Source organism: Sceloporus occidentalis, unplaced genomic scaffold (genome assembly GCF_023333645.1).
Source record: "Sceloporus occidentalis isolate IW3139 unplaced genomic scaffold, rSceOcc1.0.p SCAF_3, whole genome shotgun sequence".
Classification (NCBI taxonomy): domain Eukaryota; kingdom Metazoa; phylum Chordata; class Lepidosauria; order Squamata; family Phrynosomatidae; genus Sceloporus; species Sceloporus occidentalis.
In genome coordinates, this window is record NW_028316983.1 from 196,089,982 (window position 1) to 196,150,929 (window position 60,948).

A 60,948-nucleotide genomic window follows, 5' to 3' on the forward strand; every position below is an offset into this window, starting at 1 on the left:
TGGTTTGAAAATGTTCAAAAAAGTATAAATTTCAAATATCAAACCTTGATTTTCCATTTTTTATAAGGGACACCATTTTGCTATGTCATTATATTTAATGGGACTTGCGCATACACGGATTTTGTTATACACGGGGGACCTTGGAACCAAACCCCAGTGTATAACAAGGGTCCACTGTATTTACTATTTGGTCATTAAGTATATAACAGCAAAGCTTAATAGTCAACAATACTATAACACACTTCATATTTTTGATATCGAGAATTGATTTGTGTAAAGATCGTGCTGACAGCATAAAGCAAAGGAGAAGGGAATATGATGGTGTTGGTGAACTGTTGTGAACTGAACTGAAACTAGTCCTGAAGGGAAAGGAATTAGATGAAATCCAGTAGCCACAGGAATAGAACAAGAGAATTCCCCAGATGCGTCCCCCACCCCAAGATAAATTTCTGTAACATTTCTAATTAATGGTGTCCAGTCACTGTAATGAAATTTGTTGTTGTGTGCCTCCAAGTAATTTTTACTTAAATTACATAACATATATATCACATATTGAAGAAGCACTGTGATCACATTGTACCTTCTGACCTACCCCAATTCTCTTGGATGAACCTAGACACTAAAAACTTGATTTGTGTTCTCAAATGCTTAGAGATTTCTTCAGCGTTTTATTGATCCAATGGCAAAAGAAGAAGAAAATATTGGGTTGGATCTTAATGAGCCCCTGTATATGCAGCGATTAGAAGAGGTATGTTGTAGCACTATTGATTAAACTAACTTGCCTTTTAAGATTTAAATTATAGTTGTCAGCTTTTTGGAATGACAATCCAATCCAATTTCTTCCAGATAAATTTAATTGGAGAGCCATTTCTAAATGTAAACTGTGACCATCTGAAATCATTTGATGAAAATCTTTACAGACAACTGATGTGCTATCCACAGGTAAGACAAAGGTTTTCCAGTAAGTTCTTCAATACACTATTAACAAGACTTAAAATTAAAGTGTTGCCATATTATTTTATTTCAGAACAAAAAATTAAAATATTAAGATTTTGATAGGGGGCACTAACAAATAAAAAGAGAAAAGAAAGGGGGAAAGAATTAGAAGTAACCACTCAATAATTCGCAGTTCCAACTTGTAGTAAAATACATTTGTGATGCAGCACTAGGAGCTGCTATTTGGAAAACAAATCTGAAGTACCTTGGACACGTACAATTACCTTGGTTCCATTTTCAGTTATTTATGATAATGAAATGAAATTAACAATGGTAACTAAGTGCCAGAGAAAAAAACAATTTTGCAAGGAAAATCATTAGCATTGCCAGTGTTGATTCCATCTAATAGTCACAGGCATATCAAATATGTTTGTTTGTCTCATGCAAATGTATTAGCATATATTTATGGTTCATATCCAATTTGTCCAGGAAGTTATTCCAACATTTGATATGGCTGCTAACGAAATCTTCTTTGACCATCACCCTGACTCTGTACTGGAACATCAAATTCAAGTTAGGCCATACAATGCATTAAAGACTAGAAACATGAGGAGCTTGAACCCAGAAGGTAAGCTATTTCAGCTATAATTATCTTGATGTTATCACAGATCTTGTTGCATATTAAATTGATTTGTTCAAGTAAAGACATGCCAGGAATCATACCTGTAACAAGATGAACTTGAGTACAATTTGTCAATATCATGTTAGAAAACTTGACTGTTGGAAGAAGATGAGAACACTAGTGATCCCACCTATAATTTCCTCATGGAGGATAATTGCACATTTACCAGCAAATCTTTCCAGTGGAGCACCAATAGTTAGGATAATAACTGTCACTGCTCTTGCGCTCTCTCTCTCTCTCTCTCTCTCTCTCTCTCTCTCTCTCTCTCTCTCTCTCTGGGAGCCCAGCTGGTGCAAGCCACAAGGTTGTGAGTTCAGTCCCAGGGGCTTCAAGATTGACTCAGCCTTCTATCCTTTTGTAGGTTGGTAAAATGAATACCTAGCTTGTTCAGGACAATTAGCTTACAGACTATAGACCACTTACAGAGTGCTGAGTTCACTGATAAGCAGTATAGAAATGTACATGCTATCGCTATATTACTATTGGTGTCAGCTGGCTTTGACCTATGGTGAACATATGAGTGAGAGACCTCCAAGAGGTCTTGTTACTGATCACTCAAGTCTTGCAAATTCAGGGCTGTAACTTCCTTGTTTAACCATACCACTGGTATTGTAATCTATCTTTTCCTATTGCCTTCAGTTTTTTCACTTTTTGAGTGAGTTATGTCTTATGATATGCCCAAAGTACAATAACACTCATTTTAGCTTCTTGTGACAATTCAGGCTTGATTTGCTCTAGAACCCATTTATTTGTCTTTTTGGTGGTCCATGGTAATCATAAAAGTATCTTCCAGCATATTTTGAATGATTTACAGTTTCTTCTATCAGTTCTTTTCATTGTCAAGCTTCCACATGGAAAGAAGATCTACATTACAATTAGTAATACTGAAATTGGATTTCATAACTGGTTTTTGTTTAACATCATAGATATTGACCAACTTATCACTATAAATGGCATGGTGATCAGAAGCTCACAGTTGATTCCAGAAATGCAAGAAGCCTTTTTCAAATGCCAAGTCTGTGGTTTTACAGCAAGAGTAGAAATTGATCGGGGCAGGATTGCTGAACCATCAGCATGCAAGAATTGTAACACCACACACAGTATGGCTCTGATTCATAATCGTTCTCTATTCTCAGATAAACAGATGGTACGTTAATCTCTTCTTCAGTTGATATTTTATGACATGTTCAATTTTCAATAGTAAACTGTCACACATGTGTCCTATAAACATATTGAAATACATTTCTGCATAACTAATTTAGTATTGTTAGTCCATGCTACACAATTGGAAATTTGCAGATCCTTTCCTGCCTGGGCCATATGGTGATCTAAAGATACATGTATAGCTAAACCATTAATTTTAAACTGTAGGTTATACCTTTCAAAATGTCCTTCTTTGGTATCCTGACTTTTATCTAAGGCAGGCTTATAGTATAACCTGAGTTATTTTATTTATATGGGTGTGTGTGTGTGTATTACAAGTAGCAATATTCTTTCTCCTACAGCTAAAACAAATCTACATTGTAGTAGGTAATTTCAATTGGTATTCCATCAAGCCTTGGGATATGTTCTGCTTGCTTTTCTACATTCAAAATCTACCACATGCATTTCAAAAATATATGATCAAGTGCCCTGTTTTTTGCCCTCACCTCAACTACTTCCTAGCTCAGAGACGTTTCTCCTAGGCTTGGGTGAAATTGCCGGCCCATGCACTTTATGCCTTTTTACTAAAAATGCCCACACGGAGGGCATTTTCAGTATTAAAAACAGGATTAAATAGGCCATGAGCTTCCCACACACTATAGCAGAAATTCAAGCAAATAATCTATATCTACTGTTCAGCTGATTACTGCAGGACAATCCCTTACTCAAATCAAGATAATAATAATTATAATTTGTTTTATTTATATACCGCTATTCCAAAGATCATAGCGGTGAACAGCAAGTAAGCTAATTAGCAAGTAAGCTAATTTGCCCTTAACAGTCTGGGTACTCATTTTAGCGACCTCGGAAGGATGCAAGCCTGAGTCGAGCTTGGGCCCTTTGCTGGTCTTGAACTCGCAACCTTGTGGTTTCGAGTGAATGGCTGCAGTATAGGCATTTAACCACTGTGCCACCAGGGCTTCTTGCTACAGGAACTCTGAATGGATTTATTCTGCCTTGGAAACTTTTCATTTTGAAGAATGATATTGTTTGTATTGTATTCTCAAAAGCTGCATCTTAATAATATATAGTCTGAAATGCTTTCATATAGTATGTCTCAGAATTAGTTGGTCTGATAAAAAAAACTTTATTGCATTTGAACTAAGCATTGATTTTGCATCAGATCAAACTGCAGGAGTCTCCAGAAGATATGCCGGCTGGCCAGACACCATACACCATAGTCCTCTTTGCTCACAATGATCTAGTGGATAAGGTTCAGCCTGGTGACAGAATCAATGTTACAGGTAGGATTTCAGCATCATTTGTTGTTGATGAAGTTGGGTGTCTTCAAATCATTACTGACTTGCGGCAACGCTAGGGCAAACCTATCACAGGGTTATTCTGTGAATTTTTTAAAAAGCTATTGTAAACTACTTTGAGTCACAAACTGGGAAAAAGGTAGGATGATAATGCTAATAATAATAAATGTAATTTCTAAGATTCATTAAACAAGCAATTGAATATAGTATTTCAATATACATACATGTTTATTGATTTTGTACAAAAGGATGACATTCTGCATAGTTTTACACCTTAAAAAAAGATGCATACTGCATCATGAGTACTCTGCCACCCCAGGACACAGACATGGTGGTGGTGGGGGGGGGAAAGATAGCCTGAACCAGGAATTATCTCTAATTCCCCTGAGTTCATTTCTCCTTCATAACCAACAGCTACATGTAACCATAATCAGAGCTGAAACCAGAGTGAAATGAACCTACATATTGCTTCTCAACCAGAAGCCCCTGGAACTAGGAGGCCACCTCACACCCCAGAACCATGTCCAAGAATGGGATGTTAGAAACTGGCTGATTATTATCCAGAATGGTGGGATCAAGGAGGACTTCTTTTTAGTAATGGTTTTAGAACAGATGTTTATAATTGTCTTCTTTTGGCAAGATAGAACTCTGCCTAGTTTTAGCAAAGCATTGACCTCTTCCACTACCTTTTTAAATAAGCCAGGAAGGACAAGGATCTAACACGCACGTGGCTGTCGTCTCCCCAAGAATCCTGTCCACATCCTTGGGTTACATACCAGTGTTAGAAGATATTTTAGGTGTGAATGTTTCTACTGATCAAACAAACAAAGATGATGAATGTTAATTTATTGAGCCATGTATTCTGATATAAATGAGATGTGGATACTACATAGCATAACAGTATCTGGTATGTGCACACTTACGTATAAAAACTAAACGAATAAGTGTATATACATGTTGATTTTGCCTGTTATATACAATAACATGTTTTTTGTCTCTTTGTGACAATTAAACAGGTATATACAGAGCAGTCCCAGTCCGTGTCATTCCAAGAATGAGCAGTGTAAGATCTGTCTATAAGACCCACATTGATGTTATTCATTACTGCAAAACTGACTCAAAACGTTTGCATGGCATTGAAGAAGGAACAGAGCAGAAGATGTTTACAGAAGAGCGTGAAAAAATGCTTCAAGAGCTTTCTACAAAACCAGATATTTATGACAGGCTTTCTTCAGCACTTGCTCCAAGTATTTATGAGCAGGAAGATATTAAAAAGGTGAGCAGAATTCAAAATTACAGATGAAAATCAAAGCCACATAGCCCATTGATCAAACTTTTTGGTCTTCGCACTCAGATGCTAATATCTTTCCACATATATGTTGGCATATGCATAGTAAGATAGATCGAAAAACAATTTTATGAGTTGAAGTTCTGAAAGACGGTATAGTCATCATTTAGAATAAGTGGTTTAAAAACTTAAATAATATGGAAGATTAAGATGAAGGTATATAATTTAATTATAACAGCAGTTCTCAAATTGTGGGGTGAGACACCCAGGGGGCATGAGTTGCTCAGGGGGATGTCACAAGACTTGGAGGCCTTGATCCTTCTCTGCTGCTTCCCAGACTTTTTCTGTCTTGGAGGGGAAGAGAAAGGCAAGGAGGGCACTTGGAGCTGTGGCTGTGTGTAAGACAGTAAAAATTAGACATGTTAAATACTGGCTTTTAATAAGCTGTTCTAATTTAAATGTTATTTCCTTATAAAATGTTAAAATACGAATATGCATGAATGTGTGAACAAAAACACGCACACTAAGCAAAATGTCTATATTAATACACTGTCCAGGTGAGGATGGCATCTGCATGTAGATGTAAAGGGACTGAATTATAAGAAATAATCTTTCCATATAAATAACTTTTTGAAGAAGCTTTGACAGTAACAGTTTTTCACATTTGAAGACCCATGTTCATATTCAGCACACTACCAATTAAGAATTATAGTTTTAAAAAGACCATCTGTAGCGATAAATGAAGGAGTTCTTTGGACAACAGAAGCTCAGTGTTTTTTCCCCTTCTGTTTCTTAGTGCATAATATACGGGACAAGAAATAAGTTCTAAGAAATCTTTCAGTCATATTTTTTTATTTCCTCCCTAGATTTCATGTTAGAAATGAGAAACTTAATCAGAAGGATTTGTACTGCCTTTTGCATTGTGAATCTAAACAAAAACCTACAGGTTGTTTTTAGTATCAGTTAGAAGTCAGGAAATGGTCTGACAGTTTAAAAAGTACACAATATTTTAAGTGAGGTGTCTCTTAACGTGTCTACAGATGTGTATAGTTTTCATGACAATTCTGGAGGCAATGTGATTAAGTAAATTCATGTGGCTGCAACACTTAGACACAATCCCAGACTCGTGGCTGTTACCATAGAAAAGCTGCTTTCACACAGCAATGGGTACATCTAATGGGGATTCATTAATCTCTCAATTAAAAATTAAATCATGTTTGTACATATTAATAATTGGATTTCCCATTAAAAATTAAGTTGGTTGTCAAAACCTTTTCTTGCAGGGTATTCTTCTACAGCTATTTGGAGGCTCAAGGAAGGATTTCAGCCACACTGGCAGAGGTAACTTCCGTGCTGAGATCAACATTTTGCTTTGTGGAGATCCTGGTACCAGTAAATCACAGTTGCTTCAGTATGTCTACAACCTGGTTCCAAGAGGCCAATATACATCTGGAAAAGGTTCTAGTGCAGTTGGTCTTACAGCATATGTGATGAAGGATCCTGAAACCAGACAGTTAGTTCTGCAGACTGGAGCATTGGTCCTCAGTGACAATGGGATTTGCTGTATTGATGAGTTTGATAAAATGAATGAAAGCACAAGATCAGTTCTTCATGAAGTTATGGAGCAACAAACACTGTCTATTGCTAAAGTAAGAAACTCACCGGAAATATCTGCAATAATTTACTCTCTTCCTATTTAAGAGATAATGAAGCATGATAATGCTTTTGTAACCAAAACAGCAGACCCATAAACAAGGGAAGTAACAAGTTCAATCTAGCTTCAGAGTTGACAAGTGTGGATGGGATCTGTTCCAGAGGCAAAAAGAGAAGAGATGCAGAGGAGCCTTCCCAAGACTGTGTTTAGTAGCCACTTAATTCTAGGCTGCTTCTGTGCTGCAGAAATAATCCAGTTTGACACTACTTTAACTGCCAGGGCTCAATGCTGTGGGATTCTGGGAACTAATTTGTGGTGGCACTAGAGCTCTTTGACAGAGAAGGCTAAATGTCCCCCAAAACTATAGTTCCCAGAATGCCATAGCATTGAGCTACGGAGGTTAATTTCTGCAATGTGGATGCAGCCCTAGTTAACATTTTTGGGGAGTGGGAGAGCAGGTGAGAAGGAGAATGGAGTATTGTGGAAGGGGATGTGTCTGAGGGTGTGGAATACTAAAACAAATGTACCGTTTTAAATTTCATAAGTAATAACTCAGACTTGGTTCACTGAAACAATTTCTTTAATTAAGAGGATTGAATTTCCAAACATCATTTAATAAACTGATATTTATTGCTGCAGCTTGTATATGAAGAAGTGTCCAGTTTTGACTCTGCTAGCATAATAAATGTCGAATCTTCTTCTTGACAGGCTGGAATTATTTGCCAGTTGAATGCTCGTACCTCTATCCTGGCAGCTGCTAATCCAATAGAATCTCAGTGGAATCCAAAGAAAACAACTATTGAAAATATTCAACTTCCTCATACTTTGTTGTCTAGGTATGCTTTGCAAAATATTTTATTGTAGTCTCTTATGTCTGCATATTCTCCTCCTTAGATAATTACTATATAATCATTTGGTAAAACCTTCACTGTGCTCTAAATAGTTAAAGCCCTTTTTTATAGTGGGTTTTTTTTTTTTTCAGAAAAGAGTATTGGTGGTAATTGGTACCTCTTTATATTTATACTGTACTTATGAAAAGCTACATGAGCAGCTAGAGTTAATTCTGATGTTCTAGATCACAGATGTATTCCATTGGTTCTAAACATCAATAAGTTCCAGGCTACAAATTTTCAGATTTAGTTTTGCTAAATTTATAAGGTAATGGTTCTAATGAAAGGGAAATAAATTTATTTTTTTCATGTAGATTTGATCTAATTTTCCTTATGCTGGATCCTCGAGACGAGGCATATGACAGGCGTTTGGCTCACCACTTGGTTGCATTATATTACCAAACGGAAGAACAGTTGGAAGAGGAGTACATGGATATGGCAGTGTTAAGAGATTATATTGCTTATGCTCGTACTTATGTCAATCCAAGATTGAGTGAAGAAGCAAGTCAAGCTCTCATTGAGGTAAGGAATCTAAAGCATTTTCAACCTTATATGTTATTTTAAAATACTTTTCTATATGCTATTGTAGTCTGACAGACCTCTTCAATGAACTAATGAAACCTCTCCCCAAGAGTTTTGTATATTTGCAGTATGAAAGTGTTAACATTTGCATTAAGATGCAGCCACAGTAGCCCCTTAGGATATAATGTACTTGTAAAAAAGGGGTGCAAAGAGAGGTAAGCAAAATAGGACAACTGACCTCATACATGAAATTGCTCAAGTTTGCTACAAATAGCTTTATAGATATTTCAAAATGCTAATTCCAGTGACTTAGAAGTATTTAAAAGCCAATAAAATGTTGAAACTGATTCTTTTTGGTAGTCCCATATTAAAACAGTTCCACTTGCATTCACATTTATAGTACACATTCATCATTATGATATCTGATATAGAAATCCTTAAACACAGTGATATATAAAAGTACACAATAATGCAAATGTAGTATATAAATTTTCACTCTTTTCTGCACTAGGCATATGTTGATATGAGAAAGATTGGAAGTGGCAGAGGAATGGTTTCTGCCTATCCTCGGCAGCTGGAGTCATTGATTCGTTTAGCAGAAGCTCACGCTAAAGTCCGTTTCTCTGCCAAGGTGGAAACAATAGATGTAGAGGAAGCAAAACGTCTTCATCGTGAAGCTCTAAAACAATCTGCTACTGATCCAAGAACTGGCATTGTGGATATATCTATTCTCACTACAGGTCCATATCCAAAAGCTACTTCATTTTTGATATTTCTGACAAATGTGTTGCTCAAGTTATGCTTCACCTTGTTGATTAACCAAGAACTGGTTAATAAAATGATCTATGTAAAGGGCTAGTTCGTAGCATTGGAATTTATATAAATGCTATTCAAATGTGTTCTGATAATACTTGGAAAAAAGTATCATTACTTTTATTTGTTTTTTAAGGGATGAGTGCCACTGCTCGAAAACGTAAGGAAGAGCTCGCTCAAGCTTTGAAGAAGCTTATTCAGTCTAAAGGTAAAACGCCAGCTCTAAGATACCAACAGCTCTTTGATGATCTCCGTGCACAATCTGAAACAGTAAGTTTCATTTATATATCTGAAGACTTTCATGCTATATTTTTGCTGTGTACTTGCTTCCTCCCCATTAATAATCCAGTTTTGGAGATTTAGCATGAAATGTGAAGCAGCAGAAAAAGCAATGCAATAATTTTGATCTGGGGTTTAAACAAGGTACAAAGTCTGGACTACAAAAGGCTGTCCTCCAGTTATGTGTACCTTCTAAAAAGAGTGATAATTCTGTAGACTCCTAGATGACTTTGAATTGTACGTCCCTGTAGCCCTAGCCAAGGGTGAGGAATGCTTAGAATTGCAGTCCATCAGTATTTGGAAGGCTGCATGATTCTCTTCCCTGGCAAACTTCCATTGGATCTCATTTCTTCTTCCGCAATCTGTGATCCAACTGCAGTCCCCCATTCAGTCTAAAAATCTACTTTACAGAGCCAGGAAATCATTTGGCACATGTTTTTGTTTAGCTTTCTTTTGATTTTAGCCTACAGAGGACTGCAATGGAAGAGGGAGGGAAATAAAATCTCAGTTCTGGTGTTAAATAGTGAAGTATGCTACATACTGCAACTTTATCTTCAACTATATTTCATACCTATTTGAACAACAACAACAAAAACCCTGAATATTAATTCCTGAAGAGGTTCAAGAGTAACAGGGACACACTTTAATTCATAGGTTTCTCATAATTACAAGATAAAGAACAATTAGAAAACCAGTTTTATAATGGTGGCATTGCAATGCAATTTCCTTTAGTTGTTTAGGGTCTCCAAGAGGAGAATTATAACTGAATACATCTGTACAGTTTCAATTTGTCCAGTATGATATTCATTTCTTCACTTTGTTTTTTTCTCCCCCCTTTAAGGCTGTCACTAAAGAAATGTTTGAAGAAGCACTTCATGCATTGGCTGATGATGACTTCTTGACTGTGACTGGGAAGACTGTTAGACTGCTCTAGTTATCTAATTTTATAATGATGCAATTATAAAAGTAGCTTCTTGCTATACTGTAGTACATGTTATTTGTGTAATCTGAAAATATTATGTGTTATTAGACCAGGAATCACCAGTATCAGCACTGAAACTTTTTTTTCTGATCGTAAAAAAAAAAAAAAAAAAATTATGCACACCTTTTTCTTACCTGTTAATATAGTATAGATTCTATACATTTAAATTTAACTTTGCTAGTAATTTCATATGAACATAAATTCAATAATACTATGCTTTAGTGCTATTTTTGTATGTATAAAACTGATGTTCATTTTGTTTCCAATAAAGTACAGTCAGTAATCTGGGATTTATCATGCATTTGAAGAACAACGGATGCAAAGCCCTCCATATTTTTGTGATTCTGAGCTTAGGAAATCTGTCAATTAAATTCTTGGTTCAAAGCTAGTACTTAACAGCATTTCCTTGCATGTGAGATCTGTTATTCTGATTCACACTATTGGTGGTGTGTGCCATGAAGTCATTTCTGACTTATAGCAACTTTGCCACAATTTGAGGTGTGTTTGCCATTGCCTTCCTTACTCTAAGGCTGAGAGAGTGTGACTTGCCCAGGGATTCAAACCTTGGTTTCTAACACTCATGCCTGGTCCTATTCACACCAGCCATGTTCATAAATTGGAAAGTGAGCATTTTGTTGATATAAGCATACTACCAATATTGCATATGTTTTTTGAGTGTATTAGTTTTATCAGAATACAAAATTGTTGCTTATTAAGCACATTGTTTAGGAATACCTACTATACAATCATTGTATTGTATTGGACTAAAAGTCATTACTACGTGTATTAAGTGCATTGTTTCATATGGGGTGATTCAAAAATAGGGCAAAAGTAAACCTGCTTTTATTTGCTTCTGTACCATTCTTTTTTAATCACTCTAATACCTACTATACAGGACAGTAATACCAAATGTCCCTGACTACCATCTGGGACACCGATCTCTCCAGGGCTATACACAGTATCGCTCCAAAGCGTCCTCTCAGGCCTGCTTCCAAAAAACAGCCCTGGTACACAGAAGATCTCCGGGCAAGGAAGCGGGTCCTGTGATGACTAGAGCGTGTCCCTGTTAGTGCTCTTGGACATCTCAGCGGCCTTCGATACCATTGACCATGGTATCCTTCTGGGACGTTTGAGGGAGTTGGGAATTGGGGGCACTGCTCTGCAGTGGTTCCGTTCCTACCTCTCGGGCAGATCCCAGATGGTGGAGCTGGGGGACTGTCGCTCCGACAGGAGGGCCCTGACATCTGGTGTCCCTCAGGGAGCGATTTTGTCCCCTATGCTATTCAACATTTACATGAAGCTGCTGGGAGAGATCATCCGGAGACATGGGGCGCGGTGTTATCAGTATGCTGATGACACCCAGATAATTTTCTCTATGTCTCCGACTGATGCAGTAACTAAGGATGGCATCTCTCCTCTAGATGCCTGCTTGGCGTCAGTAATGGGCTGGATGAGGGAGAACAAACTCAGTGTGAATCCAGGGAAAACGGAAGTACTGGTGATAGGCTCCCCGGTTCCTGGTGGTGAGATCTGTCACCCAGCCCTGAACGGGGTCACGCTCCCCCTGAAGGACTCGGTGCGCAGCTTGGGAGTACTCCTTGATTCGTCGCTCCAGCTGACTTCTCAGGTGGATGCGACGGTCAGGAGTGCCTGTTATCAGCTTCGGCTGATACGCCAGCTGCGTCCCTACCTGGACCGAAAGGACCTAGAATCTGTTGTACATGCTTTGGTAACCTCTCGACTGGATTTCTGCAATGCGCTCTACATGGGGCAACCCTTGTACCAAACTCGGAAGCTGCAATTAGTGCAGAATATGGCAGCCAGATTGGTCGCTGGTAGCTCCAGGTCGGACCATATAACACCTATTTTAAAAGATCTTCACTGGCTGCCTATTCGCTTCCGGGCTCAATACAAGGTGTTGGTTTTGACCTATAAAGCCCTAAATGGCTTGGGCCCAGGGTACTTGGAGGACCGCCTCTCCCCACACAATCCACCCCACACACTCAGAACATCTGGGACCAAATTGCTGGAGGTCCCTAGGTCTAATTTGACTCGGACCTCACAGAGGGCTTTTACCACTGCTGCCCCTGTACTTTGGAATAAGCTCCCTGCAGAGCTCCGCTCCGCCGCCTCATTAGATGTTTTCAAAAAACAACTGAAAACATATCTATTCCGGCTGGCCTTCCCACCTTAATTTGTTTGTCTGTTTCTCCTGCCCCTTTTTTTCTCTTTGACCCTGGATTGATGATTGTCTTTGCATTTTTCTACTGCCCCTGGTATATGTATTTTTTATTTTATTGTTCCTGTTCCTGTTTTTGTAATAATGGTTTTAACTGTTGACTGAATTTTATCTGTATTGTAATGTTTTTTATAACTTTGTAAGCCGCCCTGATCATTTTCTTGGAAGGGCGGGGTAGAAATAAAATTTATTATTATTATTATTAGCCAACAAGGCACTCCTGGCCTCTCTTTTGAAGGACTATGGAGTGGCGATGGACGCAGCAAAGAACTCGTTCTATGCTGTGCGTATCGCGTCCGCGGAGTCACGTCCAGCAGAGCTGTTCAGAGTAGTGAGGGAGCTCACACAGCTTCCCTCCTCTCTGAACCCTATTTTGGAACCATCCAAGGCCTGCTGTGACCGATTTAACAACTTCTTCGCGGATAAAACCTCTCGGATAAGAGCTGATCTCGACGCCATTATTGGGACAGAAACCAGAGTAGAGGCCTCCAGAGCTTCCGTGGACTCAATTATACTGGATCATTTTGAGTCTGTAAGTACTGAGGATGTGGACAAGATCCTTAGAAGTGTTAGGAAGACAACTTGCTCTCTCGATCCCTGTCCCTCGTGGCTAGCGGCTCAGGGGTGTGTGTGTGTAACCACCTTGTTACACCGAATTATCAATACATCACTCAGGGATGGGCAATTTCCAACCAGCTTAAAATTGGCCATTGTGAAACCGCTGATCAAAAAGCCCTCCCTTGACCCCCTGATACATAAAAATTACCGGCCTGTCTCGCTATTGCCATTTTTGGGGAAGGTGATCGAGAGGGTGGTTGCACTCCAGCTTCAATCGATCTTGGACGATACTGATTATCTAGACCCATTTCAAACTGGGTTCCGGGCGGGCTATGGGGTTGAGACTGCCATGGTCGCCTTGGTCGATGATCTTCGTCTAGGCGTGGACAGGGGTAGCGTGTCCCTGTTAGTGCTCTTGCACATCTCGGCGGCTTTTGATACCATCGACCATGGTATCCTTCTGGACTGCCTGTGGTTCCGTTCCTACCTCTCGGGCAGGTTCCAGATGGTGAAGCTGGGAGATGTGTGCTCCGATAAGAGGGCACTTGCATCTGGTGTCCCTCAAGGAGCCATTCTGTCTCCCATGCTATTCAACATTTACATGAAACCGCTGGGAGAGATCATCCGGAGACACGGGGTGCGGTGTTATCAGTAGTCTTCTCTGTGTCTCCGACTGATGCAGTGACCAGGGATGGCATCTCTCCTCTAGATGCCTGTCTGGAGTCAGTAATGGGCTGGATGAGGGAAAACAAACTCAGACTGAATCCAGAGAAAACGGAAGTACTTGTGATAGGTTCCCCAGGTCCGGGTTTGGAGATTTGTCCACCTGTCCTAGACGGGGTCACGCTTCCCCTGAAGGACTCTGTTCGCAGTCTGGAGGTGCTCCTGGACTCGTCGCTCCACCTTACATCTCAGGTGGATGCGAAGGTCAGGAGCGCCTGTTATCAGCTTCGGTTGATACGCCAGCTGCGACCCTTCCTGGGCCGGGGGGACCTTGAAAGAGTGGTACATGCTCTGGTAATCTCTCGTTTGGATTTCTGTAATGCGCTTTACATGGGGCAACCCTTGTACCAAACCTGGAAGCTGCAATTGGTTCAGAATATGGCAGCAAGACTGGTCACTGGATCTTCCAGGGCCAGCCATATAATACCGGTACTTAAAGATCTACACTGGCTGCCTATTCACTTCCGGGCGCAATACAAGGTGTTGGTTGTTACCTAAAAACCCCTAAATGGCTTGGGCCCAGGGTACTTAGAGGACCGCCTCTCTCCATATAATCCGCCCCGCACTCTCAGATCGGGCGAAAGACATCTTCTAAGAGTTCCAGATGCGAGACGAGCCATCACTACACAAAGGGACTTCTCCACCTCGGCCCCTAAGCTCTGGAACTCGCTCCCTGATGAGCTCTGTTCGACCCCCTCCCTAGACCAATTTAAAAGAAGGTTGAAAACACATCTTTTCCAACAGGCATACTCCCAATAGTCCTGTTGTGATTCCTCTCCCCCTCACCGTTGTTATAACTGTTGTTATATTGATATTACATCCGGCTAGCTTGGAATTGTTACTGTTATAGTCATTTTTATACTGTGTATTTGTGATTTTGTGATTAATGTTTTTATTGTAATTGTGTGTTGTTGGATTGTAAAATTCACCACTGTAACCCGCCTTGATCTCTGGAAAGGCGGGCTAGAAATAAAGCTTTTATTATTTATTATTATTAAATGAAATAACTAAAGAGTTGAAGACACACTGCAGAAATAATCCAGTCTGAGACTGCTTTAACTGCCCTGGCTCAGTGCTAGGGAATCCTGGGAGTTATACTTTATTGTGGCACCAGAGCTCTCTGATAGAGAAGGCTAAATGTCTCACAAAACTTCAATTCCCAGAATTCCCTAGAACTGAGCCAGGGCAGTGAAAGCAGTCTCAAACTGGATTATTTCTGCAGTGTGTTTTGGACCAGGGTCACTGAGCAGACTATGAGGGAGGGGCTGCAGAGGAATTAGAAGCTATAAAATCAAGAGTGCATAAGTAAGAGAGGTATTCTGACAAGCCAGTAGAGAAGCTGGAGGGAGAGACAAAGGATCTCAGTACTACATTCTGAATAGGAGACGAACTGCTTATTTGTTATAACAGATTTCTCTGAATTCTTGGCACTCTAAGCAAAGGCAAACATACTATCTAAAATATTGAATTAATTTGAGGAAGACACTTGGGTCCCTAACCCTTAGTCATCCAGGGACAGTTTTTAAAAGGTTAAAAAGAGGGCAGGTGTCAGTAACAAGGGATCTTCTGTAAGGAAGAGATAACCTCAAGGTGTATAAGGTCCCATTACAAGGATAAATTGTGAATTTTTATAATGTTCTAAGTCTTTTTTGGTTCTGAAATGCAAAGTCACTACTGAAGAGTCTGTAGTAGTAAGCTGACAAGTGATGATTCAAATGGAGACACAAGCTGGTGATCAAAAGAGGGCAAAATTTATTGCAAGATAGTGATCACTTACTGTATCTGGATTGGATCACATTACACAATTATAGCAGAATAATTCCACTTTAACTGCCACAGCTACATCATATGGAAACTTTGGGTTTGTAGTCTGGTGAGGCACTAGAGCTTTCTCAACTCAAATCCCAATTCCATAAGGTGTTGCCCTGACAAAATGGAATCATAGTTTTATCATGGTGTAGTGTGAAGGGACATTGAATTAGCAGTGTGATGTGGCAGTTAAAAAGGCCAGTGTGATTCTAGACTGCATCAATAGAAGTATAATGCCTAGATTGGGGGAAGTAATGGTACCACTCTATTCCACTTTGGCCAAGCCTCACCTGGAATACTGTGTCCAGTCCTGAGCAACACAATTCAAGAATGTTGAGAAGCTGGAGCATGTCCAGAGGAAGGCGATCAAAATGGTGAAGCATCTGGAAACCATGCCTTACAAGGAAAGACTTAGGGAGCTGGGTGTGTTTAGCCTGGAGAAGAATTATAAAGTTGCAAGAGACCACAAGGGCCATCCAATCCAACCCCCTGCCATGCAGGAAATCACAATCAAAACATCCCCGACAGATGGCTATCCAGCCTGTTTAAAGACCTCTAAGGAAGGAGACTCCACTACACTCCGAGGGAGTTTGTTCCACTGTTGAACTGCCCTTACTGTCAGGAAGTTCCTCCTAATGTTGAGGTGGAATCTTTTCCTGGAGCTTGCATCCGTTGCTCCAGGTCCTAGTCTGGAGCAGCAGAAAACAAGCATTCTCCCTCCTCAATATGACATCCCTTCAAGTATTTAAACAAGGCTATTATATCACCTCTTAACCTCCAGACAACATCCCCAGCTCCCTTAGTCGTTCCTCATAGGGCATGGTTTCCAGACTTTTCACCATTTTAGTCTCCCTCCCTTGGACACGCTCCACTTTTTCAACATCCTTTTTGAATTGTGGTGCCCAGAACTGGACACAGTATTCCAGGTGGGGCCTAACCAAAGCAGAATAGAGAGGCACTATTAGTTCCCCTGATCTGGACACTATATTTCTATTGATGCAGCCTAAAATCGCATTGGCCTTGTTAGCTGCCGCATTGCACTGTTGACTCATGTTCAATTTGTGGTCTAACTTGGACTCCTAGATCCCTTTCACACGTAGTTTCATTCAGCCAGGTGTCTTCCATCCTATATCTGTGCATTTCATTTTTCCACCCTAAGTGCAGTACCTTACATTTCTACGTGTTGAATTTCATTTTGTTAGCTTTGGCCCAGCTTTCTAATCTATTCATTTTGAATTTTGATCCTGTCCTCTGGGGTATTAGCCACTCCTCCTAATTTGGTGTCATCTGCATATTTGATAAGTATGACCCCAAGATTAAGAGGTGATATGATAGCCCTTTATAAGTATTTGAAGGCATGTCATATCAAGGATGGAGCAAGCTTATTTTCTGCTGCTCCAGAGAATAGGACTCAGAACAATGGATGCAAGCTACAGGAAAAGAGGTTCCACCTAAGCATTAGGACATTCCTGAAAGTAAGAACTGTTTGACAGTGGAACACATTTCCTGGGAGAGTGATGCAGTCTCCTACTTTGGAGGTTTTTAAACAGAGGCTGGATGGCCATCTGTCGGATGTGCTTTAACTGTGAGTTCCTGCATGGCAGGGGGTTAGACTGGATGGCCCTTGGGATCTCTTCCCACTCTGATTCTATGAGTCCTCTATCCTATTTGTTGGTCTTCTACTGAAGTTCCTGTGTGATTTCAAGTCATTTCTGGCTTATGACAACCCTAAAGTGATCCAGTCATGGTAAGTTTCCTCAGAGGGAGTCTGTCATTGCCTTCTCTTGAGGCTGAGAGCATGAGACTTGTCCAAGGTCACCCAGTGGGTTTCGTGGTCAAACTGGGAATTGAACCCTGGTCTCCAGTGCCATAATCCAACGCTCAAACTACTACCTCCTGCTGGCTCTTCTTATACTGACATACACAGAATGATTGAAATCTGCTAACTATTTCAGTTTACAGAGGAGAGGGAGGGAGGGAAGTGGTATTTTAAGACTAAACAATTTTGGCATCAGCTTTTGTTGTTTACATTTTACTTCTTTGGATGCACTGAATAATTTTAAAATTGATTCCAAATTTTTCAAACGTTTATATTGTTTTTAGGGGGTTTTTTTAAGTGAAAGTTCATTGTTTTCCTACTGTATCAGGCTGGACATTAAATGTAAAAGAAATTTAAAATTCCTATATTGTAGAAACATCTGGAGAATAAGCATCTTGGCAAGAATTATATTTTCTAAAATGGCATACACCACAAACAAATGTAGAGCAGCTCCAAAGGTGCAACAAGATCCCTTTGCATGCTGATATTCTATGGTCTGAATTCTAGAAATACTCAGATTCCCTTTTGTCTATTAAAACATAATAAAAGCAAACTGGAGAATGCGGGCATCGATCCCGCTACCTCTCGCATGCTAAGCGAGCGCTCTACCATTTGAGCTAATTCCCCTTGCTTACAGCTGGGTGAGAAGGCTGTGAATAGAGAGTCTTATCGGAAAGCAGCATGCAACTATGCCAGGAATTTTGATGACTCTCCAGCAAGAGGAAAGGATGTGTATCCTGCAGCAGGAACAAAAGAATCAGGAGCAGACATAAACCCTGTTGCTTCTGGCTAGCAACACAAGCCCACTGCAATCTTCCCATATACTGTCCTTTGGCCAAAAAGGCTTACAAATTGTTAATGTGACAGTTCTGTGCCTTCAGGCTTACAGTGCATTGCTTTGACCACACAATGTTTACCTGGATGCCAGAAAATTACTGTAACTACATTGATTGACTATTTTAGATATTAAAACTTTCTTATGTGCTACGTTTTGATTACTTTCCCTAGACCCTTCTGTTTGCCATACTGTTGTGTTTTTGGTTTAGGCCAAGGGAAGGAACTGAGTCCTTTAGATCCCTCTTCTCCTCCAGATGCCTGAAGCACTGGCAGTTCTTGAGAGCAGAGCATTTTCCTTTGACAAAAGGCAGGCTTGGAGAATGCGGGCATCGATCCCGCTACCTCTCGCATGCTAAGCGAGCGCTCTACCATTTGAGCTAATTCCCCTCCCATAGGATATGCCCAGGAGGTGGTAATCCCAAAGCCCTTTTGCTCATCGAGCCACAACATTAAAATAACTCAACATACTGAATATTTCATATATTGAAATATATAAAAACAAAATGAACTGGAGAATGCAGGCATCAATCACACTGTTAAGCCAGCACTCTACCATTTAAATCAGGGGTGGAGAAAATGTGGCCTGCGGGCCACATGCACCCCCAATGGCTCTTTTTTTGACACATTTTTTAAAAGCATTTTTTCTCCCCCCCCAAAAAAAAAACCCCTTTGCTTTTGCTCTAAAAAATAAAAAAGTAAAAAAATCTGCTCCAAAATGCTCTCTGTGGATATAAAGGCAATCCTCTGAATCCCTCCACATTGGTAAAAAAATTAATTAATTAAAAATTGAGGTGTACAATGGGAATTGCAGCCCTCCAAGCTCTTATAGGGCACCAAGACACCCCTCTAGCCTTCTACAGTTGCCCACCCCTGAATTAAGCTAAATTCTTCTTCTCTAGAATTAGCAGAGTAGGCTGCTGTCACAAGGCTCTTACAAATTTGTATCACAAAATTATAAGAAAGTCACCCTGTTGAATAGTTTATACAGTGAGATATATTTCATTGATACATATTCAAAAGAAGCACACGCTACTGGAGAATGCGGGCATCGATCCCGCTACCTCTCGCATGCTAAGCGAGCGCTCTACCATTTGAGCTAATTCCCCTTCCATAGAACCTGCCTAGGAGGCTGCAATCACAAGTACTTTTACAAGCTGCATCATAAAAGAGTTAGAACCCAGCTTGCTGAATGTTCTGTATGCTGAATTAACATACAAAAAAACCTGTGAACTGGAGAATGCAGGCACTGATCTCGCAACTCCTCCTCTGCTAAGCAAGTACTCTAACATTTGAGCTAATTCCCCTCTGTGTTTGGCACAGTAGGCTGCGATGACAAAAAACCCTTCTACAAACTGGGTCACAAAAATTTAAGAATTTGAAAGAGAGGAAAATGTAAGTTGGAGAATGCGGGCATTGATCCCGCTACCTCTCGCATGCTAAGCGAGCGCTCTACCATTTGAGCTAATTCCCCTTCCTAGTAATGCCATTTCATCACCTACTCTCTGGTGACTCATCACAGGAACTGGACTTTCTGGGTATTACTGTGAAGTGCTCTTTACTTCTCTAAGCAATAAGAAATTCTAGGTTGGGCTGAATCCTGTACCTGGAACTTAAAGAAACACAACCAGATCAAACAGACAACTCTACAAACCAGTTTCAAATGACAGCCTAGAGACTTCCAGGGCTCTTTCTTTTGCAAAGTGCTAGCTTCTGTTCTGCTCTCCCATCTCCTGACCCCTCTCTCTACTTGGAGGGTTTTCATTTCTTCCCAGATGGGTGCATCAGTCAGAAATGTGTGGCTCACAGCTATCTGCAAAAGATCTTTGAATCATTAGCTCCCCCTGGTGAATCAAGAGCCCACTGTAGTTTCTTAACAGCAATCTGCATGACAAGAAAATGGTAGACCAGCAGCTAGACAGAAAAAAAGTGATATAAAGAAGGAAAAGCCTGGAGAATGCGGGCATCGATCCCGCTACCTCTCACATGCTAAGCGAGCGCTCTACCATTTGAGCTAATTCCCCTTCTACTGGATGTACAGTTCTTCTCATTCACTGAGTGATGATGCAGACCTAGGGATACAGCTATGTTAGCACACATCTTAAACTGGCAGATTAATTTAAAGGAAGAAAAGTATACTATCAAATGCTTTGTGCCAGGGTAGGAATCATGTAGCCTTCCAGATCTTGTTAGAAGCTCCCAAGAGTCCTAGCCAGTATAGCCAAAGATGGGGAATGCTGGGAAGGGCAGTCCAACAACATCTGGAGGAAGGTGATTTCCATTTGCCATTCTGTTCCACCTATTCTGAATCTTAACTCAAATAGAAATGTGGATACTTGAAATTACACATTTACTACAACAACATTCAGAATAGTCCATTTTGCTAATCAACAGCAAGCATATTTTACTACCATTACATGCATGTGTAAGGCTGATAGAGTATCACATAAAACAAAAGTAACCAAAATAAGCCATGTAGAAACAAACTACAGATGCTGAAAAAATATGAAATATTGACAATATGTGTTTAAAATATTAAAATGGAGAAGATTATTTTAAAAAGCATGATGGCTGCAGATAAGGTCCAACAATTATCTGAAAAAGCATACATAGGCAAAGGGATGGGTCTGTGGCGCCCCTCACCAGCAGCCCTGCAGCCCCAATCCAGAGTTTTTCTGGACCACAGAGAAGCGACAAAATGGGGTGTCCTTGGGGCTTCATGCCCCTGGATACCCCAGCAGCCGCAGCCATGGTTGCAGTTTGGTTGCTGTGGGAATGAGGCGGCTCCCAAAAGGAGCTCTATTTCGGAGCTCCTTCCCGCGCCATGCCCAGGATGCCATAAGCGCCCTGGGACGGTGCAGAGATGTGATGCAAGTGCTGCGCCGTTTGGATGCTGCCCACACATGATGTAATCATGGCGGCCCCCGTGTAGATGGGAGGCCACCATGATGACACCCTCGTCACATGCTAGGGTTGCAGGGTGTGTGGAGGCTCTGCCCCCGTGCAACCCTAGTATGTGGCCAGGCCGGCGCAAAGTGCTGGTCTGGATCAGGCCTTACTTCTATAAAAAGATGTCCCTTTATTGATATTATATGGAAAGGTTCAAAGGAAACAACAGACATTGTTGATATAGCATCCCTGGCTACATCTGCACTGCAGAATTAAAGAAGTTTAACAATGCTTTAACTCCCTAGATTTATTGCTGTGGAGTTCAGAGATTTGTAGTTTTGTGAGATATTTACCTGTCTCTATCAGAGAGCCCTGGTGCCACTACAAATCCCAGGATTCTATAGGATGGAGCCATGAAGTTAAAGTGGTGTCAAATTGCAGTATTGCAGTATTAATTTTGCAGTATTGGAGCAGCCCTTGTTTCAGTTAATCCACTGCTAGATGCACTTGCATCAATGTACCATTTCAAACAGCACTACTGGTATATCTAATTGTGGATAAACTATTTATTTATTTATTTATTTTAAACAACAAAAGAGCAGCTCACATAGGATTTTTTTAAAATATAGTCTTTGTCCATAGACTTACAGTCCACAAAAATCTGCAACATAACGAAAGTGGTGTGGTAAGAAGAAGGGGGGAAAGTGAACTCTGACATAAATTTTTCCATAGTAGTTCTTATAATCATCAGATAGCATAGAAACAATTCAGGGACAGTAGCTTCATAAATTGGCTGCTACTGGGTTTTTACAGGACAACTAAATTTAACAGCACCACTTGAAAGGTACTATTGCACTCTCCCCTTTAAAGTCCAAGAAAAGAAATCCAACATGAGAATATTTTTTGGAAATCAGTGATAGTTTGAAATAGGACCATAGACTTGGATTTAAACATTCCTGTACCTTGGATAAAATATCGATCAGTAAGGAAACTGCAGTCAAGAAATCGGAAGAAAACTAGGAATGTGAAGGGCAGCAATGAAAGAACTAGACAAGATCCTAAAGTATAAAGATACACAACTGAGCACTAAAATTAGAATCATCCAATTCATTGTACTCCCCATCACCATGTAGAGATGTGAGAGCTGGACAGTAAATAAAGTGACTAAAAAGAACATCAACTTATTTGAGATGTAGTGCTGGAGAAGAGTGAACATACTGTGGACAGACAAAAATACAAACAAAATGGGTCCTTAAATAGATCAAGCCTGAACTCTCCCTGGAAGCCAAGATGATTAAATTGAGGCTGCAGTCCTTTGGCCACATCATTAAAAGGCATGAATCACTGGAAAAGACAATAATGCTAGGAAAGATGGAAGGCAGCAGAAAGAGAAGAAGACCACACACCAGATAGATAGATTCAATCAGGACGTCACAGACCTGAATCTACAAGAACTAAGAACAGCAGTGGAAGATAGGGGGGCTTGAGGATGTTTCATCCACGAGGTTGCCATGAATTGTGATTGACTCAGGGTAGCTAACAACAACAACAAACAACAAAACTCTCTCCCACATTTGCACCAATCAAACCTGTGGAGGTGGTGGGATGGAGAGAAGTGCCTAGTCTGAAGATCTTTGATTACAGGCAAGCGCATAAGATACCATCCTTGTGGACCTCAGCCATTTAGGGCTTTATAGATTATAACATCTTATCTGGATAAGGACATCACAGATGCTGCAGCATTTCCAATTTAATGGATCATCCGGCTAATTTGCAAGAATCCCTTTTGTTTCATCTGGATTACCTTTCTTTAGTCCTGGGACAGCTGAAGTTCAAATGTGACTAAACCCATAAAACATTAGCATGCCTGCATCATCAAGCAAGCAAACCAGTAATAGTTGAACCCACTGACACCCACCCACTGAATGAAAGCCAGAATACTGAGTATGGGAAATAAGATGACTACTGTTAACACAATTAATCTGTAATAATTTGGTTGAAATTGTATTATTTGTGACATGAGAGTTTAGTCTCATTAAACTCAGTGTGATTTGCTTCTGACTGAGCAACCTGCATGCAGAACTGCACAAATAGTCTGAGACAGTCTAAACTGGCAGGAAGGCTGAAACCATGTAAATGCTACTTTCAATGGGATTCCTACCAATGAGGCCAGCCACTGAACAGGGAAATGAGGCAGGTGATGATTCACTAAAGGCTGAGCACTATATTTTGTGAAGGGAATTGACTCAAATGGTAGCATGCTCACATAGCATGTGAGAGGTATTATCCAGTTCAAGCTTTTCTTTGTTCACTTCAACAGAGAGATTATAAATAAATAAGAATAAAAGGCTAGTTTATTAAAATGCTGAAGGGATGCTGTTTTTAAATAGACTTTCCAATGCTAAAAAAAAAAGGGGGGGGGAGGGGAGGGAATCAGCTCAGATGGTAGCGAATTCACTGAGCAGATGAAAGGAATCAATGCCAAAATTCTTCAGTGTGTGCTTTTTGTGTTTATTTGAAGACAAACTATTCAATAGCTTGAGCTTTACAGTTTTGTGGTAATTTAAAAAAAAAAAAAAGAAAGCTCTCTGAGCAGTATAGCAAGTAAAATATATAACAGGGGAATTAGCTCAAATGGTAGAGCGCTCGCTTAGCATGCGAGAGGTAGCGGGATCGATGCCCGCATTCTCCAGAAGTGCTATTTTCATGCACATGTTACCTTCAATTACCAAGCTATTGCTCATGTTCCTACTGTGCAGATGAATTGACACTCAGAACTAAAGTAGGGTCTTTTAGCTTTCTGGAAGTAGTCCTTGATTTCTTATGCAAATGCATGGGTTACTGAGTATGTAGAACAAGAGGTATTACAAAAACAATTATTTTGCTTTTGTTTTGAAGACAAACCTTCCTGCTTCCAAGCACTTTAGGGAGGGTTATATGGGAGCAGTACAGAGTGCTTGCATCAAAGAAGGCTTTCATAGCTTACAATTGCAAATTTCATAAAGAGGACTAGGGTTAATCTATACACACTTACCTTAGAGTAAATCAAAACAAATTCAGTGCAATTTCTGTGTAGTTATACAGTGGACCCTCCTTATAGGCGGGCTTGCCTTCCGCTGCTTTATTTTCTATGGGGAATGACCATATGCAATTTTCCCCATACGCAGGGGGGGGGGGAGGGTCCAAATATGGAGAAGGAGGATTGTATATACAATCATGCTGTAAAGCAGTGCTACTCAAAGTAGTGGCCTGTGGACCAGCCAGTCTGTTGTGAAATTAAAGAAAAGCAAGAAACAGTTGTTGTCAATTGGTACAAATGGCACTGAAATCCAACACATTAGGGGGAAAATGTTGCTCAGATAGCCTGAGAAGCACTGCTGTAAAGGAATTAATAATCAGTTAGTTTAAATGTGTTTTTGTGTGTACAGTGCACCCACGCCATGCACAGATGCATTTTACATGGCTTCCAGCTTATGTGGAAGCCGCACAGAGAGAATAAAAATGGTGAATGCACCTGTGGTGTGTGTGCACTGTGCCGCCACATGCACACGCCCCATTATTTCCTATGGGGCTCGAGCATAGGTGGATTTTCCCTTACATGGGAGAATCGGGAACAGATCCCCTGCGTAAGGGGAGGGCCCACTGTAATATACCTATCAGTTTTAAATATCAATACACAATAAGGTAACAATAAAAAAATTAAAACAAATTTTGTAACTATGAACATTTGGGATGTACTGTTCATTGTCTATGCAAAGGTTTTACAGATCAGTGTTCATGAAGTATGGGTGTTCATGTTTGTGTTTGTATCTGTGGAAACCTAAGTTTTTCCATGCTCAAGACACAAGAGGCGCACTGCTACAGTGTCCCCCTCACCAGAGTTGTCACTAGCCAATTCAGCACAGATAATCCCCCATGGACATCCCACTAACAATCACTTCTTTTGAACAGCTTCCTCACAGCAAGATATCAAGGACCTGGCAAGATCAGGGGAGCCCTATGCCAACCATTTCTCTAGCACAGTAGCTGCCACAGCTAAAGAACAACCAACTATGCTCACCAGACTGCCAGCAAAGACCTTTCTTTAAGAGAAAATGTGTGATGTGCTTCCCTTTGTGCTCTGCTGCCTGAAGCAAGCATCTCACTCTGCTTAGTAAGAGCCATCCCTGGTATGTATGTGTGTGTGGTGTCACAATACAAAATACTCTACTTCAGTAGAATAGAAAAAAGCCCTCCTACCCACCCAGAGGATGGAGAGGCATAGCCCTATGTGTTCAAGTTCTCTCATACAAATATTCACTATTGCTTTTCTTCATTTTAGCAGCTGATGTGAAGGGAGTTATTTTATTTTCTATTGTTAAATATTCTTACTTCTATTGAGTAAGAAATGGTTGATCATCTACCACCAATCACACTGTGATAAACTATACTGCAGAAATAATCTAGTCTGACATGACTTTAACTGGCATGGCTCAATGCTATGGAATCCTGGAATTGGTAGTTTGTTGTGAGAAAAGAGTTCTCTGACAGAGAAGACTAAATATTTCATCAAACTATAAATCCCAGAATTCCAAAGCATTGAGACATGGCACAAAGAGGTGTCAAACTGGATTGTTTCTGCAGTGAGGATGCAGCTGAAACAGTATTTTTAAAGCAAAACTCAGTTATAAATTCTGAAAGAGTTTGATAACTTCTCTCATGCAGCTCCCCTCTTCCTTTGGCTGGGTTCGCCCCCCTTCTCCACCTTACTTTCTCTCCCCACCTTCCCCTTTCTGAGTTTTGGCACGATAATAGCAATTAAATTGGACAGAAGCAGCATCAAAGAGTGCACCTGGAAGGCAAGAACAACTTGACTTAGACCAGTGGTTCCCAACCTGTGGGTTGGGACCCCTTTGGGGGTCGAATGACCCTTTCACAGGGGTCACTTAAGACCGCTGGAAAACACATATTTGCATGTAGTAATGAAAATAATGTTATGGTTGGGGGGGGGGGGTCACCACAACATGAGAAACTGTATTAAAGGGTCGCGGCATTAGGAAGGTTGGGAACCACTGACTTAGACAAAGAGGGAGACAAATCAGTTTTCGGAGCCAAATGATAAGACAGAGAGTTTTGTCCTCATTAAATGTTAAGAACACACTTTTTTTTAATTTGGGTTATTGAAAGTTCAGAAGAAGGGTTACTCTTAGGAAACGAAACTTAAGCACTGTCTCCTGTATGGGAATACTATAAAAGGCTGCTCTCCGTTTTGTCCGGTGACACAGTTTGGCTGAACGATTCCCATGTCCATTTGCATGTAAAATAAAAGCCATCTTGGATCAATGGACCTCCTTTGTTTGTTTCTCCTGATTGGTACCTTTAAAATTCTAAGATCTATTTCTTAATTTCTGACGTAACCCTGCCCCACCCCACAAAAATGTTCTGCCAATTGGCAACCTGAAAGCAAGAATGTCTTTCTGTTTGCTAGGCATGATATAAAATATAAATTTTTCTTCTCCAATACCCCCCCTCCAATTTTTAGTTAAAGAACAAATTAAAATGTAAGACAACTCTATGGCCTGGTACAGACTGGAAGGAAAGGGCAGCCCAAGGCAATGATCTACAGCAAAAAGGAGCTCTGAAATGGAGCTCCTTCTGGCGATGCTGCAAAGGCGTCGGAAGTGCCCTGGGGCGTTGCGGTAACGTCACGCGTGTGCCGCACTGTTTGGACCTTAGAATTGGCCCCAGGCCGCTGCAAACTGGTAGTCTGTCCTGGACCTATAAGAAGTCTGTTTGTGCACCTGAAGGGTGAAAATACATTAGCCCACTTGGGAAAACCCATAGGTTTGGGCTCTGTTTAAAAGTATGGTCACAGGCCAAGGAAAGAATGAGTACTTGTAAATATATATTGAATAGAGCCTATAGAACTAATTCAATTTATCTTGCATAGCAGTCTGGCACAAGTCAGTACTCTTATTCCAATTGTAAATGCACTGATTCATATTCATAGCATGGTTGCTAATTAGTTCAAAGTGGGTTTATCTTTTGGAGAGGAAATCTGAAGTACTGAGGCAAATAGAATGGTTGAATATCTAGGCAACATGTTGTGGAGGGGTTAGAAAACCTCCCCATGCAGATGTTGTTATTAAACGAGGAACACAGCACATGAGTACATTTACTTAGAAATATATCACTATCAAACAAAGCATGTCTGTCCAATCCAGAAAGAGTAAAACAAATTCACATAATTGAGCAAAAGCTACTCCTGAAGCTTGTCAGAAGCTTAAGAGTGCTACCATAGTTACAGCAAAACCAAACACCAATGCCCTGGGCTCTGCCTTCTTATTTGTTCTCCTGTGGTGCTATTCAACTTCTCTTATAGCAGCAATAACATACTCACATCAATGAAAACAAAAGTTCCTAAAAGAAACACAGATTAAATTACTTCTCATATGTATGTTTGCTTTCAATTCTGAGTGTTTAAAATACACATAGAGGCAGCTGGCTCCCTCCTCCATCATATGCTTATTTACTTAGAAGAAAAACTGCCACCCCACCCACTGTCCATGGCAGCACTGTCTCTCATTATCCCAACCTTCTGCAACTGCCCCACCCCAAACCCACTATCACTGCTGATCCTGATCCACAGTACACAAATACTCCCTGCAAAACCTGTTATGGTCTTCTTATAGGTCCTGCTTACAGGTCTACTTCAGTATGAAGTCCAAGAGAAACAAAAACCGAAGTGCATAATAGACACATGTTTACTCCCACACCTCTGCTACAACTCTGTCCAAATAACAAGCATGGCAAACCAGGGTCATGATATAATGAGCCCCAGTGCAGTGCTTCAAGATCAAAAATGGCTACTAGTTTCCTGTTCCTCTGGACTTGTCTCCAAACAAAATTGTTTGGAGACAGGTCCAGAGGAACAGGAAACTAGTTGCCATTTTTGATCTTGAAATACTGCTGGCGCTCATTATATCATGGCCCTCGTTTACCTTGCTTGTTTCTTGGGCAGAGTTTGTAACAGGATTCTTGTACTTTTGAAGAGCAATTTATTTTTGAAGTTACTCTTCAAAACAGCTATATTTTTCTCTACAGCCTGGAGCATTTAAAGTAAAACCAAACAAGCTATATAATACTTTTGGCATCCCCTTCCAGAGTGGAGCTGTAGTAGGACAGTTGCGAGCATCAATGTAAAACTGAAACAGTAGTAGCCTTGCAATCCTCACAGCCCAAACAGCACCACACTAGCTAATATGGTAGAGGCCCATGAGTAGTTATTCCATAAAAGTCAATTGACCAGGCCCACTGTTTTTCTTTCCATCCACTGAAAAATAAACTGGTCTATCACAGGTGGACTTTACCCATTTGGGAACGATCCAGTTTGTAGTCTACATCATTATTTTGTCCACACCCTCAGATTAAATTACCTGAAATTTCTCTCAGGAAGCCAACAAGATTGTTAAATTAATGCATGTAGTTCAAGCGCTATTACAGAGATCATTGTAAATCAGAGATAGGCAGCTGTGTGCTCACAAGGCTTTATAAACTGGCAAAGAATCCATTCTTCACACCTTAGGTTTGGGAATGCACTCTGTGCTGTTTTCAGGTATCTTCAGTCTGCATTTTCCAACCATTTGCAGTTTAGCCATGTCTCTGCAACTTTAATGAACATGAGTTCTTAGACAGCCAGGGAAAGGTACAGTACTGAGCCTGACAAACCAAAGAAAAATCATTATTGTCCACATCAACCTGGTAGTCTGCAAGGCAAACCAGATGTTATTAGCAAAGAAGATAAATAGATACACTGAGAACATGATGCATTCCAAAGGCATGTTGTTGTTTGTTGTTTGTTTTGTTTTGACAACATCATGGCTTTTTTCCAGGTTATTCTCTTTATGTCATTCCATGCTGAATAGAGAAAGGCAAATGCTTGATTTCTCCAATTAATACTTCTCTTAGTATTTTAATGATTTAAACTGTTTTAGTGTACTTAATGGATCCGCATCCTATCTCTTGAGTTTAAAAACTGAGATATTTCTAAAATGCTCTACATTGGATTAGGGTTCTGTTGTTGTGATGTTTGATGTAATGCAAATATGATACATGCCTTCTACTGCATTTTCAATTACTGTGATTTTTAATTTATTCCACATTGACCTGTCACAGATGATGCTTATGTTTTTAAGTCTGAGACAGGTGATCCAAAAGTGCTGGTTGTGTCAAGGGGTTCTATCTCATGCTGCTCCCATTGAGAACTCAGCCAGGAATAGAAATAATTTGCACAATGTATTTTGTGCTTTTTACAGTTGGGACCAGAAGTGATTTGGATTTTTGGATTTTTGGAATATTTGCATATACATAACAAGAGATCTAGCAGATGGGACCCAAATCTAAACATGAAATTAATTTGCTTCGTATATATCTTGTGCATGACAAAAAAATGTGTATACACCGAACCATCAGAAAACAAAGCAGCCACTACTTCAGCCATCCATGTGGGTAATTTTGGATTTTGGAATATTTTGAATTTTGGAATGCTGGACGAATGACACTCAACTTGTATTGCAGTTTTGTGGACTTTGTTGTATTTAGCTATCCCTGAATATGACACTCAGGACTGTTTTCTACAGCTGCATACTGCAGAGAAGAATCAGTTACAGTGATCAGGCAACTGTTCACAAAAACTGGTGTATAATTTTTTACCTATTCGCTGAGGATACTTCAGACTTAATTTCTAATGACATGTCCCCCAGCTAAAAGGACTTTTCTAAACAAAGGAGGCTTCATCCGCCACAGTTTGGGCTGCTCCTGACAGTAAGGGCTGTTCGACAGTGGAACACACTCCCTTGGAGTATAGTGGAGTCTCCTTCCTTTGAGGTCTTTAAGCAGAGGCTAGATGGCCATCTGTCGGGGATGCTTTGATTGTGATTTCCTGCATGACAGGGGGTTGGACTGGATGGCCCGTGCGGTCTCTTCCAACTCTATAATTCTATGATTCTATGAGTTTTATTACCATGGCTTATGAGTTTGTGAAGATATAGTTCTCCAGGGATCCAACGAAATGGCATTCTACCCAGTCCTGCTCCACCACCAGACTAGCAGTGCCTTCCTCACCCTCTTCTATGCTCCAACTCCTTGTACTCTGTCTTTCCTCCTCTGCACCTGAGGTGCAATAACCAAGGCCCAAAACAGATGGGGCAAATTACACGGTTTCCTGCCATGTTCAGGGTTTAATAATAATAATAATAATAATAATAATAATTATTATTATTTATATGCCGCCCAATCACTGGGAATCCGGGTGGCTTACAACAGAGGGGATAATAGACGGTTCCCTACCCTCAGGCTTACAATATAAAAAGACACAACACAAAAGGAGGAGGGAATGGTGAGGGGGACAGGGGATCAGGTCTGACATTCTTCTTTCCCTCTGAGGCCTGGACCAAGGCAGATTGACTGGAGGGTGGGCTCTTCTTCTTCAGGTTAGCCCTGGTGGAGCTGGGCCTGCCTGGTCAACTCCCTTGCAGGTCGGAAGATGACAGTTGTGGAGGGAGGAGTCTCTTCTTCCACGCTAGCTCTAATGGAGCTGGGCCTGCCTGGTCAACTCCCTCGCAGGCCAGAGGATGACAGTTCTGGAGGGAGGAGTCTCTTCTTCCAGGCTAGCCCTGATGGAGCTGGGCCTGCCTGGTCAACCGCCTCGCAGGCCGGAGGATGACAGTTCTGGAGGGAGGGGTCTCTTCTTCCAGGCTAGCCCTGATAGAGCTGGGCCTGCCTGGTCAACTCCCTCATAGGCCGGAGGATGACAGTTATATAGTGTAGTGTTTTGTTCCAGGAAGGGCCCAGGCCTTTATACCACTGCTAGGTAATACGGCCTGCTTGGTTTAAAGCAGTGGTTCTCAACCTGTCTTTCATATGGATAGCCTAAGACCATTGAAAAACACATACAGTGGTACCCCGGGTTACGAAAGTAATTCGTTCCGCCGCCGCTTTCGTAACCCGGAAACTTTCGCTAGCCGAAAAAGCCCATAGGCTTTAATAGCGAAAGCCGCGATTCCATGTGAAATCGCGCCGAAAAGCACCAAAATTTCTTTCGCAACCCGGAATAACCTTCGTAACCCGGAAACAATTAATTAAGTGAATTTCTTTCGTAACCCGGAAATTTCGTAAGGCGGCGCATTCGTATCCCGGGGTACCACTGTATTTCCTATGGTCTTGGTAACTGAGACACTGCAATTTTATGGTGGGGGGGGGTCACCACAACATAAGGAACTGTATTAGAGTTGCAGCATTAGGACGGTTGAGAGCCACTGGTTTAAAGGGACTTGCTCACTAAGCCTTAACTGGCTCAGGTTGTTCCCCCATTCATTCATTAACCACACTTTTTGGACAACCTAACTAAAACTCTGGTTTTCCTTATCCATTTCTCTCCCCTTTTTAGTATTTAACTCCATCCAGGGCTGTATCTATGTTTTGAGTAGATTGCACCATTAGTTGGTAGCCTCTGCAGTGCTACAAACCAAGCAGGGCGTATGGGAGGGGTCACTAAGTGAGGGCATTGCCCCCCCCCCCCCCGCAATAAGGTTACTGCCCCACTAAATGGACTTTCTTTCCCTTCAGTCTCCAAATTTCTAACATTGCACAGAGAGATGGAAACTCTTTCCTTTAAAGTGCAAAGGGATCTTGCAGCGCCTCTGAGACTCGCTGAAAGAAAGAAGTTGGTGGCATAAGCTTTGCTAAGCTTGAGACTCACTCCCCCAGGCATCTGAGGAAGCGGGCGGCCAGTTCCTTTCTTCTTTTTCTCTTTTGTTAACTCCAAAGGTGCCATAAGGTCCCTTTGCAGACTGATTTTACAAACTAAGGTCCCAAACAGACTGCAGAAATAATCCACTTTGAGACCGCTTTAGTTGCCCTGGCTCAATGCTAGGGAATTCTGGGAACTGTAGTGTTTGTGAGGCATTGAGCCTTCTCTGTCAGAGAGAGCTCTGGTGCCACAAACAGACTATAATTCCCAGGGTTCCCTAGCGTTGAGCTAGGGCGGTAAAGCGGTCTCAAAGTGGATTATTTCTGCAGTGTGTTTTGGACCTCAGTCTCAAAGGTGTTTTACAATACAGGGTCCCTCGACACACGGAGCTTCAAATTTACTCCAATGCTGGACATGATTTGGGGACTGAGGGAGAGAAGGCCCTTACAGTGGGGGAGGGAGGGAGGGAGAGTCTTATTGTGTGAGGAGGAGGGCAACGGTCACTTTATGACCCGCCCCTTTCCCTCAGAGGCTGGCCCCGCCCCCTCTCGCGCTCTTTCGCCCGGCGGGGTGGGCGGGGCTTGTTTCCAGGATATGACGCCGCACGCACAGGGCGGCCACCGTCGTCAGTCACGTGCGCTTCCTGGCTGGCGGGGGAGGGGTTTAGGACAAGATGGCCGGATCCACAGGTCTGTCTCCTTCGGAGGGTGGGCGAGCTTGGCGGATGGCTGGAGCCGCTGAGGGAGGAAGCGGCCCCGCGTTTAGGCAGAGGGGGACCTAGGCGCTAAGGCCGGCCGGGGAAGGAGGAGGAGGAGGAGGAAGAGGCGGTGGCGGTGGCGGTTGGGTGGGGAGGCCGCGGGGTTTGGCTGAGGTCGAGGCGGGGGTTTGGGGGTCCGGGGTAAGAGGGTAGCCGGGGACTGGGACCCCTTCTTGGGGGAGCGCTTCTCTTCTTTGGTCCTAAAGTCACACTGCAGAGATAGTAATCCCCCTCGAGACCCCTTTAACCGCCCTGGCTCAACGCTAGGGGATGATGGGAACTGTAGTTTTATGAGACATTGAGCCTCCTTCGTCAGAGACAGCTCCGCTGCCGCCATGGACTACAATTCCCAGGATCCCCCAGCACTAAACTAAGAGCAGGGTGTCAAACGGGGTTATCCCTCCGCTGCGGATTCACTCCCAAGTTCTATCAATTCAAATAGGTCTACTCCAGTCGGGTCTAGCCAGAGTTTATAATACTAAGCCACTCCTGTCAATATAAAGTTGGAGAGCGGGGGTTCCATGCTGCTCCCAAGAAAGCAGCCCTTTTCTCACTTCTAATAAAAATAATATAATACGATATTCATATAGTAATATTATTATAATTTAATAATGATTAAACAATAATATAATATAGTAATATAATTATAATATAAAATAATGATAAAATAATAACATATAATAATAATAAAACTTTATTTATATCCCACTTCTCTCTTAGGAAACAACCGAAGCGGCTTACGTATTAAAATTCCCCACCAAGAGCAATACGGTGCATTACCCCCCACTCTCCCCCAAGAATTAAACATGTTATCAGTAAAACAATCGGTTAAGATAAATTGTTTCAACATTTAAATCAAAATAAAAGCGAATGGGAAAGGCTGGTACGCAATACAAGACGAGAGAGAGGCTCATCTAGGGCTGGGTGTTTCCATTCGGGAAAGGCCTGCTGGAAGAGATCCAAATCCATATTAGAGCCTACAAACGATGGTCCAGAACGCACTGCAGAAATAACCCAGTTTGAGACTGCTTTAGCTGCCCTGACTCAATGCAAGGGAGTTCTGGGAACTGTAGTTTTGTGAGACATTTAGCCTTCTCTGTCGCAGAGCTTTGGTGCCACAATAAACTACAAGGGTCAGCTTGGCGCTGAGCTAGAGACCTCTGGAGCCACAATATACTGCAATTCCCAGCACTGAGGGTAGCTCAAGCCAGCTCAAACTGGATTATTTCTGCAGTACGTTTTGGATCTTTATTATTTAGAGAAGTGGTCTAGTACCAAAAGCTCTGGTTAGTTCAGACCAGAGTAGATCTGTTGAAATAATGGAATTTACATAACTATAAGTTTTGAATTAAATGTGGCACCTTCTCCTCGAATCAGTTTGTTATGAATGGCAGCCTAAAACAAATCAGTGTCAGTTCACAGTTACAACTGTTTGATTATTAGTATTTACCTTCTGAGACTGTAAATGCTGCTGATGGTAAGATAAGCTTTTTGCTTGTGTCTGAATCATCCGCAGCATGGATATTGAACTTGTTAAATAAGTTAATTAATTTTGGCTGCTGAGGTATGCCACGCTCTATATTCCTGCTCTTATAATTTCAAATCCCTACAAAAATGACCTGACTTGTAATAAATGACACAGTCTCTTTCATAAACTGTGGGCTATTGAAAGCTTGAAAATGAACACGTTGTTCAATTACTTGCAAGAGCATTTTCATCACCGTTTTGTAAAGTGCATTTATTTTAATATAATTAAAGGCTCCTAATCATTCATCACAGTAATATAGATAGTAACTAATTAAACCCACAGAAACAGACACTTACAATATATTCACCCTCTACCCACGTTCTCCCTATTAATCATCCTTGTCACAAAATACAATACAGGGTTTCCAAAACAGGGTAGGTGAAACACCACCATAGACCCCTGTGATAAGACATAAAAGACAAACTACATTGTAGCTCTGAAAACATTTTTTAGGTTCAAAACACACTGCAGACTGAGACTGCTTTAACTGCCTTGTCTCAGTGCTAGGGAATCCTGGGAATTGTAGTTTATTGTGGCATCAGAGCTCTCTGACAGAAAAAGCTATAAATGTCTCTCAAAACTACAGTTCCCAGAATTCTGTAGCATTGAGCCAGGTCAATTAAAGCAGTCTCGAACTGGATTAATACTGCAGTGTGTTTTGCACCTTAGTTTAACTATCAAAACCGATAGTATTGGGAACTAAATTTGGTAACGTTAAGAGTTGATTGTATTGCCCTATGGAGAATTTGGTTCTCCATAGGGTAATGTCCTGTTTGATAAAAAGAGGTGGGGGGGGGCGGGTATTAGTAACAATAACTACGTCTGTCATTTTCTTGGATGACAGGTAAATTTCTCAATATGCACCAAAGAAACAAGAGCAGGATAGGTTTCTGGAACAGGTGTACCATTTATTACATTCTGTTAATATTGCAGCTCACCTTATGTGCTATATATTGATTCTTCCACAGCAATTTATCTAGTCAAGTCTTTATTTCAAAGTGTTCATAATGTAACCTGAATGGTTTAAAAGTTAGCCTAAATGCCTTGCCTAGTTTGATTTAAAGGATATGAATTGAATCCATTGCTGATAAGTAAGTCATCGCTTACGAGTGAACTCCAGCTGAAGTTAGCAATTGGATTTAGACCATATGTCCAGATAAATGACTATCTGCTTGTTTTTACCATTCTTATAATGGTGTAGAGTACAATTTTTTGTTTTGATAGCTGAATAAAAGATACATCCCTAGTTCTTTAATTGTAACTAACTTTTAGCAGTCGCCAAGAGCAAAAGTAAATTGGAAGGAAACGATTTGAATATTAGAAGGCAACTAAACATCATACACACTTGAGGTCCTACTTCTTCTCTGTCTTATTGTAGGGCTTTAGGTAAACCATTTATTTCTGACTCAGCCAACCTATCTGCAAATAGGAGTATTCTGTATTTCACTTTTCTTGAATCAGTTCCCTTTTCTTTCTTTAACTATTTCTCTCTGTACAGGAGAGAGGGAGGAAAGAATAGTAGAATCATAGAGTTGAAAGAGACCACAAGGGCTATCCAGTCCAACCCCATTCCCAGGAACTCACAGTCAAAGCACTCCCGACAAATGGCCATCCAGCCTTTGTTTAAAAATCTCCAACACACTCAGAGGGAGTGTGTTCCACTGTTGAACAGTTGCTACTGTCAGGAAGTTCTTCCTAATGTTGAAGTGGGATCTCTTTTCCTGTCACTTGCATCCATTGCTCCAGGTCCTGTTCTCTGGAGCAGCAGAAAATAAGCTTGCTCCACCCTCAATATGACATCTCTTCAGGTATTTAAACAAGGCTATCATATCACCTCTTAACCTTTTCTTCTCCAGGCTAAAAATACCCAGCAGCCTAGAAGGGGGAGAAATGTACTGGAATGTATATATGAAATACAGTACTCATCTGATATATATCTTTCCATCTAAATCCAAGCTTTTACAAGGTCACTGCAAAGACAAGATGTCTTCTTGCTGGTGCCTTTTCAGTGGCTTACTATTTATGTGTAGCAGTTAATGCTATCCCTTTCAGTTTTAAAATAAGGGTGAGCAGTGTGTAGTCCTTTACAGTAGTGCATCGTAAGATGTCTTGTGTTCAGGAACCACTAGGTTCTTTCCCCAATGTGCCAGGAACCAGCACACTGGACATATTTGTTTTTCTTGGAAACTCACTAACTGCTGTCAGCTGGTATCTCAGGGATCACCACTTTGAGTTGCAGAGCTCTAGAGTTGCATGATTCTAGAACACATGGAGTTGTAGTCCAACAAAAACTGGTGGGGGTGAAATTTGTCTGCCTGTGTAATTAAATGTGTTGGAAAGAGAGAGTATGATAGTTGGAGCTTGGGTCTGGGTGGACTTAGCTTATGGACAGTAAGCCTTGCTATATTAACCTTGCTTATAATATTCACTCTTGATTCTTCCATATAATTCCTCCCTTAAAAGTTCTGTTCTCTGAATGATCTGGCATGTTGAAATGACCAGCTTTAAAGTTATTCACTGTTTAGACATAGTAGACTGGGCATATGGCCTATTGAATTCTCAATCTGAGAAAGAAAAAGACTTGCATTATGCTTCAAAGCCTATTGTCATTCTAACTCAGACTGCCATATTTTTATTTTTATAAAATGGTGCAGATGGAGTAACATTAAGAGCAATGTGCTCTACAATTGTTTTGCTATAAGAAAACTCAGAACTGTGTTGCCATAACTTATACGCCATCTATATATGGGCAACTGCAATTTAGAAATGGGTGGGGTAGAACATAAACCTTGGTACCAGTTGACACCTGTAAACAACCAAGTGCCTACTGGTTATTGGATTCTTTCACACAGTATTGAAACAGGAGTATGTAAGAGTCTGCCTACATTCTTAATCAGGCATATGTACTTCAGGATTGTTGGACACAACGTCTTTATGTCTCAGCTATTGCAAGAACTTGAGTATGCTTTTTCTTTTCAAGTTAAAATTCTGGTAGTCCACAGATTTTTGTAAAAGGAAAGAAGCGAACTTTTTAAAGACTGGCATTAGCCCACCCTTGGTTTAACAATGATGGCTTGCCAAATTTACTTGTATATGCAACTTCAATCCTCTGCTCACCTTTGAATATATCTTACTAATCTCAATAGGTTTACTTCTGAATAAAAATGTGTAAGATTGCAATGTTAAGCCCAGTTTCTCACACTCATCTGAGTACTTGTCTTTGAGGACAAAATACAGGATTAGTAGTTACTGGTCGGTAAAAATACTAGAGCCCATAAACAATGGTCCAAAACACACTGCCAAAATAATCCAGTTTGAGACCATTTTAACCGCCTTTGCTCAATGCTAGGGAATTCTGGGAACAGGGGTTTTGTGAGACATTTAGCCTTCTGTCAGAGAGCTCTTCTGCCACAATAAACTAGAATTCCCAGTATTCCTTAGCAATTGAACTAGGGCAGTTAAAGTGGTCTCAGACTGGATTATTTCTACAGTGTGTTTTGTACCAATATTGTTGCACTAGGTAATGCTGGTTGCTTGTCCATTTTTTCATTGTGCTGAAATTCTCGTGAGTTACAGTGTGATTCTATAAAGATTTGTACAGTACTAGCAAATAGTGTTATAACATCAACAGGTAACTTTTTAAAAACAGATAACACATGATTGAAAATGGAGTATTTGTTGCATAATATCATTTTAATATGCAAGATCATTCAGAGAACTGTCCGTGTGAACCAAACAAATATTTTCTAATATGTATGATGAATATGAATTTAAAATGTTAAGCATAGTCTTATATAGTTCAGATGTGAAAATGAGTGTTTTGGTGCTATATGGAGGTCCTGTTTAGATATATATCTATGCTGCCTAATAACTGAAGTTTCCCTGGACAGTTAAGAGAGAACAGAAATTCAGAATCAGCTTTACAAATGAGAATATAAAAGTTACTGGCCATGATTTAGCACATTCCCTGCCATTATATATGTGAATTTATGAACTAATTCTCATCTTATAAAACAAATTTAAATGTAGTCCCCAGAAGTTCTTTGGGGATTACATAATGGAAAAGAAACAGGAACAGTAGCCCAGAAATTTATTGAACCTGGATGTGATGTTTAAGGTGCTTAAAGAAATACTAGCAAAATGGGAAATAATGAGAAGAATAAGAGAGCACATTTCCATAGGAGACTTTTGTTTTGGGGGAATAATTTGTTGTGAGTGGGGTATGTGTGAAATGGAGATAGGTCTGACTCAATAAAAAAATCACAAATATGCACAAATTGTAACTGTTCACAGCAAAACTATACAGAGCTTCAATCAAGCTTGGTACTCTGTAAATCAGGCATAAATTTTATGGACAGGACCCTTTTGAAATGTAGCCTGTAATATATAATAGTATGTTAAGAGGTGCTATCTAGAAAATACGGGTTTTCCAGATGGTCTGAACTTTAATTCTTCAACTTAATTCAAAACTGTTTCCAAGATGTTTTGTCTTAAGGTAACAGCTTCTGTGACAAATATAAACACCTCAGTTCTCTTCACAATCTTATGAATCTCTCAGGGCAAGGAATAGATCTTTCCAAAGACAACACTTAGAGAGACCAGAGCTTTGCTCAGTCAGTTATCTTCAATTTTCTCAATACTGTGAACCTCCAGTACACACTATTTATCAGTTCATCTTTATTACACAGATTTCTCTGATGAAAACATCTGTGGATTTTGTCTACAACCTTCACTGCATAAAATTTGAATTAATACTGTTGCTAATCATGCTTTATTTATGCTGTCCTGAATGATTTTGTTTCCAGTCCAGTTTAAAGCACGTGGATACAATACACGAAGACTGGTGTATCCTAGTGTAGGAAGAAAAATATGAATATTATTATTTTTTAAAATCAAAGGTGAACATAATATGGACCAGTGAGAGATAGTTATGATTTGTATCGGATGTTGAATGTACAGTTGTCCCTCCATTTGTGCTGACTTCGAATCTGAGTCCCTCACTTACTTGTGAGGGGCAAACAGGAGAGTACTTAAAATGGGGCACATGCCCATGGGAACATGCAGCCATTCAAGCCAATAGGGCTTGAATATCAGTGGATTTCCATTTTTGCGGGGTGTGTGTGTGTGTGTGATCCGGAACATACCCCCGAAAAAATGGAGGGGCGACGAATTGATTTTATGTTCTTAGAAATTAGTTATCCTTACAGAATAGTGATGTTCAGAAAGCAAGTCTGAAGCCACTTAGTAATACTGTAAATATGAAGTGTAATTTCCATCATGTTGGTAGTAATGACATACTGTATATACTCATGTATAAGTCCAGAAATGTAAGTCAGCAAAATTGATCCCAAAAACCTGGGTTGACATATCCATTGATCAGAGTAAGTACTTTATCTTAATTTCATTTTTTTAAAAAGGAACCATCTCCTCTCTGAGTAGAGTGACAAAAAGCGACAGCTTTGTCCATCCCAGGCGAACCCAAAAGAAGCACCAAACCCCCGCTACTCTCTCAGCACTCCTTTGAGGAGAAGCACCAAAGAGCTGCTGCCATTTTCCTTCTCAGGCATTCAAAAAGGCCAAAAGCAGTGTCAAGGTGGAGAGAAGAGAATGGGTCAGTGCTTCTTTTAGGTTCTCCCAGGATGGACTACAGTGCACCCGTGTCATATGCAGGCTCATTATATGCTGCTTTCAGCATATGCTGAAAGCAGTGGCGGAAGAGGCAGTGCTGTGTGTCGGAAGAAACAGTGGTGTGTGCGCCTGTGGCACACGCTGCCGCCACATCTTGCCACCACAAGCACAAGCCCCATTACTTGTAATGAGGCTTGAGCATACGCACTATTTCACGTTCGGGGGTCCAGAATGGATCCCCTGTGTAAAAGAAGGGTGCACTGTGTTTCTCATTCAGAGAAGGGAATGGTGCCTTTGTTGATAAAAATTAATTCTGTACCTTAACTTATATATATACATATTTAGAAAACAAGTAATCCCCTTCTCTGAGTAGAGTGGCAAAAAGCTGTTTTGAATGCCTGTGTGGGAAAATGGTGGTGGCTCTTAAGTTTCACCCAGGTCATATCCACAAGGCATATCAAAATCCTTAATTTTGATCCCAAAACCTGCTTTCAGTTTACATATGAGGTTGACTTATATTTGGGTATATACACTAGTTATATTCAGAGAAAACAGTGAGTATCTACAGCAGTTGATTCAAACAGTTGTAAACCTTTGAAGCCTTTTTGAAATTTATCCTGTAATATATGACAGCTAAGAGGTGCTTCTTCAAAAACTGTTTCTGAAAGCAACCACTAGACACAATCACACTTAGCAGGATACAGTAATAGTGCAATTTTAACAAGATATCTTGCAAATACTTGCTTATTAGTCTATTTCATTTGGAAAAGAGAATGGGCTTGCTTGAGTAATATAAAGAGTGATATTGGTTGTGTAGACACTAATGCTGATTTTAGCCATTTATCCTATTGAGACTGGGAAGTTAACTTTTGCGGCCTCATTTTTAATGGGAAAAAAGCTGGTTTATTTCCAAATCCTGTTCTATTACACACTTTTTGTCTTTTATTTTCATTTGAGCAATCATGCTTGATGCATGAATCACTGGAGCACTAGTAGTAGCAACCACACTTCACAGCAGTACAAAAACAGTCATTTTATCTGCATCCTGCTAAAATAAGGAGTTAGAAACATAGAGTAGGAAGGGGCCTCATGTGTGGGTGTGCACTCTGAAAACTGATAATTATATAGCTTGATGCCCTTTCTACAATAGTGCTTTCTTACACTAAGTTTTACACTAAGGCAATCACATTATTTAGTGTTTTTCTTTATAGCTTCCGTAGTTTAGGTTAATTTGTGACCCCTGTTGGTATATTTAATACAACACTGGATTTAAATTAAGATTGCTATCTTATTTTAATCCATCTTTTTATATGTACATATATGTCTAGGGTTCTATCCTCAGCTCTCTTGCATATATCATCTGTTCAATTCTCTTAGCCCTTTCCTCAATCCTGTTTCCAAAAATAGCCACCTGAGCATGCTTGTGGTCAAACCAACTTACAGCTGGCATTGCACGCTTGCATAATTGTTGACCTACCCAAGGAATCAAATATGTACATATCAGGATTAGTAATTTGACACAAGCACCAGTGTTAGCTTTTCTACAGTTGAAGGATTTGAGAATTTTTTTTTAATGCTTCCTTTTTTTTCAGGGGAATTTTTTTATCATGAACTTGTTTCTCAGCAGACCTTCCTTTCAAACAAGTCCTCAATGCTTTTCTCTGCTCTTTACATGTTTTATGTAAAGTAACTGCATCTGATGCTGATGTTCCTTCAACAGTCCAGCAGATCTTTTGCTTACAAGACTTGTTATGTTATCTGTGTGTTTCAAGTTCAGACTTCTTATCTGAATTATTGGTTAAGAAGAGAATCACAAAGGGTAATGTAATTTAAAGCTGAGGTAGCTGTGGGAATAGAATCTGGAAATGTATTTACTCCTAACCTTGCATATTAATATTACATCTGGAAGTGACTGCAATATTCTTTTAAATTTACAGGTTTTGCTGTAAATAATGGAAACTTCATAGGCTAGGTTTGCATGGTTATCTCTCTGCATATGCCAAAATATGAAAGAAATTACCAGTAGGGTGATCACATCTTGGCTTAATGAGCCTTTTTTCAGTACAGATAGATCATTAACTCTTCTCTTTGTGTTGTGATCAATCATAGGAACACTTCTAATCAGGGTTTCATGTCATCTCCAAACCAGCAGTCTGGTTGCCAGCTTCAAAACAAGTTCAAATACTTGAAGGTGGTTTAGGCATCCAGATTATTAAATAAGATGGGCTACAGAAAGTTTAGAGCTGGCAGACTGTTTTCTGGCACAATTTAAAGTGCTTGGTTATGATCTATACAGCCCTATATGGTTGAGACTGAAGGACCTTGTCTTCCTATATGAGCCTTCCCAAATTCTGTGATCACCAGGGAGGCCTTTCTTTCAGCCCCACCAACTTCTCAGGCATGCCTGATGGGTACAAATGAGAGGGCCTTTTTGGTGGCTGCTCCCAGACTTTGGAATTTTATCCCTAGGGAGGCTAGGATAGCCCCTTCTTTTCTATTTTTCTGCTGGCAAGTGAAAACTTTTAAAACTATCCCAACAAGTTTTTGGGAATTGACTTCAGTGAGCTTTTAAATGGGTGTGGTCTTGTTGAGGTTTATTTTCTGCTGTTTAGTGAGTTCTTAAAAAATCTATTCATTAATCTGCATTTTAAAAAAAGTTTTGTATATTTTAATATTTTTATGTGCTTTAATTAGTACAGAATTTAATATTTTGTAAGCCACGCAGAGTCCCAGTGTTAACGGAAAAGTGGGAGCTACTGATATTCATGCTTAATCCATATCTGGTAATCATCACTTCAAATAACAGGGAACCTTAATTAAGGGCTTCATGATGTTGTATTGGGAGGTGCTAGGGGGTTATGGGTGCAACAGGAATTCAATATGTATTAAAATAAGGTGTGATAATCTGAATGGGGCCTTTATGTTATCACAAAAAGGGGAAAGTCTTGATATCACTATGTGACATGGTGGCAGTGAGACTCCCATTCAGGACCAGGACCTTATAATGAATTCTTCCTTGTCTGAAGAATTTATGTGATGCGGCACACCCTGCTTCACTACTTTTCTTAGATGCCAGTTCAGTGGGCCTTTTGAATCCCACCGCTTGACACCAATTGTCAATTGATAACTACATACCCAATATCCGAAGTATCCTAAATAATAAAAGGTCTTTTCCCTTTGGTAGCATTTTACTCATGTTTGGTAGTGTGGATGATATTATCTGTAAGCACACTTCAGGCAACTGCTTGTTGAAATGAAGGGACTAATTTTATTTACAAGCAAGGTTGAATACAGTATCTTTCTCATAAGATGTTGTTCAAGCTTGATACGGTATATAGCTTATTTTAATAGTTACAAAGTTTAACAGTTCCCTTATAGCAGTGCTGGCGAACCTTTTAGAGGCCGAGTGCCCAGACTCAAAGGTGCTCCCGCAGTGCATATTACCAGGTGCTGGAAGGGACTTCCAGGGGGATGGGTGGAACCTCTGGGGGCAGGACTTCCTCAGAGACAGCTGAAGGCCTGGGAGGGAGGGGGGAAGAGGAGGAATAGGCATGCACTTGTTCCTCTTCACTCCCAGGTTCCTGTGCCATCAGCTGTCTCTGAGGAGGCAGCTGAAGGCCCGAGTGGGCGCGGGGAAGAGGAGGCACAGGTGCTTGCCTATTCCTACTCTTCTCTCACCCTCCCATCTCTCCGCATGCCCTCAGAAATTGCTTGGTGTGTCAAAGAGGGCACTTGTCCTATAGGTTTGCCATCATGGCCTTATAGACTTATTTCCCACAGAACTTTTATCTAGCCTTTGTGTCTCTCAACTCTTCTGGTTATCTGTTACACCAACAGCCATTCTAATAACTTCCTTCATTTAAACAATTTATTTCATCTGTTCTCCAGATGACTTTAATAATCTCCACCACCTGCTAACAATATACAGTGTGTGCATGCCGTACACAGGCTCACCATATGCGGACTTGAGATCACGCAGACAGCAAGCCCTAATGTGATGAATGGGGCGCATGCCCATGGCATTCAGATGAATGGGGCTTGATCATACACAGAATTTGTCTTATTGGGGGGGGGTGGGTCTGGAATAGATTCCCCTGCGTAAAGTGGTGGTGCACTGTGTGTGTGTGTGTATATATATATATATATATATATATATATATATCACAGTATATTAACACATACACTTTAACTCAAGACTCCCCTAGTCCCTAACCTGGGTAACTAAACCCCTTCTGATTGCAACTCATAGCAGTCTCCCTCATCCTCCTCGTCTGCTATCCCCTCAGGGTACAAAGACACACTCTCCTCACACATAGCTCCGCCTCTCTATTTATACCCGCTCCTGGGAGCAACCCCCAAATTTCCTAGCTTCACTCCCTTTGGCTGTTCTCAACATTCTAAACTGCCTGTGTTCTCCCCAAGCCATTCAAGGCAACCACCATGGACTCTGTAAGTAGACAAGCTGATGATCAATTCTGTCTTCCCTTCTCAGATTCAAATATCCAAGAGCAAGCACTCAGGGACTCTCTGCTACATGCTTATGTGTTAATGATCTGTAAAAGCCATAGAGAATTTATCAACTAAGTGTTGCTTACTGTAGTATTGTTTCTGTATTCTAGTGTTCAGATGGCATTCCCAGATTTCCATATTGGAACCTCTTATTTTCTCATAGAAAACTGATGAATTAAATTATGAAAATAATGTTGCTCTTATCTGACTTCCAGTTATAAACTCTGAGATGGATTTTGGACCATATCACACCTATAATTAGCCTCATGAGAAAATGCCATGTTACAAAGTGACTTAAATTTGTGTCGAGATAATCCCATAAGTTTGTTGATGAGTTTTAAATGGATGTCATTTCCTTGTGATGAAATTTCATAAATGAGGCCATGTTTTGTTGTAACATCGATTTAAACATAAAACACACAAATATAAAAACGCTTGTAAAATGCACTGACTTTCAGAAGTGGGTGGCTTGCGTTAACATAGGTGAAATTTGATTTTGAACACTGTTTATGTTCTTTCACTTCTTTTAAATAGTTAAAGTCCCTCGTAATTTTCGCTTGTTGGAAGAACTTGAAGAAGGTCAGAAAGGAGTAGGAGATGGTACAGTAAGTTGGGGCCTCGAAGATGATGAAGACATGACGCTTACAAGGTGGACGGGCATGATTATTGGGCCACCAAGGGTCAGTGGTACAAGTTAAACTTTCATTTTTTTTAAAAAAAATCACACACCATTAATTCATGTTGTGTCAGAAGATTTAAAAGTTTCAATTTTTAAAAATAAATCTCACACCATTAGATCATGCTGTGTCAGAAACTTTATTATAAAACAACTTAATACATGGAAGTGTGTATCAGATCAAAGGTAATGCCCTTTTTATGCAGGTAGACTTAAATATTCAAAACTCTATAGAGGCAACAGTGCCATCTAGTGGCAGCCACAAAGACTGAATCAAATATGACTGTTGCTATGGCCTATAAGCGCATAGTCCTAACAAGTGTTTTCATACAGTGTATGTGCCTTCAAGTTGACTGTGGAGCTGGGATGATGCCAGGACTGTCACAGGATTTTCTTAGGCAGTGATGGTTTTGCCAGCTTCATCCTCTCAAATATGGTACTTGATACTTGTTTGTCATTTCCCTTCCCAAGTACTAACCATGGCTGACACTGTTTAGCTTCTAAGACCACCAGGATGTGGTGACTCTGTGGCACTTAGGACCTTTCATACAGTACCCTGGTGATATTAAGAGTTTATCCTTAATTAAGCTATAATTTCAACTCTGCCAAAAATATGCATAGACAATATTCCAATTTTTGGGGCTTTGTTTTAGATTTATATCAATATTTGTCTTGGTAATATTAGGCTTTCTAGCATATGTACTCATTTAGTACTACATGTGTTCACAGGCCCTCACATTTAAGAATGGCAAGTAATTTTTTTGGGGGGGGGGGCAAAGGGTTTTCCAGTTCCTGTGGGAGAAAGAAGAGGTATCTGGTCTCTCCAGTGTACACAGAGATCTGTTGTATTCCTTCCCTTTGTCTTGCAGAGCTGCATGTTAGCAGCACAGTGGTAGTTTTTCAAGTAAGGCAAAATAAAAAGGGGGCATTAAGACTCGATTTTTGACAGGGATGAAAACCAGTGATGGGATTGTTGTGGTCCATAGCCACCCATTGGTGGTGCTTTTGCTGTTTCAGCTTTAGCCTCCCAGGGGTAACTCACACAGACTGAATGGGGTGAGTAGCAGTATCTAAATCAACCTTCTACAACCTGATACCTTCCAAATGCTTTGGATTATAGCACTCATCATCCTCAGCCAACATTTAGAGGTCACCAGTTTAGGGAAATCTGATCTAGATGACATTAACATTTCTCTCACGGCACCCAAGCAACAATTACTTTGTTTTACCCCAATGCAACTGGTATCGGCTTGCAGTTTGAGAACTATTTTGAGCTTGTGTCAATGAAATAGCAATAGTTTGTACATTGTGGAACTGAGCAAAGCTTAATTGATTTCTATTTAATGGCAAAGCTGAAGCCATTCAGTAAAAAAACAGACTCTTTAAAATGGAGTTGTACCTGCAGTAGCATGTTACTCTACTTTGTATAAAATATTAATTTGGGTAAGGTAGCATTATGTTATGGTAATTGAACAGTGGAGAGTAAGTGCAGTTATGAAAAGCAATAGCATTGTCTCAAACTCTTTCAGCAGATCGAGGTTTACTATAACCAAAAGGTAGAGACATTCAAATTGTAGCTTAAAATTGCACTTTTCTCACACTTTCAGACATGGCTATGTTTCAAAGTTCCCCTTGTAAGCATGACTTCCTTATGTTTCCCCCCAAAGTCCAGTTATGCTTAGAAAAACATGCTGTTTCGGTAGGTTAAAAGAAGGGGCAGAGTCATCATGAAGTAACAGTGCTGTTGGGCAGTTACCAGTAGCTTAGCCCTTTGAAGGGTCATTGCCACCATAAAACCATGTTTACATCATGCTAGCCATAGGTAAATGTTTTTGATTAGTAAATGGATAAATAAATAAGACTGGATTTATAAAAGTAAAAGCAGTTTATAAATCAGATTTGTAAATGTTTAGCTGCTCAATTGATGGAAACCTTTTCTCAGTTTACATTAATTAATGTATAGTTGTTTTTCTCTGCAAACTGTTGCATATAGCATATTTATTATTTTACTTACTTATAGTATGTTTAGCCTGTTCTATGTCATAAAAACTCTGGGCAGTTTATAAGAAAATAATTTGAAAGGACTTAAAATTTTCTCTGTGTTCTGTTATTAATATCTTTGGACTCAGTTTTTGTCCCTGTTACTCCAGTGCTAGTAACATACCTTATTTCAGAAGTCTCTCAGATAACCAGTATTATTGTATAGAGGTAGGGATGCAGTAGCTCAGCAGTAAAGACACTGACTTTGATGATTGCATACTTGACAGATCAGCAGTTCAATACCCAGCTGCCAACTGATGGAGTGAGCTCACATCACTAGTCCCAGCTTCTGCCACCTTAGCAGTTCAAAAGCATGTAAAAGTGCAGGTAGATAAATAGGTACCACTTTGGTGAGAAGGTAACAGCATTCCGTGCAGTCATGCTGGCCACATGATCGTGGGTCATCTTTGACAATGCTGGCTCCCTCAGCTTAGTAATGGTGATGAGCACTGCCCTCTATGGTCAGACATTCAAAGGGGAAACCTTTATCTTTTACCTTTATAGAAGTAGAACAGAGACAGTTTAAATTGCTGAACTCAGCTAAAAAAGTATTTTCTACTTATTTTCTAAAACAATTTACTTGTGAACGGCTAATTTTTCCAAATGAGTAAATGTCCACATTGTTGTTCTCCATGTTTATTTTTTGTTCATTTTACTTTAGTTATACCCCACCTTTCCCTCAGATCCGGGACTCAAGGCAGCTTACAAAAATTAAGACATACAGATAAAAATTCACATCATTGAAAAATGTTTTATTTATATATTTTTAAAAATCTCCCCTGCTTTTTCAGATTTATGGCCAAAGTTGCTGACAGTGATATAATCTCAAAACAAATGTTACAGATTACAGAAAAAAGATAGCAGTCAGCTAAAACAACGAGGCATGGTAGCAAAACAACACAGTACAATACAATTCAAAACCTAATGGAATTTTTGACAGGGAGAAGGAAAGACTTTCTCTGTCAAGGAGTTCCAGAACTTTGATGCAATCATTAAAAACTTTTGGAAGGATAGCTGTATTTGCCTGCTGCAGCAAAATTTATAAAGTGTATCAAAAATAAACTTTTAAATTTAGTTATTTTTTTTAAAGAATTGTGATTCTCTCCATTGCATAGAGCTACAGTGGTGTAGTGTTTAGGGCATTGTACCATGACTCTGCTCAGCCATGGAAACCCATTGGGTGACTGTCAGCCCCATATAATCCCATACTTTAGGCTTGCCATTAATTGGAAACGACTTGATAGCATGTAAAATCCCATTGTCTCTTGGCATCTGCATTCAAAGCCACCTAACAAAGTTGATCTGAACAAAGATTTCTTCATTGTATTCCTTCTAAGGTTTTAATTCTTTTCTTCTTTCTGCTTAATAGACAAATTACGAAAACAGAATATACAGCTTGAAAGTAGAGTGTGGGTCTAAATATCCAGAAGCACCTCCAACAGTTAGATTTGTAACAAAAATTAATATGAATGGAATAAATAATTCCAATGGAATGGTAAGTTATATAAAACGAATAAGCTAATTTATTTTTGTAGAAAAGCTGTTAACAGTTCTGCTGGATAGGGAAGATGTATATGCACATGCTATAAGCTAATGAACAAATATCTTAGTAAATTGTGTTATTGTTTGTTGGAGATGACTGCATTGTTCTAAAATCACAATGAAGGTGAATGGTATAGCTGCTTTAGTGGATTGAAATGAATATCAGGCACATCCCCCCTCCCCCCCAATTTTAAATGTTCCTATCTCCCAACATGATCAATATCTTATATGAAGGAAAAACATGGAGTAGAAGAAAATATGCAAATATGAAATATGCATTCCATTCTTGAATTAAAAGGAAATTCTTCTATGTGACATACAATGTTTGAAATGTTCCTATGTCCTTATATTAAGGCTTCACATTTAAGTAGCGTATTCTACATACTGTAGAATAAATGAAACATGTTCAGTCAATTTTGTTGATTGTTAGATGATAAAACTAAAATATTTGAGTTAAACAATAGCCACTTAATCAATCATAATGCTAAAATGCAACCCAAAGAGCATCCCTGCAGAATTAAAAGACCATTTAAAGTGTGGATGCACTACTAAACTTAATTGACAAGGTTGAGGAACATCGCCAAGCAAGAACGCAAAAGGACACTCTCTGTAGCCATAACATAAGAAAAACCTCAATGACTGATGAAAATCTTCTGATGGTTAAAGACAGGCAAGAAGCAAAAGTAAAAGGTAACAGAAAGAGTGTCAGAATCCTGAGTAATTTTCACTTATTTGTCTATAGGGATGAAGAGAGCTGTTGTCAGTACTAAGAAATAAAAGACAACTACAAAAAGTAGAATGAGAAACGTCATTCTGATCTGAAAAGTCAGAGGAAAATTTAAACCAACAGTAGAAACAAAGGGTCAAACAAAGACTGCATTTTATCACCCTCTCTGCTTAATTAAAAAGAAAATAATGTTCATAGAAAATGTATATACAGTCGGCCCTTCTTATACACGGATTTTTTATACACGGATTCAAGCATACACGGTTTGAAAATGTCCCAAAAAAGTATAAATTTACCTTCATTTTTCATTTTTTATAAGGGACACCATTTTGCTGTGTCATTATATTTAATGGGACTTGAGCATACACGGATTTTGTTATACACGGGGGATCTTGGAACCAAACCCCAGTGTATAACAAGGGTCCACTGTAACTGTAACCTGGGTGATGAATACATTAAAAATTACTAACAATTTTCTGTACATTAGCTCAACAAATAGAAACTGTATGCAATAAATCAGAAGACTAGGCTTTCAAATGACAGCTCTGAGGGAATTAGATAAGAGCCTCAAGTGTAAAGATACAGTGCGTCCTCACCTTACGCGGGGATCCGTTCCGGATCTCTCCGCGTAAGGTGAATTCCACCTATGCTCAAGCCCCATTGTAAACAATGGGGCTTGTGCACAGTGGCGTGCAGGGCGCAACGGGCGCGCGCACCCATTCAATTGAATGGGACGCGCCGCCCCTTCCACCCCGCGCGCGCCCCACGGCTTGAGCATGTATGCTCAAGCCGCGTAAGGCGCGCCCGCGTATGACGCGGGCACACTGTATAATATTGAATACCAAAGTCAGGATCATCCATACCATAGTATTTTTCTTTACTATGCTGGTATGTCAAAGCTGGACAGTGAAGAAAGCTGACAGGAACAGTATTGACTAATTTGAAATGTGATGCTGAAAGAGATTTCTGCAGATGCAGTGAATGGCTAAAAAGACAATTCAGTGAGTCCAAAAGTAAATTAAGCTTGAGCTCTCACTAGAAGTCAAAATGACTAAAATAAAGTTACTGTAATTTGGGCATGTCATGCGGTGATGTGATTCATTAGAAAAGATAATGGTTGGTACAGTTGAAGGTACAGTCCGCCCTTCTCTTATGCGGGGTTATCCGTTCCGGACCCCCCCGTGTAAGAGAAAATACGTGGATGCTCAAGCCCCATTCAAATGAATGGGGCTCGTGCTCATGGCAGTGTGGCAGTGGCGTGCGGGGCGCATGCCACAGGAGTGCGCCCCATTCATGTAAATGGGGTGTGCTGCCCCTTGCGCCCCGCACAGCTTTCAGCATATTCTCAAAGCCGCGTACAGCGCGCCCACATATAACATGGGTGCACTGTATTAGCAAAAGAGGAAGACAACATTACAAGAGAGTTGAATTTGCAAGATCTGAGGAAGGCTGTTCATAACAAGATCTCTTGGAGGGTCATAAGTCAGGCTGAGTTGACAGCATTTAACAATAAAACATCCACTGAAGAAAGGGAATGTCTTCAGTAGGTTTCAAATGGGGGAATTTCCCATTATTTCTATGTAAAGCCTGTGCAGGGACCCTGGCCAAATCTGTGGATCCAAACTGTTCACAGGATTTTTGGGTAGTATTTAAAAAGGCATTCTCCTACCAATGTCCTGTTCCGCAGCAATTTGTGGATGCCATCTAGCAGGAATGAGACAAATTGACTGTATCTATAACTAACACTGCTGCTATTAAAAAACTATGGGCCTCAACAGAAAGGTCAAAATAAAGCTGCTTCGGGTCTCTTTGGAGGTATGCTATTTAAATGATGCATGCGTACTAAGAGGCCGGATGCCATGCCAAAGCCTTGCTCCAGTCCTAAGGACTGGAACACAGCTTTGCCACAGCTTCTGGCCTCTTAAGATGCATGTGTAATTAAAACAGCATACCTCCAAAGAGACCCAAAGCAGCTTTATTTTGGCCTGTCTGTTCAGACTCTTGGTTTGAATATAAAGATATAGCCATGTTAGTCTGTAGAATCAGTACGTAGAAAGATCTTGTAGCACATTTGAGACTAGCTGAAAGAAAAAAATTGGCAGCATGAGCTTTTGTAGACTTCAATCTACATCCTCAGATGTACTAGTAATCACACTGGTCTCAATATTAGTTTATGCTGAAGTTATGTTCAAAATCGGTGAGATCAGGACATCTGATTTGGCAAGTCAAATAAATTCTCAGGACGGCCCATGAGTCTTCATCCTTGGTGATTAGGACATCTTCTGCCTCTTGCATTATGGCATGAGCTTCCTTCCTGTGTGTAAAGTAGTTTATTGATGAGATTCACTCAGACAGTGTTCAACTTTTGCAAAGAGTTTTAAAAAATTGCACAGGGCTGTCTCTTCATGATAGATACCATCTTAGACCCCATATATTTCTATGCCAGAATATAAACAGCCACAGTAGAGCGCGTGAGTGGAATAAACTGTAAATGCAGATGCTCTGTACTGACCTGGAAATACTGCGCTTGGATCTCGAGAGGTATCATTGCTAATATCTATTCATCTATCTCACAAAAAGCATGTCTTTAGGGCTGAAGGGTGGGGTATAAATACCATAAATAAATAAATAAATTCTCAGATTTCCTTATCAAGGTCAGCATTACCAGTACAAGGGTCTCCAGTTTGCCCTGCCTTTCTCTCTCAGGGTATTCACAGAGGCGACGATGGTGTTTATGGTCCATCTTTGGAAGTAACACATTCTTATTTGTCCTTATCTAGACAATGATAATGAGATCCACATCTGGAGGAAAAAAATATCCAACACACTCTAGACTTGGTATAGTCCTGGTTTTCTAATAAATGTTGGGAAGAGCCAATTTTTCTATTTATAAACGGTAAAACTTCAGGGTATAATTGTAGATACAGAAATTGGTATAATCTTCCTGTAGACAAGGTAGGAAAAAAATAATCTATTAGAGAATCTCTGACAAGTTAGACATTATCTTTGGAACTCATAGCCAAGCTAAAAGATTTAACCATTTCCAAAATAAATACACTTGTCCCTCCACATTTGCGGCTTTGACTTTTGCGGATTTGATTATTCATGGATTTTATTAATAGGTTCTTTCCAGGAATATTTTGGTCCTCCAGTGCAACTCTGTTGTTAACTTTAACCAAACGTTGCTCTGAAGGTCTTAGAGATTTCTAGAGTTAACACATTAACACTCCGCTAGGCATTTGTAGCTCCATCAGCTCAGTTCTTTGGTCAGTATCTGGCAGATATTGATCACAGAGTTGCACTGGAGGATCTAGAGATTCCTAGAGAGGTGTTTTCCCAGGTAAAAACATAGTGTTTTTGTTATTTGTGGTTTTTCCACATTCGTGGGAGTCCTATGTCCCTAAACCCAATGAATGTGGAGGAACAAGTGTAGCTTGTTTGTGCATGCTGCCATTTCAGTGGCTGTTGCTGCCTCATCAGAAATATATTGCTTTTCATCATCCAGGTTTTGTAGTTGTCATATGCTATGAGGTCTTCCTTTTATGATGGGTGTTAGGAAAACAGTTGGTTGTTCTGGTGAGTTGACTTTTGGGTATTCGTATCCCCCCCTGCCCGTTTAAGGATCTCTAAAACACTTGCTGTGGAAGGTCTGGGTTCTAATTACCCTTAATTCTGCTGGCAGATTGTCAAAGCTGGGAGCACTTTCATGTCATTCTAAATGTCTGGAATTTTCAGTCAAATGTGACTATATTTGGATCTATCATGGATCAAAGCTTGTATCATTCTATTATGAGACATTGTGTCTGTATTTGGAGGAATTGTGGCTCAATTCACTATGAAGGAGGCTGTGTCAATTGGTTTTAAGACTAGCTTACCCTTAGTTGGCATTTACGTGTAGGGCAGTTACTTGAAAATCAGGGTTTTTTTGTTTGTTTTTTGAGAAATTTACAAGTTGGGCACATTTCCTTTGGCCAAAGCTGCTTTTGGTCCTTCAGGAAAGTGGTTCAGGAACTTAAAATGAGGTTTTTTGGTTATTGCGTTGACATATGGAAACATTGGTCAAATAACATCTGTTAAACGCATGGTATGGCCCATTCATAACATGTTCTCCATTGTAGGAGGAAAGGATTATTGGTATTTGCCATGATATGGCCATTTTCCATAGTAGTAGCAAACCTCAGTGCAAGCATACTCCCATGATTATTCTTTATTCTCCACTTAAATATATGCTCTCTTTTTTTTTACAGGTGGATACACGAAGCATACCAGTGTTAGCAAAATGGCAAAATTCTTATAGCATTAAAGTTGTACTTCAAGAGCTAAGGCGTCTAATGATGTCCAAAGAAAATATGAAGCTTCCACAACCTCCAGAAGGACAAACGTACAACAATTAATTTTAGCTGAATCCCAAACTTGTCTTAAACAACTTCTACTTATGTTAATGTCTTGATTTAATCTCACAATGCAAACCACCCACACATTAAGAGATTCTGCTGGTGTATATGATCTGGACATTTGAAAGAATATATATATATATGTATATGTATGCCCCATATGTTTTCAGGCACAATCAGACAGAAAAAGGCAGCACATCTTTTTCCTTTTACCAAGGCACTGTCATATTAAGCATAAGCCTGAAGTAGCCTAAAATTGGAGCTCCAGTGTTTCAAGATGAAAGCATGACAGGAAGTGCCAGGTTGCTGTGGAATAATGTTTCAAAAACCTTTTCTCAAGAAGAAAACAAAAACAAATGGCATGCTTTATCCATCTTGCTTTAGTAAAAGAGCTGCAGATAAAATTGTTTAAGTAGCAGGTACTGCAAATACCATTGCTAAACTTGTTTAATTTTTGCAAAGGTGTGGGTGCTGACTGCTAGTAGTGTCACAGAATACAGTCAGGATTGTTTTGATACTTGTATTTATAAAATGGGGAAATGATTTTCTTTTAAGCGGCTCCTGTGTGTTACATGTAATGGACATTGCAAATATTTGTTTACAAGTCTTTGTTCTAATAAACCATGCATTTAAGTTTTAGTGAAACAAACAAAAAAAAGGAAATAGGTGTATGGATATGTGATTCAGAATAAAGTTAGTCTTCAAATGTAAATAAAATGTGGAAAGTATCTCTGAGACTGTGCTATTTCTATATTTAGGTTATGTTGATAGTACACTGCAAGGGTAAGAAGTCAAATTTTGTTTTTTAGCTATGTTCAGCTACCACTGTCTTTTGCATGATACTTTAGGCTTCTGCAGCACAGTAGAGTTACTTGCCTAAGAGATTGGCTGTAAAATAGTTGCCTAAGAGATGGAGCTAGTTGGCTGTTCCTTATCTTCCTTTTTTTAAAAAAAAATCTTTAAAACAGGATGGCCCTATAGTTGTAATTTATGCTTCTTTCATGACTGCTTATTCTATTTGTCTTTTGTTGTTGTACATTCTTAATTCTTGCAGCAGTTGTGCTGGTAAACTTGTGAGGAAAGAGCTGGGGAAAGATGGAAATGCTTCTAGGGACATCAGTTCTTGTTTTGGGGTCAGCTTTGAGTTTTGTGCTATTACTGTTAGGCAGTCTGAGAGGTGTAGAGCTAAAGTTGTAATGCAATTTAAAAATCCAGGAGTCATGGAAGTAGGTGCATGCATAACTACTTTCATGAAACACTCTTAGTCCTCTAGCATCTGATAGCAGCTTTCAGAGGTAAGTTGTCCCTGAACTGGAAAGCTCTGTCGGGCTCTTGTGGAAAATAATAACCTATTGGTTCAGCCAGGTCTTGTCACAGACTGCTGTTTTCAGTTCAGCTGAATGGAAATGCTTGGAAACCAAGATCTACTGGACTTGAAAATATTTAACTGAGCTGAGATGTCCTTCCTCTGCTCATTTCTTCACCCCCTCTTTGCATGGGAAGGGTAGGAGTTATTTTGTGGTAGGGAAAATGGCTCTTCCTACTTTGTTTCTGTCCAAATATATGTTGCAATACACAGGAAAGGCATTTAGCACCAGGAGCTTTAGAAGTGCTTTGTAATAAGAACGAAATTAAAGAACTGTGTGTGCACTATGTGTAAATTGAAGATTTCCTCTTTAAACTACATGACAAGTAGGAACAGGTTGGCTGCCTAATTTTGAATATGTTAATGGGAAGGGTGGACAGCTTCAGTGTGTACAGGGGACAGACAGTCTCTCCTAAGTGCTGAAACATGGGTGAAGGGTGGGGTGGGGGAACAAAAATGTCTGGAAGCCTAATCTGGTTTTGAAAAATGTATAGTTTTTGAAATTGCTCCAGGAGAGGCAACCCATTCTTTCTTTGCCCAAGAAAGGGCTGGAATAGACTAGCTGGTAAAGCCAGCATTTATGTGCCTTGAGGGCATGGCACTTAGACGCTGCATGCCACTAAGACATCTGGAAGCTACCCTGGCCAACCAGATGTGGGCAACTTCAAGACGCTCCAGGGGCGCCATGTTCGCACCACTGCACCACTGAAGCAGCTTGAAACTGCTGGGGTTGTGGTTGGGCTGCCTAAGGCACCTTTTTACCGGCCCAAAAGGGAGCAGATCTTTCCCACTTCTATTTGGGCTGGTTCCAGGGCGGGTGTGTGGTTGCCATAGCACCAGGCCAAGTGGTGCCAGGGCAGCCCCAATCCTCACTTTTTGGGCAGTCTGTCTGCCCCTAAGGATAATCCAGATGGGGCTGAGGGCCACAGATCCCTTGAGAACTTCACACAGCCCTAGCGCCACAATTTGCTCATCACTATATTAAAGGGAAACCTGGATTGCACACGAGAGTGCTCTTTGTGACTGAGCCACTATGTTTTGTTTACATATATATTATTCCCTTACAATGTGTTTCATGAAAAGTGATCATTAGTGTGCATGTGGAAAAACCCTCCAGCTGTATTCCTAAAAAAAGTTTCGTAAGGTAAGTCTCTTTCATTTCAGTGTAATTGAATTTAAGAATATATATATTGCTTGGGGTTGGGCTCCAAGGTGCATTTTGGAATGACAGCTCCCCAGATTTGTAGGGAGAAATCCTTATTTACAAGATGTGTTTCCTTGGAAGAATAACACAGCAAAACAGTCACAAAATTGAAATACATTCATAAATACATGCAAAAATTAAGAATGACTAGGTAAATATAACAAGACAATATAACAATAAATGCTAAAGATATCACTTAAAATAGAGGAATCACATTAAAGTTATATTATTTTCTTTCTTTTTATTCAAAAAGTTGTATCTTTTATTATTTTAGAAGTATATCATACATAATATATACAAAAAAGGAAACATTTCTTACAGGTAACATCTCATTTTGTTTCGCATCGCATCAATTGATTCATCCATCACATATTTCAAATAAGAACAAATAGGCAAACAATAAACATTTTCATTTCATTAATCAAATCCAGTCTTGTGGCATGTATCTATAAAACATAATTCATTTCTTTACGTCATCAAATCCCTTTTAATATTTAATGCGTTTTCCCAAAATTGTAATACCGGAAGCCATTCCTCATTTATTTTATCTGTGGACTTATTATTGATCAGGAATGTAAGTCTAGTTCCTGTAGTTTTAAGTGTCCATTCCTCTAAATTTGGTATATCACTGTTTTTCCAATTTTTGGCTATAACCAATCATGCTGCTGTTGTTATGTTTCTATTGTTTAAAGACAGATGTTATGTTTAATAGATAAAATTCTGGTAGCATTTTGAATTGTATCTTAAATATTTTTTGAATAGTTAAATGTATTTCCCCCAAAAACCTTTTGATCTTACTACAAGCCCACCACATGTGATATAATGATCCAGAGTCTTTTTTACAATGCCAGCATTAAAATTATATTATAACCATACCATAAAATAGTAGAGGCCACAATGAAAGTCCCTTTTGACCCAAGTTTTCTTTATTTGTGAAGTTGCTTGATGGCTATTGTGAAAAACATTTTAATGCTAGTAGAATTCAAAGACATAGCCATGTTAGGCTGGAATATTAGTATGTAAAGAGATCTTGTAGACTTTTGAGACTAACTGCGTGAAAAGTTGTAGCATAAGATTTTGTAGGCTTGGTCTACCTCAGATACATCAAAGGTGCTGCAAGATCCCTTTGCGTATATTCTATGTCACTGTAACTGCAAGGTAAGGTGCCTTCAGAGGATTGGATTCAAATGATAACAATATTTTATAATTATAAATGTAGCATCTTTTAAAATACCCTGGCTTTCCCCCCCAAACAGGACTGAATATACCTTATAAGAGATTGTTGTGGTGTTAACTGGCATCATGTCAACTTGGACTTATGGCAACTGTATGGATGAGAGACCTCCAAGTCTCCCTGTCATCAATAGCTGTGCTCAGGGCTATGGTTTCATTGACTGAGTCTATCCATCTGTAATGTGGTCTTTTTTCCCTACTGCCTTCTACCTTACCAAGAATTATTGTCTTTTCCATTGAGTCTTATGATACGGCCAACATTCTTGGCTTCTAGGAAGAGTTCTGGCTTGATTTGCTCTAGGTCTCATTCGTTTGTTTTTTTAACCTGTCAACAGTTTTGGTAGAACTCCTCCAGTACCTCATTTCAAATGAGTTGCTTTTCTTCCTATCTGTCCAGTGTTCACAACCATACATAGAAATTAAAAATATGGTGACATGGACAATCCTAACTTCAGTATGCAGTGATGTAGTCTTATGCTTCAGGAGCTTGTCTAGTTCTTTCATAGTTGCCCTTCCACATCCTACTCTATTTCTGACTTCTTGATTGCAGTCTCCATTCTGATTAATAACTGTGCCAAGGTATTTCTATACAGTCTTGAACTGTTTCAGTGTCTTCATTGATCAGGTGTGTAGATCATCTGTTGCCATTATTTTTTCCCCCTTAACATTGAACTGTAAATGTGCCTTTGCACTTTCTTCCTTGAATTATTCCAAGTCTACTATTTTCTGCTAGTATTATAGTGTCATCTGCATATCTTAAATTGTTGATGTTCCTTCTTCCAGTGTTCATATTGCTTTCCACCAAGTTTAATCCTGCTTTATATATGGTATGTTCAGCATACAAATTAAACAGGGTGATAAAATCCTTGACCCTCTTGTCAATTGGAAATCATTCCATTTCTTTGTATTTTGTCTTAACAGTTCCTGTAATCCAGTGACTCAGGAGGTGGAGACTGGCAGATTGCTTGAGTTGAGGAGGTCTGGATTGCCACAGACTATAAATAAAAATAAAAATAAAATTTTTTATTTATATACCGCCCTTCCAAAGATCAGGGTGGTGAACAACATAATAAAACAAGACAATAACATGAAAATACATCCATTCAATTACATCAATATAAAAACAAAAAAACTATGACGATCCATACTAAGTTTGGAATCAATGGTAGCCTCTTGTCCTGAGTACAGGTTACACAAGACAATTAAATTCTGTGGTGTGCCCATTTCTTTTAAGTGCAATCCATAATTTCTGTTGTCTGTATGGTCAAAGGCTTTGCTGTAATATATAAACAAACTGATTTTCATTTGAAATTATTTTGTGTGCTCCATTCCATGGTATGTTTGCAGTATGATCTCTAGTGCCTCTTTCTTTCCTGAACATAGCTTGGACATGGCATTTCTCACTCCTTATATAGGAATTTTGAGCATCATTTTGCTTGCATGGGAGATAATGCAACAGTCTTATGGTTACTGAAATCCCTAATGTCCCCTTTCTTGGAGATTGGAATGTATATTGTGTGGTGGTAGTGATGATGATTTTATTTTGTTCTATTTACTGATATCCTGCCTTTTTCCTAGTACTGTATGACTAAATGGCTAATCGGCTAAGGTGGCTAACAGCAAATTTAAAACAGTACAGTTTAAAAGCAATGAAAAACATTTTAAAAAGTATAAAGTTTAGAAAACAAACTATTTTAAAAGTTAAAACAATTACACAGTAAAAATATTAAAATATATTAAAAAGTCGATACTAACTTTAATGTGATTTGCACAGCATTTATAAGCGCAATTCTCATCAGTTTAAAAAAGTCTGACAGCACAAAAATATTTTTACCTGCTGCTAAAAGAGCAGGGACGGAGCCATCCTGGCCTCTCTAGGAAGGGAGTTCCAAAGCTTGCGAGCAGCCACTGAGAAGACCCTCTCCCTTGTTCCCACTAAATGAGCCTAAGAGGCTGTTGGGACAGAGAGGGGCGTATGCTGAAAGCCACGTAGGGGAAGCCTGTATATGGTGCAAGCTCACTGTATTAGTGGGTTTTCCCTGAAGTCACACTGACTGCATTGTGTCCCTTGGCAGCTTTTGCTACATCTCTCTTTGCTATTAATGTTATTTTATTTTTTATTTTTAGCTTTTTTAATTACCTGAGTAACACTGTAATTATCTATCTCATTCCTGTCTACTCTAGCTCACTCACCCGAAGTATTGCAATGTTTATATATTCCACTTCTTGTTTTATTATGTCTAGCGTTCTCTAATTGATGCTTCTTGCATTCCATGTTCCTATAATATATGTTGTGAAACTTGGACTTTCACCCCTGAGCATGTTAACAGCTGGACAGCCTTTCAGATTGGGTTGATCCAGTTGGGTTGATTAGCCACTACTCATAGTTGTCCTCTACTTTACCCCGGTAGCTCCTTCAGTACCATCTGACCTGGGAATCTATCTTCTGGTACTCTCTCTTTTTCATTTTGAATTGTCTCATCCTAGCGTTTTAATAGTAAAAGACTTTCAAAATAGGCTTACCATGCCTCCTGTATAGTAGTGACAAATGTTAGCTATGGTCTCACTGTTGTTGTTTCTGAGAGATCCTTCACCAGTATCACCTCCAGTGACTGCTGCTACCCAGTAGCTATTTGATACATTTAGTCTTGATTCTCACCAAAAGCCTTTCTGATATAGGAGACCCTACCAGCAAGACTGCTACTGTCAGCATAGCCTCTTGCCTCAGAGGAGCACACAATCCCACCACCAGTGAAAGGTAGTGCCATGTGAGAGTAAGAGATGGTAGATGTTAGGAAAAAAATAATTTGAAGTTTATACGTTACTAAGAAGAGGGAAGAGAGAAAATCAAAAGTGTGGAGGACTGATAAAATATTTCCTCAAGATCCTTCCCAAGCAAGGGGAGTAGGTGGAAGAGCTAAAAAATACTTCCAGAAAAATAGATTTAGGGGAAATGGTGCTGACATTTCTTTAGCTTCACTAGATCTTCCTGAAGAGATAACAGGGACCTTTGTAATGTAAAGAGAGGAGATCTTGCTGGTATTCATATCAAATAATCAGTATTGCTCACACAGTGGCTCATATTCCTCATTTCCTTCCTTTATTGATCCTGGCCCAGTGCTTAGCCTTGAGGCCGTTTTCAGTTACAGCTTAACAATTTTGTCCTGTGCTGAACAAACCAGTTTCACAAAGAGTTTTCTTAGCACACACCTGTATAAGTCTTGGCAGAGATATCT

General features: G+C 39.9%; 2 protein-coding genes and 5 non-coding genes across 9 annotated transcripts in view; 3 read left to right on the forward strand and 4 right to left on the reverse strand.

Moving 5' to 3' along the window:
- The window catches only part of MCM4 (minichromosome maintenance complex component 4), an 18,072-nt gene extending 7,389 nt beyond the window's left edge, over positions 1 to 10,683 (forward strand). For all 3 annotated transcript variants that reach the window (XM_089517281.1, XM_089517280.1, XM_089517282.1), the window contains 12 exons: positions 653 to 748; positions 847 to 942; positions 1,426 to 1,564; positions 2,545 to 2,765; positions 3,945 to 4,065; positions 5,097 to 5,356; positions 6,652 to 7,017; positions 7,731 to 7,858; positions 8,227 to 8,434; positions 8,946 to 9,174; positions 9,384 to 9,517; positions 10,368 to 10,683. In XM_089517281.1, coding sequence (XP_089373407.1) covers positions 653 to 748; positions 847 to 942; positions 1,426 to 1,564; positions 2,545 to 2,765; positions 3,945 to 4,065; positions 5,097 to 5,356; positions 6,652 to 7,017; positions 7,731 to 7,858; positions 8,227 to 8,434; positions 8,946 to 9,174; positions 9,384 to 9,517; positions 10,368 to 10,460 — 2,091 coding nt within the window. In that variant the 3' untranslated portion in view covers positions 10,461 to 10,683. The remainder of the gene's footprint in view (positions 1 to 652; positions 749 to 846; positions 943 to 1,425; positions 1,565 to 2,544; positions 2,766 to 3,944; positions 4,066 to 5,096; positions 5,357 to 6,651; positions 7,018 to 7,730; positions 7,859 to 8,226; positions 8,435 to 8,945; positions 9,175 to 9,383; positions 9,518 to 10,367) is intronic.
- Positions 10,684 to 18,210: 7,527 nt separating this feature from the next.
- On the reverse strand, positions 18,211 to 18,283 carry TRNAA-AGC (transfer RNA alanine (anticodon AGC)). Its single transcript has one exon. It is a non-coding gene; the product is annotated as a tRNA-Ala (tRNA).
- A 524-nt stretch (positions 18,284 to 18,807) lies between these two features.
- Positions 18,808 to 18,880, reverse strand: TRNAA-AGC (transfer RNA alanine (anticodon AGC)). The gene has a single exon. It is a non-coding gene; the product is annotated as a tRNA-Ala (tRNA).
- Positions 18,881 to 19,526: 646 nt separating this feature from the next.
- TRNAA-AGC (transfer RNA alanine (anticodon AGC)) lies at positions 19,527 to 19,599 on the reverse strand. Its single transcript has one exon. It is a non-coding gene; the product is annotated as a tRNA-Ala (tRNA).
- Positions 19,600 to 19,891: 292 nt separating this feature from the next.
- On the reverse strand, positions 19,892 to 19,964 carry TRNAA-AGC (transfer RNA alanine (anticodon AGC)). Its single transcript has one exon. It is a non-coding gene; the product is annotated as a tRNA-Ala (tRNA).
- A 4,034-nt stretch (positions 19,965 to 23,998) lies between these two features.
- TRNAA-AGC (transfer RNA alanine (anticodon AGC)) lies at positions 23,999 to 24,071 on the forward strand. The gene has a single exon. It is a non-coding gene; the product is annotated as a tRNA-Ala (tRNA).
- An 8,643-nt stretch (positions 24,072 to 32,714) lies between these two features.
- On the forward strand, positions 32,715 to 55,564 carry UBE2V2 (ubiquitin conjugating enzyme E2 V2). The gene is made up of 4 exons (XM_089517283.1): positions 32,715 to 32,797; positions 45,065 to 45,210; positions 48,616 to 48,741; positions 53,763 to 55,564. Exons 1-4 carry the CDS (start codon positions 32,782 to 32,784, stop codon positions 53,907 to 53,909), a joined length of 435 nt encoding a protein of 144 aa, XP_089373409.1. The 5' UTR covers positions 32,715 to 32,781; the 3' UTR covers positions 53,910 to 55,564.
- Positions 55,565 to 60,948: the final 5,384 nt, after the last annotated feature.

Bases quoted from the DNA above. Each gene is read 5' to 3' on its own strand.
- UBE2V2 (XM_089517283.1), top strand. The intron at 45,211-48,615 runs GTCAGTGGTACA...TCTGCTTAATAG, and splicing joins TGATTATTGGGCCACCAAGG to ACAAATTACGAAAACAGAAT. The intron at 48,742-53,762 runs GTAAGTTATATA...TTTTTTTTACAG, and splicing joins TAAATAATTCCAATGGAATG to GTGGATACACGAAGCATACC.